At 45.2% G+C, this 60,948-nt stretch overlaps 2 protein-coding genes across 8 annotated transcripts in view; both read left to right on the top strand.

Annotated features, from left to right (window-relative positions):
- Positions 1-517: 517 nt before the first annotated feature.
- RGS8 (regulator of G protein signaling 8) lies at positions 518-34,670 on the top strand. Of its 6 annotated transcripts, none has more exons than XM_074961095.1 (7): positions 777-911; positions 7,881-7,982; positions 9,211-9,269; positions 13,574-13,675; positions 14,434-14,498; positions 25,944-26,110; positions 28,416-34,670. In XM_074961095.1, the coding sequence occupies exons 4-7, from the start codon at positions 13,584-13,586 to the stop codon at positions 28,596-28,598; spliced, it is 507 nt and encodes a 168-aa protein (XP_074817196.1). In that variant the 5' UTR covers positions 777-911; positions 7,881-7,982; positions 9,211-9,269; positions 13,574-13,583; the 3' UTR covers positions 28,599-34,670. The 6 variants fall into 6 exon arrangements, with proteins under 6 accessions (XP_074817192.1, XP_074817190.1, XP_074817196.1 ...); XM_074961094.1 differs by having other exon boundaries at positions 780-911; positions 7,884-7,982; XM_074961092.1 differs by lacking the exon at positions 7,881-7,982 and adding an exon at positions 11,198-11,404 and having other exon boundaries at positions 872-911.
- Positions 34,671-56,902: 22,232 nt separating this feature from the next.
- Positions 56,903-60,948, top strand: part of RGS16 (regulator of G protein signaling 16) — a 6,541-nt gene continuing 2,495 nt past the window's right edge. Inside the window, exons 1-3 of one of the 2 annotated variants that reach the window (XM_074961087.1) lie at positions 56,903-57,045; positions 58,440-58,541; positions 59,472-59,533. In XM_074961087.1, the coding sequence (XP_074817188.1) occupies positions 57,005-57,045; positions 58,440-58,541; positions 59,472-59,533 (205 nt within the window). In that variant the 5' untranslated portion in view covers positions 56,903-57,004. Of the gene's footprint in view, positions 57,046-57,638; positions 57,843-58,439; positions 58,542-59,471; positions 59,534-60,948 lie in introns of those variants that run through there. The other variant, XM_074961088.1, reaches the window with a different exon arrangement.

The raw sequence follows: 60,948 nt of genomic DNA, 5'->3' as shown, positions 1-60,948 counted from the left end.
GGCATCACACACAGCTGTTTGCTGTTGTCTGCTGCAGCAGCTGAAGAGGAGGAAATACATCTTGCTCCAGGGTGCTCCACTCAATCCCTTTGGTCCCATTATGGCATGACCCAGGCAAAAGGGACCATAGACAGCAGCTGAGAGCTATATGACCCTGGTTCAGCAGGTGTGCACAGCACACTATCCTGGTTGTCTCTGGGTGCCCATATCTTTGGTGGCTCTGGAGCCAGGGTAGCCCTAACCCATCCCCCATTCTTCAGCTGTGCACAGGCTTTCACGTTCTCCTGGAGATAAAGCAAACAGAATCTAGAAGTATGAGCACAACCACCCACTGTTTCCTATAACAACAGTCTCTATTTCTCACCTCTAGCATAGCCCTTTCCTTCCCAAGTTAATAAGCCAAAAACCAGGTAACTCCTAACCCTCCTTTCTTCCCATCCTCCAGTGACCGCCTGGGAATCATTCTCCCCTCCCCTTTCCCACCACCGTATGCAGAAACAAGTGAATTCTGGGGAGTGAGCCTTAGGCAGCAGCCAGTGCACTGGAATAATGAGAGCTAGACAGGCTGTGCCATCCTGCACAAGTCTCTGTGTGTCTCTATCCACTGTGTGTGTATGCATCTGCGAGAGCGTCCTCTCTCTCTCTCTCTTCTCCCCCTTCTCTCTCCTTCATAACCCCCTCCTCCTTCCACCAGCTCTTGTTCTTTTCATGAGATGCAGAGCTAGGAAGCTAGGAGAGTAGCACGGTGCTGCAGTTATTCTAGAGATAACTGTGGTCAGGCTGGCTACCCTTCACGCTCCCCGATGTACCAGGAGGCTGCAGACCCTGTCATTCAGAGCCTCGACGAGCCATGCCCATCAAGCACCTGCCAAAACTACATAGCCACCACCATGCTGACAGCTACAAGACAGGTAAGACCTAGGAGTTTGTTATTATGTAGGGAAGCTTCCGGGAAAGGCCTCTGTGTGAGAGGGCTACAGGCCTCTTGGTTCTCAGCTCAGATGTAATCTCCTTGGTGTTGACTTTTTCTTTATTCTAGCACCAATTCCTGTGATGAACAATGGGCCTGCAAAGGGGTGGGGGAGAGATCCGCATTGACTGTCACCACAATTAATGTCACCCTACCGCTTCTGTTGGTATGTTAATCTTTCTGGGGCCTCTTATGAATGGCCTAAAAAGTCTAGACACTGTTTCCAATTAGCAATTGCAGCAAGAGCTGTGTATTCCCTCCGATTCCCCCCATTTCATGCCTCCCCAAGCCTTGCCAGAGCCCATACTAGAAGCTGGGACTCCGGTTCTAGATATCTGTTTCAAGTGGATTAGCTGTGGTCTTTTTACACTTCTAGAATAACAATAATTTATCCTGGTAGCTATAGTTACAAGGTCTTCACTATATTTTTAGTTTCATTCATATTTTTTTTCTTTACAAGGATGGATCATATTTTCTTTTAAATACTCGGCTTCCAATTTATTCATGCCATTGTGACTAACACCAGTGATTAACACCACTGCTCAGTTAATTAAAAATAAAACTAATTTGAGTGAAAGGAGAGTGTCGGAGGTGACAGAACTATGCCAAGTGCTCGATGTAGTGTAAACGTACAGACGGTAGGAGAGTTGTGGGGGAGCAGGCGAGATCTAGTCCAAGAGGGTTGTTTCAACCCACCATACTGGCTGTTGGATAACTACTACTCTGTTGTAACAATTTCCATATTTTTGTTTTATGTTTGGTGCTTGGGGGTGAAATTTGGTAAATTAGAGTGGTCATGAAATAAGAGGGGCCAGTAGCACTGAAGTCTACACAAGCTTCTCAATATGGCTTCCCACCGATTCACCTCACTCCTGACCCATATTAATCTTGTTATTCTAGTGCCAGGCGCCCACACAGCTCTACTAATGCACCTCAGTTCTGACCAATGTGAATCCTGCTGTTCTGGTACTGAAACCCACACCCCTCCCTCACTGCACCATGCCACTGCTCTGCAGCATGCTTCTTTTTCCACCTCAAGGCCTCTCCTACACAGAAACTAATAATGCTGGATAACAGTCAGTGGGAATAGCCTGAACAGTTACTTTGAAAGCTTTCTACACAACGCTGTGGGTGCTTAATCATTAGGGCTGGAATAATGCATGTAAATCCTGCAAATCACAGCTCTGCCAGTGTACCTCAGTCCAGATCTGTGATACTCCTGCTATTCCACTCCAGCCTCCTGAGCAGAGAATTGAGCTAAATGGTGTATTTTTTTTTTTTTGGAGGAAAAAGATCTCCTGGAGAACAGGGTGAGCCCATCTAGCGCATTTCATTTATGTCCTATTCCAGGTTTGAACAGTGATCTCTGCAGATGACAGATGACACATTAAGATCCTGATCCAGCAAAGCACTTAAGTATGTGCTTAAACTGAATAATGGGAGTCGCCCATTGAAGTTAAGCATGTGCTTAAGTCCTTTGCTGGATTGAGAGCTGTGTCTGCTGTGCCAGCTTGCACCTCTGAAGAGTGGTCAACAGCCCTAACCACTCTACAGATGGGGCTTGTGTGTCCTGTGGGTGACGGGTCTGATAAGAGCATGCGGACATAGCTGCCATCCCTATTAAATGGATTTCTAATTGCACATCACTTGGGCCTGTAATGGGATGCAACTGCAACCTCCAGGTGTCAGCCTGAACTTGGGTATTTGGTGACCTTGCTAGTTTATACGGTGTTCAGTGTAATTATACCCTTCTCTTGGAAACTCTAGGTCAGTCAGGGTCTCCCTGAATTTTCTGGAAGTATCAAGTTAACTGCAGCATCCAGCAAACCCCACTGTCTGATGTGTATCTGATGTCACAGCACATGTAAAAGTGTGTAGCAGTTTTTGCTTCTGCTCCCTCATCTAGCAGGCTCTACCAAATATAATTTGTACTTATAACTTGTTATAACTTGTACATTTCCAGCAAGAGTCTGTCAGAGTTTCCACGATAAACCCCATTTTACAGGGGTTCATGCCAGCTGCAGTTTAGATACTGCCATATTGACATCAGCAGCATCAGTGAGGCTGAAAGCTTGGGAGGACTCCAAGATGACACTGAACAGACCTATGTCAGGATAAATATTTTCAGCATCTCTGCTCCACACATACCAGCATCATCTCCAAAATGCACACGCACGTGCACACACTCGTGTGTGTGGGTGTGTGTACGTACAGACATCACATTTAAGGGGAATCTCAGCAGCTCCGTTCCAATGCAAATGCTGTTACCACTCAGGGAGCCTTACTTGCTGCCTCGCTGTTGATTTTTCATTCTGCCTGCCTGGAGGAATCAGTGAGACTGAATCCTGAGCACACAGGCTGTGGTCAGAAGCCATCTAGCAGTTAGAGGGATTTGTTCTGCTACATCAATCACAGCATGATGCCAGAGACAGTCCAGGAGATGCTTTTGTCATTGACACAGGGGAAGAATTTAAATAGCTGGCACTCTCACACTGAACACAGAAAGACAAACCTATGGATCATATTTTATGTATCTCATATTTGTATTTTTTAATATGGTCTTTAATTTTCAAGGAACTCTGTAGCCCTGTGCTCTCCTACCTCCCTTCGCAGCACAGGATGAGCCCCGGTGCTTTCCTACCTACCTCTACCCAGTATGCGGTCCCAAAGTCTGTCCTGCCTTCCCCAGCCCAATATCTGCACTTCACACTCTCTCCTAGGTCTAAAGGGAGTAGAAGCATTTACAAAGCTTTAAACTAGAGCCTCAGATGTTTTCTGACCTGTTTGTATTGTTGTGAGCTGGGTTAAATCTCGTTGTTATGGATTGGGTGAAAGTGCTGCCTTTCATTCAGATTAAAAGTAAAGAAGTATTTGAAAAAACAGAAGTAGTACCCAGAATACAGGCACACAGAAAAACTTAAGGAGAAGCAGAACCACATGGCCCAAGGGGTTTTTAAATGCAGGGGCTAGGGCTTGGACTGGCGCAATGGTTTCTGTTGGTGTGTGTGAGAGCAGGAGCAAGGAGAGACAGAAGTGGCCAAAAAGCTAAGCAGACAGTAACAAAAGCACTGGTAATGTGGCCATATGAGAAAAGTAAGAGACAAGGCTTTTTTGGGGTGCAGAGTGCTGCTGGAAAAGGCAAGTTTGGAACAGCAAGCAAAGAAACTCTCCAGCTGTTTGATTCCTGCTGTGTTCAGGGAAACTGGACTTTATGTATAATCTTTGTAAATAAACAAAATTGCACCAAAGAAAATACCTGGTGCTATCATCAATTTCTCCTCCTAGTGAAAACAGGCTGCAGGGCCCCAAACTTTGGCTATGCACGCCAGTCAAAAATAGTACCAATATAGATCCCACCTGGTGGATTTCTCACAGGGCCCTTCTCACATATTATAAATCACCTTTTTATTTAGTGTTTTAATTCACTGTTCTGTCAACAGGAGGGTTAATTTCAGGCTGCAAGAGTGTGACCTTTGCTGCAATCCCAATCTGTTTCACCCCAACCCCAAAACAACATGGCACTGTCCAAAGAGAGATCTCTAGGAGGACTTCTCGTATTAGACATCGGACACTGAGAGTGATTCTAATGTTTAACACTAGAGATGTTCCTTAGGCTGTAATTCTGAACCGTGGCTGAGAAGAGCTCAGCACCACTCCAGAAGAGGGATTAAAGAGTGCACTAAACTATGTTTGCAGTCCCTTGATCCTGGGCCCACCCAGGTGCCAATTTGGTTTCTGGGTATGTTTGAACAGCCTAATGGGGGAGGTGGGGTGCCATAGGAGCCATTATGGTATCTCTGCACCACCCAAGGTCCCCACTACAGTGGGAGAATGCCCCTGTGGCCAATTCAGATGGTTTTAGGACGGTGATACAAAGCTGAAAATGGCAAGGCACTGAGTGAGAAGAGAGTGGCAAGGAGGTATAACAGTGAGGGAACGATGGGAATAGAGAAAAAAGGAAGAAGAAAAGGTTAGAGACAGAAGGAAAGAGAGATGAAGAAGGGAAAGCAAAATAAACAGGAGAGGCAGAGAAAAGGAAAAAAAGTCAAAGCAAACATATCCAAACAGTGGCCCAAATTCAGAGATGAGTCAAAATAAGAGTTTCTAAGAGAATCTAAACTGATGTAACTTATCACGTCTACTATTCAACTACTAAATTACACCAATTTGGACTTCCTCAGGGTTTGTCTGTTCCAGAGCTTTAGCTCCAGGTCAAAACTATTTGTTCCTTTTAACCTGCTCTCCATCCAAGCACAAAGCTCTCAGTCGTATATTACTCATGGCAGAAGTCAGAATAGGACCCACAAATGCAGCCTCATCTAGTTAGGCTGAATAGTGTGCAGCTAGCCCCAGTATGACAGCAGGGCAGTGCTGCGATACAACAATCAATGCAAGCTAGTCCTCCAGGGCAAGCCCTCAGGCTCTTCTGACCTCTTCCCACAGAGATCAAAGAGGCAACAAAGACTAATTAAAATTTAATCATGGGTGACTTCAGCTACCTGGATAGAAGTTGGTCAAATGTCACCGTGGAACAAGGTTTAGGGAAGCAATTTCTTGGCATCTTGAAAAAGTGCTTCTTGGAACAGCTAGTTGTAGAGCACACAATAGGAAAGGTTACTTGCCACTTATTCCTAAACAATGCAGGGGACATAGAAGTAACTATTCACTAGATAATAACGCCTACAGTCTAATTAAGTTTAACATCCTCAGAGGAGGGATTGTACAAAAATGTAGCATGGTGACACTATACTTTAGAAAGGGAGATTTCAATAACATAAGCAAGCTAACTGAAGACCTTAAAATCAGCAGTGAGGTGAGGAATTTAAAATCTTTAGAATCAACAGGGAGGCTAGTTAACCATACCATAACAGAGACAAACAAAGGCATATGGACCCTTAAGCAAACAATCCCCCCCCACACACAAAAAAACAACAACAACAAAAATCACATGCACATGCACACATACTTCCAAACTGGAAGGGGGAAAAAAGCATGTTTAAATGACTAGGTACAAGAGATTATTTGAGTCAAACAGGTATGGACCTGTAGCCCAAGTAAAGAAGTTCATTAACTCAGGAACACCCTCCCAAATGCCAGTGAATGCCATCCCTTCCCTGTCTATGATTGGATCAGATGATATCCTTTAGGACTTCTGTGATACCTCTGAGCAGAGTACTACTCTGTCCTTACTCAGTGGAAGGAGGAATATGTGAGAGGCACAAGTTACATATCAGGCCCTGAGAGAGGATGCTGCCACTGACTACAAGACCATGAAAGCTGCAATCCTGGGCCAGCTAGCGGTTTCAGAAACAAAGGCTGCTGTTCTCTAGGAAGCACGTTTCCTCACGACTGTGACCATTCACTTTCACTTGGCAGCTCAGTGGCTCAAGCCATAGTCTGGGACAACAGGAGACGCAATGGACATAGCTGTTTTCTAGAAGAGTTTTCTCATAGTGGGGCAAGCCAAAGGCATGCCGAGGGGATGACAACCAGTTGTATGTTCATATCATAAATTTGGGGGATGTTGTCAGCTTGCCATGGGCAAAACATTAGCGACATAAAGGAGGCAGGGAGACATTTGAGTTTACAGAAGGTGCAGAGGGACCTGAAGGAAAGAGCTTGATGGTAGAGATTAGATTGTTGAGCCAGTAAATGACCTTCTGTCCTGTCCAGTGATTCCTTGTGTCCATAGAGTCTCCCTGATAACCTCATCTCAATACCACACATTTATGTTTTGTGTATTTGCTATTAGGCCATGAGGAAATTGCTGTAAAAGATTTCTTAAAGAGATTTAAAATGCTGGATGGTATTCAAATTTAATATTTAAATGGCTGTTTTATTAAAAGCTTTTAAATAGAAGCCAGCATAGTACATCTGCTAAAACAAAAACACAAGGGCCATTGTAGAAGGAATTTGCTATAAACCCTTCTCCTACCTCACAGAGGCTTTCTAAAATATTACACTGCAACATATAATTCTCTTTATCTTCAATTTAATTACATTTGCCATGCCGCATCTATCAACCCAGTGCACATAGTTTGTTCCTGATTAACTCAATCCTGACCCAGGAAAGTAATGGAGAGAAGTATCAGTCTCCACGGTTATTCTGGGGCTGCCCAATAACCCACTTTGCCCCAAGAAATGGATGCATTAACAACCCTAACCTGGAGAATCAATAAGGCAAATTACAGGCTTGATTCTCTACTCTGTTACACTGTTGACGTCAATGGAGTTCACATGATGTAAAAACTGATGTAACAGAGGGAAGACTCACACCATAATCTCCAGATTCATTATATATCCAGGGCAGGTGGCTCAGAGATTTGGTTTGATTCAGATCAAAGCAAAGTCAAAAAGTCTGGATGCTGGAGCTGAACTTTCCAAAATGGGTCTTTTTGTTGATCTAGAAGTTGTGTTGAAGAGCCCTCAAGATCTGGCTTTTTTGTCATTGCAAAAATAACACATCTCATTGTATTGCAATAGCCCAGACAGAAGTAGGAAGAAGCACAGAATAGTGAAAATGACAAGCTAAACGTTCACTGAGCTCTCTGCAACGTTGTTTTGAATTTGTTTTGGATTTGGGCAAAGGCTCATGCTGATTGTTATTTAGTTTGAACAAATTCACCCACCTTATCAACACCATTTGCACACTATGAGCCTCAGCCTCTCACACTGGATGACAAAAGTCTTATGTCAGCCACCACATTGGTTCAGTTCCTGGCTCCTGGTGAAACTGAGGCCTGAGCAATCAGCATCATCACAGCCTGGAGTATTGTGTACTGAGCTGAGAATAGATAAATCACTTCCCTGAGAACTCCAGGTTATAAAGGAATAATTCCAAGATGAAAAGCTAGTATTGCTCTTATATTTGCTTAAATAATTTTTGTATCCATCATAAATCTTTTCTCAGTAGATTCTGCCCATATAATCACATGTGGTCTCAGGATATGCTTCAAGCTGGGGCTACAAAGAACACAAAAGCCAGAAGTCTTTACTAAAGAAAGAGGGGAAGGTGAGGCTTTCGACAGAATACCAGTTCCAGACAATGACGGGAAAGAGTAGTAAAACAGTGGTAATTGTATGTTTGTGTGGCCAAGGGAGACATTTTGCATCTTTTCTGAGAATATTGGTTAGGATCTGTATTAAAGGGTTGGCATGTGGTATAGAAGGAAGTGGGATAAGAACAGGTCATCACAGCCTCACAGAAGTTAGAGAGGCAAAAAGACCTGTTAAGTCACCTAACGTAGGATTTTAAAAAGTGACTTAGGAGGACACGCGCCACTGACTTTCAAGTCACTTAGTTGCTTTTGAAAATGTCTCTCCTTGTCTATCCCCTCTGCCAGTTCAGGCCTGAGGGCACAAGGATGGAAGAGTTCATCGGTCTGTATATGAAGAGAGAGGGGAATTTGGATCTGTAACGGGAAGAGACGAGAGAAAACAGAAAGTGAGACACTGGTGGCTCTGTGTGGGAGGGCAGGGAATTTGGGTTGTTAGTAAAAGTCAGGTGAGAAGTGGTATGAGAGAATGTGAGATAACAGCACGTCTTCATGGGATGGAAAGGAAATTCACATCTGTAACCTGCCAGGGGGGGATTTTTTACTGGCTCTGCATTTATCACATTACATCCAATAAGGAGCCTTCCTTGCCTTTTAATAGATTTGATTTGGTTTTGATGACAACAGGACTCTTTAATTATACTCTCCAGTACCTTTTCTGTCAGCAGCTGTCTGTGGAAAGAGCTCTGTGACCTATGATCTGAAAGCAATAACGTGTCCCAACCTCAGAGGAGGGTTTTTTTACGACAATGCAGGTTGATGCTTTATTCCAATTTAATCAGGGTAACAACAACAGAGAATGTTTGCAGGGGAATCCCATCTAAATTCTCCCTGTGAACCTCTCTCATATACAGAATATGCCAAGCGGTGGATTATTTTAATGTAATAGAAGCTAAGGGATTTGTGATCAGGTTAATGAGGAGGAGGAGGATGAAGGATGCAACAAAGTGTTCTGATCAGGTGGGCTATTCTGAAATCCCACCAATGAGATGTGTGAGCCGGCTCTGCAGTATTAGTGTAGCCAAGCCTCAGTCTGCTGGGTTAGGCTGCTTTAGTGTTTACTGGATGTGACACAGATAGGAGAGCTGCTTTCAGCTGTGCTGCTGCTCGGAGAAAGTGGGGAGGGGGAGGTGTGTCTGAGTGTGACTTTCTGCCTCTTAAGAGACTGCTCTATTCTCTCCGTAGAGCCTCTCCGATCACACAATTGGCAAAGATCCACAGGTCGTGAGGACAGGTCAAAGGCAGTGAGTATCTTTTCTCTGTCTGTTGTCTGTCTGGAATGCCTTATCCATGTTCAATTCATCTGGTTTTCTACATATATTGATGGATGTTCTTAATCTCTTGCAGTCTCTTTGGAAATCTCTGCTCTTCCTTTTTAAACCTCAGCATTATTAGTTTTCTCCCCTGGGATGGCTTCATTTTTCTTGTCCTGGGGTGACTCTACAATGTCATCTTGCTGAAGTTGGGTGCCACGATCAAAACAAACTCCCCCTCCTCTGCCCCCAAATAGCATCCTCAAAACATGCACTGGAAGATGCTGGCAATTCCTCTCTGCACTGGAGTTCTATTATAGGGTGGGAAAAGAGATGGGGTGTGTGGTGGGAGTGTGGGAGAAAGATCCATGGATGGATTCCTACTGGGACCAGTTTCACAGAGTCACATATTGGATTTATTAAGGTGTAAACAATTGGCTGTACCTGCAGCAGAGAGAATTACTGGTAGGTTTAAAAGACTGGGGAAGAGAGAGATCACCAGAGCCTCAGGTTTGCCCTCATTAGCTATCTTGGGTCATTCCAGCAATGAAGAGAGAAATACGTTGGTCAGAGAGAAGTTCCCCAGTGGTCAGCTGTGGCATCAGCAGGAAAGGTGGCTGTGGTAGAGGGAAGGGAACATTGTGGATGATGGCGAGGGACAGTGAGGATGGGGTGGAACTGTCATAAATCAGGAGCCCAGAAGAGTGCAGAGCATTTTTGTGGTAGAACTCAAGTGCATGAACGTGTGGGGTTGTGTGGGAGAGGAGCACCAGCAGCTGCCCAGCTCTGCCCTCAATGACCAATGCCAGCATGGCAATGGGGAAGAAAAATCCTGGCTACTGGAATCGAGGCGTTCACGTGCTTTGGTTTCACATCCAAGTGAGGTTGTGTTAATAAGGAAATTCAAAGGGGCTTAGGGAATTATAGGGATTGGTTTCAGCTACAACACAATGGAAGGCAGACGGTCAGAGTGGGGATTAAGGAAATGCACTCACTGGCATGTAATGCAATCCCTGCTCCATTAGTTTAGTGGGGAAGAGGCTTTGTGCATTTTTAACGTAATCAGGTCTTAAAATGGATGCTGCATTTGGCAGCAGTAGCCTTGGGAATTCTTCAGGCCCAAAGAAGGTGGGCACCCCACTCCTCCCCAGACAATCTCCTTTCTCTTCTGCTCCTTTGTCTTCTGCTTGGGTGCCTTCTTTGGGTAAGAAGATAGGGAGGTTATCAGGTGTTTCTCCTCTCTCATGGTCACTAGGAAGCAATTATACTGTGTGCACCAGGGAGACAGCATTTATCCATTATGTGTCCCATCAGCTTCCTTCCTGGTGGAACCTGGCCTTCCTCCCTGGAATGAGATTCAGTGACAAGGCAGAGGAACAAGCTGGCCCTGTGCCAAAGGTTGTCCATTTCCTCTGCTCTTTTCTCCTTCTCCTCAGCCATTCACAGACTGCACAGGCTCCAAGAGTCCAAATGATTAGATGCATCAGGAATTAGCTTTTATATTGTGTGTGAATGTTTGAGCCTGTGGTGGTTAAAGGATCAGCCCCTACAGTAGGGTGAAGTCCTTGTGTTGTTTTATTTATAGGTTAGTTGCAGTGCCAGCTTTTCCAGGATGCCTGGTCAGTAACATCAACCATGACCTAGAGGGATGACAGGGGCAAGAAGTAGTTTGGTCTTAGCCAGTTCAGTCCTGAGCTGAGCCCATTGAGCAAAGACTGCCAATTGTGTTGAATGAAACGTACTGTTATGTCAACTCCTGCCATTCAGTGGTGAGCTGACACCACCAAACTCATTTCACTTAGACCTGAAGCTGGACTAGAACCTTGGTTCTGGGGATTAAAGGAGAGGATTAAATTTCCTGCTATGACCAACCTTCAACTCTGAATGGTTTTCACTGAAAATCCAACATTCCCTTCTAGGAGTCAAGAGAATTAAATGGGTTGAGAACAGCTGTCCCTCCTTTTACAGAGGATTCTTTGATTTTAAGGGACAGGACATGAAACAGTAAATCCCTCCTCCCCGCAGTCTTATCTCCTGCAAACAGCACTGGCCGCCCTACAAGCCGGCCAATTAAAGGGTGAACTGTAACTGGATGCCTGCATGGATGCCTTACTGATTCCATGGAGGTAACTGAAAAGAAATGATCCATTCTTCACCCCTTCCCACCCTGTAACCCTCTCCCTTGTCTGATAAGCCTTTAAGCTCATTCCAATGTACCTCTTCCCCTCCTGACCTTCCCTTGCTTCTCCATTTCCCATGGATTCCATTTCCTTCTTCCCCTTCCGCGTCCTTCCTTGGAAGTCAAAACCTTAGGCTCAATATTCCATCAAAAATGAGATCCTCCTTGTGCAGCAGCATCTCTGTCTTTCCCGTACTGTTATTCCCTGCTGCAGTCCCTTGATCTCAGACATCAGAGAAATTTAACCAGCATTGCGGTAATGCGTGTCGCACCTCTGCTGAGCAATTCATGAGCCTTTCACAGAGTCTGCTGGAACAGGCATTGCAGGAAGGATGAAGGTTGGGGGTGACTGGTGGAAAAAGCATTAAAAAGCTCATAGATTAGACGCAACAAGACGGTCTGAATGAAATAGCATTGGAGTCCTCAACATAGTTGAGAGATGGCATTTTACAGGGAATGTTTCTGCATCAACGTTTAGAGTCCTTGTGGAATTTTGTCCTGAGATCTTTGGTCACATGTCCATGTTTTGACGTCGTCCAACAATGCCTGTAACTAAGGATCTCAATATTTTGCAATAGTTAATGCTACAAGCTGTCCATATTGTGCCAGAGAGACAATCATTGCATTCAATTAATATTTAATTTGCTCTAAAATTATATTAAAACATGCATAATAGGAACTATCTGAGAGTGATAAAGAAGGAAAAAAAGTGGGCACGATGCAAACAGGCTCAGGGACTAGCACCAATGTGTTTGGAAAAAATATTATATATGGAATGGAAGAATGTTATGCTTCCCTCTGCAGTCATGGAAAGGTTTATCAATCTGTTTTGCAGAAGACTTAAAAGAAGAGGGTCTTTCAAGGTCAGGGTTGGGTCCAGAATCGGAAGAGCATGGGCTGAATTATTGAATTCCCCAATTCTCATCCGCAGGAGAAGGTGCTCTCATTTAGTGTTGGGAGAATCCATTAGCCGAGATGCTTTTCGGATTGGAGAGAGGAGTAATGGATTATGCATTTCTTGCTCTTTCAAACCATGTTGTAAAACTATTAACCAATATTTATTTGTTTGAGAGGGGACAGTGCCAAAAATAGTACTGTTCCTGTACAGTGGCAATTGCTCTCACCTTCCTGTTTGATGCCTCTCCACCCAAGTTTTCCCAGTGAGATTGTTATGTAATAATTGGGTGTTGTGCACGTGTCTCCCACCCCACTGGAGGGGTGGAAATGGTTACGAGGTGGGAAGGGGTGAAATCTGTGGAACATGTTTTAGAGAGCAAATGATAGAGTAAATCCTTGCACAGATAAATCTATAGTGGATGAAATTTATCTCTAGTCCACTAGTCCTTGTCACTCTGAATTTACAGATCCCATCCAGAATCCTGCCAGGCCTTTATGATTCTGTATTAGAGGGTCATTTGCAGCGCCCACCTGCTCCCTCTAATCCTTTATGCCCCCCTAACTGCAAGTGCTCATGGTATTTGTACCATCCTTGCACTGGTGAAAAGTGGCGACTGATTTCTGGCACAGCTGCCTATTTCCCCCTTCTATCAACCAGAGAAGAGTGCCACAAGAAACCATTCCAAGCCTGTGGCCTTTCACACTGATTCACCATTCTGACCTACTGACTTGTGAGCTACAAAGCAAGGGCTTTAATTACTGGAGACTCTGTTCTGATATTTTAGTCCAGGGGTTGCCAAACTGGGGGATGGGACCCGTCAGGGGGTTACAGGGTTATTACATGGGGAGGGGTTGTGAGCTGTCAGCTTCCACCCCAGACCCCTCTTTGCCTCCAGCATTTATAATGGTGTTAAATATATTTAAAAGTGTTTTTAATTTATAAGGGGAGTTGCACTCAGAGGCTTGCTATGTGAAAGGGGTCACCAGTACAAAAGTTTGAGAACCACTGTTTTAGTCCTATCTGCCCAAACAAAAAACCATCCTAGATATCTCTCAGCCTTCATTGAAGATGTTTGGCTAAACCCTCAGAACCCTTGCTTGGGGGCCTCATTAGATAAAAAGTCACTGAGATCTTGCATTGTACAACTCTGGCTTGTCTTGTAATTGTCACCTTCCCTGGTTCTCCCCTGCCTGCACCCCTATCCCGTACTGATTACAGGAACAGAGGGATGAGAACTCGCCTGGGCTGCCTGTCTCACAAATCAGACTCATGTAATGATTTCACAGCCATTCTTCCAGATAAGCCCAACCGGGCTTTGAAGTGAGTATAGATGCACCATTCTCCTTCCCTTTCTATTTGTATTTCCTTCCTTTCATTGTACTTTGTAAGCTTTGAACCCCAATCCCTGCAACTGGAATTGGTTTTAGCACTGAACATTCCTGAAAAAATAATTAATTTAATCTTTTGAGAGCAAGCAATGAAAAATCCCCAAATCTTTGGAGATCTGCTTTTCCCAAAAGGAAGACAGAAACCCACAGAATTTGAAACAGCACCAGCTCTGTTAGAAAATACTTGCATCATGGATAAATTGGGGCAAATTTTCAGATAGAACATGCATACCACCCCCCTGATACAAATGGGAGTTGTGTGCATTTATCTGAGGACAGAATGTGGCCCATTGTTATTACAAGTCTAAATATGAGCAGTCACCTCTGCATAACAGGTGATCAGCATCTTCAATCCATAGCCCTATTATGCTCTACAACACTGGAAGCATTTAACTGATCTGCTAAGTTTCATTATTAAAGTCAAGAACAAACAGCTTTATTGAATGCATCCAGCTTGCGTTAAGGTTTAGCTAAAACAACTAGACCTCCACACCTCCAAAGAGTCTTGTATCAGCATGTACTAGGACATGTGTAAAACTTGGGATTAATTCCTCAGTGATTGCCTCTACTTTGGTTGATACAAAGTCCTGGTCTAAAACATCTGGTGTCTTGTCCAGCCCTTCCCAGGCAAGTTGCACCAGAAGGCTGTCTGTAATAGACTATTTGTGATTGTCATTTCCTTTCTTTTAGAAGATTATCAACAGAAGAAGCCACAAGATGGGCAGATTCGTTTGACAGTCTCTTGTCCCATAAATGTGAGTAGAAGCTACATTCTACCTCCATCCTCTTTCACAAATATTTACTGTAGTTCAAATGTGAAGAATCGTATTAGATGGCACAAGGACCCTCAGTGGATCCATAATTAAGGAATCAGGGCAATATCACAAGAACATGCTGGGAGGGAGTGTGTACTATAACACTAACATACACTGTGGCTGAAATTTTCAAACTCGCCTGGGGGATCTGGCTGCCCAATTCCCATTAATGTTAATGGGAAATCCAGTGGGCATTCAATTTCCCTATGTGACTTTGAACATTCCAGCATATAGCTTTGCTCATTACAAAAATGACATATTTTAGTTGTTACCTTTATACTATAGGTTAGTATAACCTATAGTTAAACATACAAGTGTGAATGTTCTACAAACACAAACCATACAGAACCATGTAATCATCACATTTCATACCACTAAACAGATCAATCATTCCAATTCTGTTTATAAAAATATTATTCTGCTCCACCAACGCATCCTGCTGGGAAGCTATGGAATTCTGATATCATGGAACGGAACCTGGGACTGCATCCTTTCACAGTCCTTTCTACACCTTTAACAAACAACATATTAAAATTAGCAGTGTATATCCAATAGCATGTTTCCATTACAGATTGAAACAAGGGGGCAAACTGAGATTGTGTGGGCAGTGTAAACTAAGAGGGGTGAGAGTGTGTGGTGAAGGCTTATATTTTCAGGAGGGAACGGGCTAGACTCCTTAAATGTTTAGACTGACCTTTTTTTTTCCCCCTGAACCCCATTGAAACCCCAGTGTTTTCGGTTAGGAATTAATTGATGACTGTAAACTGCTTTGAGATCCATGGATGAAAAGATGATGTATTATTTCACCAACAATAATTCACTGAGCATATCATTTTTGCAGCTAGGGGAAAATATTCAACTTTTTAAAACCTCTTTTTTGGTCAAAACCCAATATATCATGGAAAACTTTTGTCAATATCCAATTTTTTTTTTGCCCAGCTCTAATTTTGTCATAGTCCTATGTTACCCCTGAGCATAAGTTAGGACATTAAGAAAGGTTTCAGAGTAAGAGCCGTGTTAGTCTGTATTCGCAAAAAGAAAAGGAGTACTTGTGGCACCTTAGAGACTAACCAATTTATTTGAGCATGAGCTTTTGTGAGCTACAGCTCACTTCATCGGATGCATACTGTGGAAACTGCAGAAGACATTATATACACAGAGACCATGAAACAATACCTCCTCCCACCCCACTCTCCTGCTGGTAATAGCTTATCTAAAGTGATCATCGAGTTGGGCCATTTCCAGCACAAATCCAGGTTTTCTCACCCTCCGCCCCCCCCCCAAACTTACTCTCCTGCTGGTAATAGCCCATCCAAAGTGACCACTCTCTTCACAATAAGAAAGGGAGTAATTGTGGCACCTTAGAGACTAACCAATTTATTTGAGCATGAGCTTTCGTGAGCTACAGCTCACTTCATCGGATAGCTCACGAAAGCTCATGCTCAAATAAATTGGTTAGTCTCTAAGGTGCCACAAGTACTCCTTTTCTTTTTGCGAATACAGACTAACATGGCTGTTACTCTGAAACCTCTCTTCACAATGTGTATGATAATCAAGGTGGGCCATTTCCAGCACAAATACAGGTTCTCTCACCCCCTCACCCCCCTCCAAAAACCACACACACAAACTCACTCTCCTGCTGGTAATAGCTCATCCAAAGTGACCACTCTCCTACAATGTGCATGATAATCAAGGTGGGCCATTTCCAGCACAAATCCAGGTTTTCTCACTCCCCCCCCCCCACACACAAACTCACTCTCCTGCTGGCAATAGCTCATCCAAACTGACCACTCTCCCCACAATGTGCATGACAATCAAGGTGGGCCATTTCCAGCATAAATCCAAGTTTAACCAGAACGTCTGTGGGGGGGGGGGGGTTGAGAAAACCTGTATTTGTGCTGGAAATGGCCCACCTTGATTTTCATGCACGTTGTAAGGAGAATGGTCACTTTGGATAGGCTATTACCAGCAGGAGAGTGAGTTTGTGTGTGTGGTTTTTGGAGGAGGGTGAGAGAACCTGGATTTGTGCTGGAAATGGCCCACCTTGATTATCATACACATTGTGAAGAGAGTGGTCACTTTGGATGGGCTATTACCAGCAGGAGAGTGAGTTTGTGGGGGGGGGGGGCGCGGAGGGTGAGAAAACCTGGATTTGTGCTGGAAATGGCCCAACTTGATGATCACTTTAGATAAGCTATTACCAGCAGGAGAGTGGGGTGGGAGGAGGTATTGTTTCATGGTCTCTGTGTATATAATGTCTTCTGCAGTTTCCACAATATGCATCCGATGAAGTGAGCTGTAGCTCACGAAAGCTCATGCTCAAATAAATTGGTTAGTCTCTAAGGTGCCACAAGTACTCCTTTTCTTTTTTTGACATTAAGAAAGGTAAGGCATGTAGTATACAAGAGTATGCTTCTGTTACAAAAGCTAAGTAGATAAGGTTATATGTGATGAAATTATAGAAATAGTTTCCCTTTTAGCTGGTTGATGTGACTCCAGCCTTAGCACATCATACAGTGGCCACCATAAAAATGTCAGCATTTATTAGCAGCTACCGCACAGGGCTTGCTGAGACACCAGCTTTCTCCCATATCTAGAATAGGAAGTCATTGTGGTAACTATATGGTGTGTGATGACAAAAGCAGAGTTTCTAATAATGGCCCTGTAGAGTTACCCAGTGAACAGTGAAATATCAGTAATTTAATAACCCCCCTTACCACGGAATACTCTACATTCTGTTTTGTACCAGAAGCCTCTGGAATTGCAAATGTGAGGGTCAAAAACTGCTGTGAGTTAAACTGATACAAATTTGAAGTAACTCCATTGACGTCAACTGCGTTACTCTAGAGTTACACCAATGTAAACGAGAGCAGTGCTTGGCCCACAGACCTTTGAGTGAAAGGGATTATCTTGTGGTAGTCATAGTAGGTATTTTCATTTTCATAACTACATTACATTAAAAGGCAATGGAACTGCCTAAGATTCATTGTGGAAGCAGAACAAAGCTTCAGTTATCTGCATTCCCCCCCCTCCATTAAGTAGCACACATGAACAAACATTGTCTTAAGGTCAGAGAGATAAAGAAGTCTTGTGTCTACTCTAGCATTTCTGTGTGACTGTCCCTAGTGAACATTCTCAGCTAAGCGCCTACAGCTAGTGGCAAAAAAGGAGAGAACTATATCAGTCAAATTTCCTTATGACTGCCCGTGTGAACAGTGTTTGCTAGCGTAATATCAGCTCATGCTCTGGGGCATAAGATGATCACCAGCTGGGCTCAGAAATAAATTTTCTCTTTGCTTTATAGTGTTATGCAGGTATCACATTTTCTCTGAAGCATCTGGCATAGATCATTGCTTCACTAGATAGACCACTGGTCTGTTCTGGAATGGAAACTCCTGTGTAAATTTCAGAGGGGTTAAGAATTAGTTATGGTTTGCTAATTCACTTGGAATAATGTTGTTGACTCACAATTTTCACCTGCCACAGTCAAAGTTAAACCTGGAATGAGGTTTTGGGCCTCTTCAGACCAAACAATTCCTTGATGTAATGGTGTGTTACGGCATAGACAGTGCTGAGGAATTGAATGACAGAGGGGAGCCAACTCAAAGCTGTCCCTCCAGGGATATACTGGAAGGAAGCAGAGAGGTATTTCTCAGATCAAAGGGAGGAATTAAATGTTACTAAAATGATACAATCTTGAGACCCTCATAACAATTCAATGGGTATTGCCAAGGTAAGGAGGTCGACACTGTACCTAGAGAGTCAGTATTCTTTTTTGGAACTTCTGAACCTCTTGTTGCCACATACAATGAGACTACAAAGAGGCTGCAGGTGGAGACATTCCAAAAAGGCCTCTAACAGAGCATCATGCAGTCTCTATGTGTAATATCAGCTCATTTACCTTTGTAAAATAGCAACTGAAGTATGAGAGGCTGCTGCTTGAATTGCTTTAGTGAACTTTATAGTAACATTTAATCTCGACATAATACTTTCAGGAGAGGGTCTCTTGAGTGGAGTCTAGGACCTTAGTTAAAAGGTGTTATGTTTTCAATAAAATCTGGTTCCAGAATGATACCAGAACTTAAGGAGATCCATTGCTCTTGCTCTCTCCTACCCCTCCCCAACAATCTCTACTCAGAACCCCTCTCTTTGGGGGCTCTCTGATCGCAATCTTGACCAGGGATTATGTTATTTTCTTAAATAATATGCAGCGTTCTCATTCTGGACGTGATTCATCTCTGCACCAGCGTGGAGGCTAGCAGAGGGACTGAGGGGAAGCTGGCTTGTGCTTTTCCTATCCTGGGGTTGCTGCCATGCAGCCCTCCAGTGCAGGTTAGGGCAGCCCTAAAGGGGTACTCTTACCTTCTGTCCTGGCCGCCATGGCCCCTATGGGACTTGCAGCATCTTAGGAAAAGCCATGGCATTGAAACACTGAGCCATACCCCCACCTGCTCTGTAGTCCTGCACCGGGGGCTCTTGTGGGGTCATGGGGCTGTAGAACCAGTGGGGTCACCTCTGTGCTTGCTGGGGAGTTCAACTGCACCAGGGGTATTCCTGGCAGGGAAGAGAGCTTCTGGCTGCTCGGAAGCCCTTTTAGGCCAGCTATGCTGTTACAAAGGGGTCATAGGTCACCAGTGAATTAGTTCCATGTCTCTAGGGTCTCCCAGGATGGGCAGTGCCCTACTGGATAAAGGAAATGGAATGATTCCAACTGTCTAGTCTGCAGATCATATAAAAAGACCTCAGCATTGACACTGGGACGTGATCAGGAACAAGGGAGGCAGCACAACTCATGTGCTTCTAATCACACACAGCTCTGCAGCAGGCATCTGTCTTTAGCATTAGTCTGGGGATAAAGCATGCGACTCCACCTCCATCATTCTAATGCTGTTTTAAAGGAACTGCTGCCAACTGGTTAAGAATGGCTGAAGTCTTAATTCTGTTGATACTTTCAGGTAAACAACTTAATGCGGCGTATCTACCTGCTGGAGATGCAGAGCAGTTCAGACGCACAGGATTAGCCAGCCAGCTCCCCTTCTGCAGCAAGTGCTTTCTCTTCCCATCACAGAAAAACCTCAAAACATAATACACAAATATTCCCTTGGCTTGGGGCTGCACTGGCCCAGGAAACAACCTTCTCCCAGGCAGTCTCTACCTCCTCAAGCCAGGAGCAACTGCTCCTATGGCTCCGCCCTGGAGCACCTGAGTTGCTATTAACTCCTTGTTTGCCAGGGACAGGACAGAGAGCTCTGCATAGTGCACAATAATGTCAAATTTTCATTTTCTAAAAGCAAGTAGTGAGGGGAAAACCTCAGGGAAGTGCGGTAGCATAGGAAGGGGATTCTGTAGTCAATGCGACGTGCTTTTAGTACATTTACCAGGAAGTGACTTTAATGTGCTGTTTTTGGACATTTTTTCCCAGTTCATGCCATTAAGGTTAATGATGACTCCCATGAGACGGGAGCTTGGTCTGGCCTGGAGAGTGTGTGTTCAGCAAGTGACAGAAGAGTAGCCTCTCTCTGTATCTCATGCCCAGGAGACACGGTCTGGCCAGCCAGATGGAGATTCCTTTTGACAGTATGCCAGCGGAGATGCAAGCAATGGCGCATCTTGTTCTGCGTCTCTCACGGGGCTGGACACGTGGCTTGTCATTTGTCCAATATCCACCAGGACAAACTGTCCTTAAACCCTCAATCTGTCTTCAACAAAGAGACATGGAAAAACCTTCATGTATGTTTCCTTTTTAGTTTTGTGACAGTTATTTTTCTCTCCTCCGTACTGTGTGATCTCTGTGCTCTTCTGACATATTATCCTTTTTCTGCCTTTTCTTGATCATTCTTTGCCCTTCTTCCCACAGATTCCCATCTCCTTCTGGCTCTTTTTGAGCTAGGACAGCACTGTATCTGCTTTGTGCTACCGACATGAGTCTAAAATTCATCAAAGCAATTCCTAGGATAAGAAATGTTCCTGTACCCTCCTCACCTCATTCAGTGTCAACAGGGCAGTATTTAGACCCCTAAGTGTCTAAATTCCTTTTGAAAAATGAAACATAGGCATTGCAGTGCTAAGTGCAGAAACACCTAAATATCTTTAAAAATCTCAGCCTATGCCTTTGTTTCCTAGGTTAAGTGCCAATCACATCTATGGCATGAAATTCAAACATTACATAAATAATCATTAATCTTCGCGTTCCAGCATTGGCTAGACTCCTGGGGATTAGACTGTCTGCCTGAATGATTTAAGCCTTTAGTCTTGGATCTTCTCAAGATGTTGAGGCCTTCCTTAGTTGCCACTCATCATTCACTAGCCTGCAGAGCTCCTTCCTTTCAACCCTTATTGCTCTAGTCAATCTACTCTCCATGTTCTAAGGGAACGAACACAACGTTGGTTGTGAGGAACTCTTTGAGTTCTAACTACAGCTCTGTTACTGACCTTGGGAAAATTCATGAACGTGCCTGCTTTACTGCCCCCATCCACACAAGGACAGGAATAATACTTATCTAGTTCACAGATGAACTGTGGGGATGCGTTAATATTTGTACAGCACTGCAAATCAGTGACATAAGTGCCAAATATGATAATTACTTAAAGCATACAGGGCTAGATTATACTTTTAGGCACATCCCTGTGTTGGGAGCACAGGGGGAGCCTTAGCACCCCAGGAGGATCTCGGAAAAAGATAATTGTCTGGGAAATAAGTATACTTAGCACAATCCCTCCCCAAGATCCGCGGTGCACCTTACTGCTCTAGGGATCAGCATGAAGGTGGAGCAGGTACACAGGGACATAAACTGAAGTCCTTAGTGAGGCTGAGGCTAAACTCCCACCGAAGTCAATGGGAATCATGGCCGAATGAGAAGTGAGTAAAACCCAAGTAATGACTTTGGGACCTGGCTTGTGTTCACGGGGTAAGAGTGAAAGGAGAATGGACTAGCCTTTCGTTGCTCTGCTCCTGGGTCATTCTTAGGATTTATGGGGCCCTACACAGTATTATTAAACTGGTGCCCCTATGCTGGCACAACTGGTGCCCCTACGCCAGCGCATTTGGCTCTGAATATTGGTGCCCCTATACTGCCCCTATGTCAGTGCAACTGGTGCCCCAATGCTGGTGCATTTGGCTCTATGAATCCGGCCCCTGCCTTCTGCCTAGTAAGGAGGCTGCAGCACATGCTGGGTGTGGGGGAATCGACCCGCTCTTACCTGCTGTCCTGGTCATAGGTGCGGACTCTGTGTGTGGGTGCTCCGGGGCTGGAGCACCCACAGAGAAAATGTAGTGGGTGCAGAGCACCCACCAGCACCAAGCTCCCCTCCTTCCCCCTGCCATGCCTCTTGCGTGCCAGCGGCCCCCTGCTTACCAACTCCTCCCCCTCCCTCCCAGTGCTTCCTGAGTGCTGCGAACAGCTGATTTATGGCGTTCAAGCTCCGGGAGGGATGGGGGGGAGTGGGGACAGGGCACACTCAGGGGACAAGACGGGCTGGGGGTGGGGCCTGGAGCAGAAAGGTGGTGTCAAGTACCCCCTGGCAAGATGAGAAGTCGGTACCTATGGTCACAGTGGTGCTCCAAATTTCCGGGTGCCCTACGCAGCCGCATATGCTGGTTATGCCTAAGGACAGCCCTGCTTTGCTCTCACAGACTTGCAAATTCCTTCCAGATCTGGTCCTCTTATGGGCTTTGATGCTCTCCCCCATTAGAGGAATTCTTTGCATGATCCTAGCTGACTGATCTAAAAAGAAGGGCTTTCTCCACATACAGAGAGCTCATGCATGGAGGAGACAGAAGCCTGTGGGAAGTCAGGAGGGGGATCAGCTCTTATGAGTGAGTGCAAGTTAGCAGTGGGACTTCATACAGCAAGGGGGCCCCTTGGTTTGAAGTCTCTCCTGCATAAGGCCATGAGAGACAGAGAGGATGGCAACAAAGAGAGAAGAAGGAATAGACAGAAGAGAGAGGGAGTGCGGGGAGGAGAGCAGAAGGAAAGACGGGGAGAGAGGGTGAAGAGAAGGAAAGTGAAGAGGGTGGGAGAAAATAACAGGGGACAGAATGAAGAAAGGGGGTTAGCAAGAGACCTGCAGGAGAGGGAGGGCGAGGAAGTTTATGGAGAGGAGAGAAAATGGGGGGAGAGGAAATAGAAGGGAAGGAGACAGAGTACAAACAGGAAGAGAAAAATGTCCACTACTCATGTCCAACCCCTTTCTATATTTATTTAGAAATGAAACGCCACTGACTAAAGTCATAGCAGGAGCAAGGGGAGAGAACTGTGCAGAGACCCTCTGGTTCCAGCTGCTGCTCCAGGTAGCTCTCTGGAGCAGGGTTGAAGCAAAGGTCTTTCACACTGCATCAATCATGAGAAAGCCTTTCCTTTTACCAGACATTATGCTCTGTTCATCACGTCCCCTGGCAAGGCTTCTGTTTTTGGAGAGTGACCCCTGTGTCAATGCTAAGGATGTCAAAAAGCAGAGAGAGAATCAAGACCAGAAAAGAGAGGCAGGGTGTCTAGAAGCATATTGCAAAGCTCTTTATCGTCGTTGTAAAAAGCTTCAGCAAGGTATCCACTAACCAACTATGGAATGTTTAAGGGCAAACATTACAGGAACCAGCTACATACGAAGAGCCTTATGGCACCAGGATCTGCTGTTTTTTTCCTTTCAAACTTCTGTTCCCTCCAAACTCTCTGCTATCCCATACTGCCGAATAGATTCCCTAATCTGTTCCTGAGTTTTACCTTCCCACTGAGACCCTACCTCGCCAGGAAAGACACTGGGTACTAGATTTTGAAGAGGGCACACATTGTGTGCCACCTTCTTGCCTCCAGCATTTTGGGGTCAGCCGGGGAGTGGAGCAGGCATTGGTGTAAGCTAGAGCAGCCTCAGCAGCATCTCTATCTCAAGATGCCTACAACATCATGTTATGAAGCCATCGAGCAGCTCACAACAGCCTGAGTGCAGTGCGTTCCTGATACACCTCCTGCCCCGGCCATATCTCTGGCATGTCCCTGCACAGTTGGCTTGGAGAGGGGCTAATGTCTCCCTCAGGCACCTGGAGCTGTAAAGTCCATTGTATCCAAATCACAACATTCAGTTTCAGCAGCACTGCTGTGCGCACAACAAAAGCCCTCGTTTTGCAGGTGGCACAGCACCTTGCTGAGACCACATTTCCCCCTCTCTTTGGGCAGTAAGAAGACTAAAAAACGATACTCCAAAGAGTTGATGTGAAACTGCTGTAGCTGAGCATCTCATCCCTGTGTCCCCTTTCTGTCCATAATCTCACATTAGCTATTTAAAAGCAAGCAGGAAGAGGCACTTTCACCCCAGCTCTCATAAAACCATTCTCAGTTGCTTGTGGGGAACGAATGCGAGGTTACTGGAAGGCGTAAGGCACTTAGATGAGACATTCAAGAGGGGAGAGGGAGCTGATGGAACCATTCTGTGTCCCAGTGGCGGCTATGGTTGTCAGCTGGCTGGTTTTTAACCAGCCTGGACAGTTTTTGTACTGCCTTGCCAGTGAAAAGATTTAATGTGTGGGGTTTTTTTTCCCCACTTGGGACCAACCTTCCCTGAAAGCTGTGCACATGCGTGTCCACACAGTGATTTTGTAACTACGATGCATGCCACGTGGCTGGGAGAGCGGCTGCCATCTGGGTGTTTGCCAGGTCCTCAAGCTGCTGAAACCGCAGTGGCTCCTCCCAGCACTGGGGACTAGGAAGGGGGACAGAACATAAGAACGGCCATATTGGGTCAGACCATTGGTCCATCTAGCCCAATATCCTGTCTTCTGCCTGTGCCAAATGCAAGTTGTCACAAAAACACCTGAGACCCGAGTCTCGCCAGGAGTGGAGTGGTTGAGGCAGGGGCTTCTGGTAGGGGACAGCAGGAGGGCTCCCTTAAGGGCTGATGTGGGGGTGGGGTTCTGCATCTCAGAGATAGCAACCCCAGTGTCTCCTGGATTATGGCTAGGGGAGGGGAGGCCGGGGGCAGGGTTTCTCTTTTTCCCCTGCCATGGGGGGGTGGAGGGGGGAGCTGGAGGCAGCAGACTGTCACTTTTCATCTCTGCCCATTGGAAGTGGGGAGGAAAGGCAGGGGATGGATCTTTCTGGGAAAGAAAAAAAAGAGTCAGAAAGGAAGCTCCCGTCTGGTACTGGTGCAGGAAGGATTAGAACCCCATCATACCCCCAGCCAAGCACCAGCCCCTCCTGCTGCTCCCACTTTAGATTATTGTGCCTGAGAAGTTCTTATTTCATCAGCCCAGGAAGAGGCAGGAGGAAGGGGAGCTCTAGGGGAGCTTAGCTCCCAAATTCAGGGCAGGGAGAGTAGGAGGGACCTTCCGTCAGTTTCCCCAAGACCACTTCTTTCCCCTCACTGACTGCATTCCCTGTCCCATCCCACAAATGTTTTTAGACACAAACTTGGAATGGGGTAATGTTGGTCAAGAAGGATTCCTGTCATAAACTCTTATATGGCCCTACCTTACAGGAAAGATCTGAAAGGGCAAAATTCAGCTCTGCCATAAATGGGTGGAGTGCTCATTGATTTCAATTCTGCTTGTTCCAGACCTGAATTGGTTAGATCCCACTTGCAGAGAAAATAAATACAGTGGCTGTGTCTATATGTGCCCCTTTATATAAATATACCTAGGCACAGAAATCAGAACGCTCCAATTTCCTAGCCAAATCTTCATAATCATAACTTGTAACCTGAGCTAGCCAGAAACGTTATCTAAGTCTCACAATTGCTAAACACTAAAAGAGATAAGAGCACTTTGACCACCTAGCTAGAGAGAGGTGGTAACCCCTCAGTGTTCCTTCCTTTTTCTTTTTATTGTAGTTGTTATGGTTAGAAATTCTAAGATACTTCCTATGTACAAATAAGAGTTAAAAACGTGTCAAGGTAATAAATCAAAGTAATGAAAAGCCCAGATGTAAAAGGAGACAAGTTCACAAATGATATATTTTATAAACTTTTTACCGAGTGACAACTGTATTTTACAAAGTGAGGCATTAACAATTGTATGGCAAGCAGAATGTATAACTTGAGCCTAGGAATTTCAAAGTACCCTATAGGAGTTAGGCTCTCAAATCCCACTGAAATCCCTTTGAAATTCTGCCTACATTCCTAGCAAAATACTGATTAAAAAACAGCACAGGAGGGGGTTCCTTTAACCACATGGGAGCCTCATGTAACTGTGTAACCTGTGGAGGACAGTAATTGAGCTTGCTGTAGAAAAACTACGTGATCAACAGTTAAGTCTCTTTGTGCCGATGGCAGAGATTTTGAAACAAATAGAGATTGTATTTGTTGGGAATAGTGAACAGTGGGATATACAGTAAAGAGGTCTTACCTGGTCTGAAGGTGCTTCCCTTTTTCCATAAATCCAATGTTTCCCCCTTGTAGATGGGGTGGCTGCATTCCGCGCCTTCCTGAAGACAGAGTTCAGCGAGGAGAATCTGGAGTTCTGGCTGGCCTGTGAGGAGTTCAAAAAGACCCGGTCGACAACCAAACTGGCATCCAAAGCCCACAGGATCTTTGAAGAATTCATTGATGTGCAAGCTCCTCGAGAGGTTGGTAGGCATACACACTCTGGTGGGATTAATCTGAGAGACAGGTATTGCAGGGAAACTCACTTGGCAAGGGGAAGGAAAGGAGGGTTGGGTACATCATGTTTGCTACATCTCTCTCCACTACCAGTGACTCATATCCCCAATGCTGGGATTTTGTACTCTTCAGGGGACCACTGCAGAGGTAATGAGCTGATCAATGATTTCACTGGCTACTGTTGGCCAGTGTGTCTGGATATTTGAGTTACTGCAGCCTGCATCCCAAAGTGTCCAGTGGGGAACCTCTGCAAATCAACAGACAGAGACATCACTCCTTCATTCTTTCACAAGTATCAAAATTATTGCCTTATAGGTCCCCAAAACTGCCTTCAACAACACTCCCAGCAACTGCTCTAACCTTTTGAATCTCCAAGAGTTAGGGCATATGTGGCAATCTAGGCCCTACACCCCTCTGAATCTGTATTATTCAGCATTGTTATAATTGCTGAAAGTTACAAGCAATAGTACACTGTGCTGAATAGAAAGTGTAGCCACAATTTAGAGTTTGGACTTGTGAATTCTCCTTTAACATAGTCACAGTTTATGATGTTATATCCTGCATTGTGATGTCACATTGCTTATTCAGAGAGGGCCTGCTTACAGATTCCTCTAGTGAATGTGTACCCAATTTCCAAGAGGGCTTCCAGCGGGGAAAACCTCAGACTTTACCCACAACTTGTGACTTGCTAATATTCGTAATCTGGGGCCTCTGATGGGGCACATGCCCATCCCCCTGGTGGAAAGGCTAACGAGCATTCCTGCAATCAGGCACTGTCAATTAGGTGCACCGGCAGAACATGCTACGCCTGTAGAAGTGGGGCTTAAAAGGGTGATCCTGGCCAAGGGGGGAGTTTTTCCAGGAACAAGGAAGCTTCTAGGGCATGCTAGTGAGCTCCAGCAACAATGGAAATTGAGCCTTAGGCAGCTGCTAACATTTTCCTTCAAGCCCCACCCCATTTGAGGCAGATAAACACTACAATCTTGGTATAAGCAAAAGGCTGTGAACTGTGATAGGTCCTGGGAAGTGCACCCAGGGGCTAGAGTCAAGGAGACTATAAATTGGGTGCTGAAAAGACCCTGGGAGCGAGCTGAGCTTCTGCTGGGAACAGTAAGATTGCCCAGGAGTAGGGGCTCCTGGCGGGGACCCAGGGGCAAGAGACTCAAAGGTACTTTGGCTCAAGCCCAAGCTGAGGTTTGGCTGACTACAGGGCCAAATTGAATTCCCACAGAAGTCAATGGCAGTCTTTCTGATTACGTCAACTGGAGTGGGAGGTGATCCAGCATCCTGTGGCACTGAATGCATTCCAGCTGGGATTAGACACTTGGGTTTAGGTTAGATTAGGAGGTGTCGATCCCTATGATATCTAAAGGGTTTGGTCTTTCCTAAAATCAGATCGCACAGTCATGACCTTTGGTGTATCAAAATTTTAAATGACCCACCAGCATAATGCACAGCCAACTAATGCTGTAACCATCTGAGGGGAGGCACAGATAAAGGTTTCCTTTCTTGACTGCATTATATTTGTGCACCACGGAAGCCTCCCTATTCAAAAGATTAATAACTGCAAACTCTCTCACACAGGAATTGCTTTGCAGCCATCTTTCTCATGACAACCACCGTTAAGCCTGGTTGTTTGTCAGGGCAAAAATCTGGGAAAATTCATTGATTTGTCACAGCAAAAATGCTATAACTATGCATTTGGGGGGGTTAAAATGGAAAAGTCGAGGCACAATATATTTTTAGTAAGTAGTTCTCATGGGAAATTTTGAGAAAATTCAAACAGTTTATTGTAAAACAAAAATAACTTAAAGCTATTTAATAAGATTTTAGTAATAGTTTAAAATTGCTAACAATTCATTATTCTACACACTAAATGTATAGAGAGCCAAATTTGTAAAAATTCATAGGCGTCTTGATGAGTGATGGGATAGCTGGGGTGACAAAGACTCTGAGTCAACATTTTCAGACTTGCAGTAGGTGCCTAAAGTTAAGCACCTAAATTCACACCTAGGCACCTACATAAAAATGGTCTGGTTTTCAGAGGTGCTAAGCACACACAGCTAATATTGAAATTAATATGGATTGAAGTGCTTAACTTAAGCCACCTAAGTTAGAAAATTTGTGCAGTGACTTATTATGAATCCTTCCCTCTCCCACCCCAAAAGGTTATGTTGTTGTGTTATTAGTCATGGCTGTGACAAACATACACTCTTAACTATATAAAGCAGAGTTACTCTATATAATTCTTCTTGTTGTCTCTTTCCCTAGGTGAACATAGACTTCCAGACACGAGAGGTGACAAGAAATAATGTGCAGGAGCCCTCACTATCTTGCTTTGACCAGGCCCAGGGGAAAGTGCGCAGCCTCATGGAGAAAGACTCTTACCCCAGGTTCCTGAGATCCAAAATTTACACAGACCTGCTGACCCAAACCCAGAGGAGGCTCAGCTAGAGCAGGGATGGGACCCTCAGAAACCATAAGCTTCCCATGGCAGCCAAAACCATTTCCAAATGTGAAACTTCATTGGTGTTTAAAAAAAGCGGTGGTAAAGGAGGAAGGGGAGAGAGAAAGGGGGAGCCCATTTCAGAGTGTGACCCAAACGCAGTACTAGGACTCTTTGTAGAGTCTGTGTGTGTGTTTGGTTAGTGGTAGCACCTAGCAGATTCTGGCCTATTCAGGATCATAAACATGTCCTCTGGGGTGCACTGGGTCATCTATCAAGAAGGCAGGTTTCCCAAAACTTACTACACTGGTTAGTTCGTAAATAATGCCAATATGAACTTCCATCCTTCCAGACTTCTTCCCCACGCTCACCTATCTCACATATTTGGAGGGGACACTAAGGGCAGTCATGAAACTAGTGTAACTGAGCACAATCCAAAGCAGTGCTGTCGATCATGTGAGGGCGTGGGCAGCTGGAACTCCAAGCTAGAGACCATGGGGTTCCAAAAGCTACAGGCCTTGAGCTGTCTCCCCGGGTAGAACTGATCAACTGAGTCAGCTCTTTCTTCCATTTTTGTTGCTCACACTGTGATGTCAGCCATGACCTTGCTGCACTCCCTCCCTATCTGATGATGCCACCCAACCCTAAAGTCCTTCTCTTTAGGAGAGGGAAGCTGACTGTTATTTTCACATGCATTGTCAAGGAGCCAAAGTTTCCTCCCCAGGAGGCCAAACCAAAAGCCCTTACTAGAAATGGTTCTAGTACAAATTATAATTATTATTTGATTGATTTGTTTTGTGGGAGCAGATAGGAGCCCCAGGCATGTTGCAGGGCCCCATTGTGCTAGGCTCTGTACCAAAACCATAACAAAAAGATACTTCTTGCCCCAGAAGAGCTTTGTAGTGTTGGGAGGCAACATGTGATGCTCCATCATGCTAATTCCTAACAAGGAAGGGGAACGCAGGAGCTGCCTGTTATGTGAGAACACACATTTCATGCATTGCATGATCGGGCATGACTGGGAGAGGTAAAAGTAAAGGGATTTGTGTGCAACGTAGCACACCACACACAGAACTTAAAAACAGCCTCTGTCCTGACCTCATGCAGCATCTGATAACATTGATACTGAAGTTATTTGTATTTATTGTCCATAGACTGCTTTTATTTATTGATTGCTAACTGTGTGTTCAGTGCTGTACAGACAAATATGGAGACGTGGTCCCTACTGTGAAAACAGACAAGACAGTGGAAACATGTCATGCACTGGATGAGTCCAGTTTTGAAGCAGTATATAAGACACTTATTTGCTGTTGTATTTTCCATATTTTTGTTGCATAGCTTAAGGAAAGATTATGCACAGACATCCACTGTGTCACACAACCAAGTTATGCATAAATAAATTTACAATAGGCTCCAATTTCTATGTTTAGGGTAGTTTGTGGGTTTGCTATCCAAAAAAGTTTGGATTAAAAATTTGATTCAAAATTGAGTAAACAGGATGGCCTGGAGTCTAAAGCTACACACAGCAAAGTAGGAAAAAGCTGCATGGGTCTGAAAAGGTATTGCACATCCATGCATTAGGTAGGACACAGCTTTCAAGCTCTGTTTTGAGGGATGCTGTGCCAGGGGAGCTGCTGGATGTATAGCCTCTGTTCTGTAGTCATTATGAGGTTTCTCTCATTAGGATGAACGGTTTTGTTAGTGCATCGCTGTTTTTATTCAATAAATGTCTTCCCAGTCCTATCTCTATAATGTGAGCACTGGATGGAATTGACACTCGGGCTGAATGGGAAGGGGAGAGGAGAGAGAGAGCTGATGCATGGTTAGGTGCAGAGTGGCTTAGCTTTACTGAACAGGAGTTCACTCATATGCCATTGCCGTTGACCAGTAACCAAAGTTTTGCATGGTGGTGACACTTGGGCTTCAGGTGACTGGGTATTTGTGGTTCAGGAATCACAATGAGGGTGGGGAGCATGGTTGTCTCATTTCAGAGTCATGTGCAGCAGGTCAGCGTTCTTAGGCACCAGAGGCTATATGCTGTATAGGGAAAATGTGTTTTCTAAGGAAAGATTACCTTACAGCATCTGACAGCACTGTTATTCTAAAACTGATTCTCTACTTTTCATTTTGCAGACCACTTTGTAAGAGAGAGACCCTCTTCTGGGTCAATTTTCATTCTATTAGAGGGACTATCAGAAAGGGCATTGAGCCCTATGATCTGAGAACCATTGTTTACTGATGTCCTTCACAACTGGATTGTAAAATAAGTGGCAGGGACTGGAACACAGGTTTGCAAGGTGTGTGGAACTGAGCCTGTGTAACGCTGACAGATCTCGGTTGTCAGCGGGCGGGATCGAAGCTGGGGCCTCTGGAGCTTAGTGCATGAGCCTCTACCGCATGAGCTAAAAGCTGTTAGCTAAGCCTATAGAGCAGGCTCATTCTCTCTCTCTCTCTCTCTCTCTAGTGGTCTCACTAGGTGCCACTAGATGGGACACAACACCACACCCAGGAGGTGTGTGGGTTACATCTGCACCCAAAGGCAGGCCCTATAGTACAGCCCCTCTATCTATTTTCTTTAAAAGTACCACTAGAACAGTGGTTCTTAACCTGGGGTGCACGCGCCCCCTGGAGGTGCGAGATGCCCTTTCTGGGGGTGAGAGACATGCCAGATTTTTTTAGAAGGTAAATCATCGAAAACACAAGTTAGTCACAGGCACGTAAGTACAACTATATTTTATCAAACCTATGTATTTATTAACATTATACATTAACGATTGCGGTAATATACAAATAAAAATATATCTAGGTTTAAAGAACTGACCTACTTCAATGAATTTTGATAAGGGGTGCGAGAACGTATTTTGAGAACCAAAGGGGTGCAGGCTGCAGTAAAGGTTAAGAACCACTGCTCTAGAATCTATCATGAATTCCCTTAGTCTATACATTTTGTCAACCTAGCAAACAAGATTGCAGAGGTAACTATCTCAGGAACCTTGTGCAAGGCACTAGAAGGAATCAAAGACTGATGAAATTATTCTTTGATTATTCCTGGGCTATATTTTTGTCCTACTAAACAGAATTAAACCACATATACATCCCCATTGTGCTGCAGATGTAAGATAAAAGTGCAAGGGGGAGGGTGGGGGAGATCACTGAGAGACGCTGGGGAAAAAATTTACTCACATCACTCCACAGGGTTCATGGAACATTCTGAATGTGTTTTCTGTGCAATTGGAGGCAGATACCAAGAGAAAGCTACTGAGGAATTGAGGTGAAATCTTCTCCCTGTGACACAAACTGTGACACCCTCATTTAGGGCTATGCTGTCTTTAGATGTGGGGCGCTCCTGTTGAGTTAAGTTGAAGTCAATGGGAACTGGATGCACAGAATTTGCTCCTTAATTCAGAAGTGTCTAGGTGACTCCTTGCATGAACGTGAACTGGTGCATGAAACCAATGACTCTACAGCTTTTGAACTGGTGAGCACACTCTTCAGTGTGATAGGATAGGCACACCTATATGGTGCCTTTCAGGTACTGGTTGAAAGGTCTTAGCTGTCTTTTATGACACTATGGTCTGGGACAGACACCACAAGTGACAACACTGAAAGTGCTGAGATTGTGAAGGCAGGGGAGGGCTATGTATATTTTATCTTTTATATTAATCCACATATTGTGGCTGTGAATGCAAAGGGTGCATATATACACAACTCTGTCCTTTTTTCCAAGTGAAGAATCATTGAAACAGAATGTAGGACTGGAAGGAACCTTAATAAATCTAGTCCAGTCCCCTGCACTGAAGCAGGATTAAGTATCATCTAGACCAGAATGTAAGTGAAAGTGCTAGTGGGGGATGCGTAGTCAGTGCTTTTTAAAGAGAAGAAAGTTGGTCATTTTTACTTCTTGTTTATAAGGCACCCAAAAAGGCTCCATCCACAGCACATTAAAGACTCTGGGGATACTTCAACAGATGGTATCCTCAGTACCTGCTAGTACTTCCCAGCCCTTTGGGAGGCCAACCTATTCAGCAGAGAGCTCAGCCTACTATAGAAGCATTGTGAGAAAATATTGCACAGGTCGAGTCAGCCAGTTGGCATAAAAAAAGCAGTGAAGTGAGAGTTTCTGCATGACTGGGAATGAAGGGCAAGTATAGCTGGACAGCTGAGGGCTGGATGGAAAGTATATGGGATGGGGAGGAGAAGGAAGGTTTCTCCCGCCAACTAGAGGGGGTGAGACAGTTGACTGTCCATTTAAAAAGACCTCCCCAGGCTGAGTGATTTTACCTGATGTAAGCTGTATGCTCCCACTCCTTTGCTTCTATTGCTTCATCAAGACAAGATGATTGGGGTGAAGCTATGGAAAATTTGACACTATTGCAGGTTTTGGAACAGACTGGGCAGCTGGCCAGATCAGTGCCCATCCCCATGCTAAAATATCTGCAGGACTTCCTGATGTATGCTCAGTGTGGTTCTCACCAACATTGCTGTCTTGAGCTCCACTACTATTCATGGCAGTAAGGCCAGATAGAAAACAACCTAATGATTTAAAGCCTTTTTTTTTTTTAAACAAAAGAAATTAGCATAATTTGCTGTCTTTTATGCCAAATGTCAGCCTGAATTGAATGAAAATAGGAAAGTTATGTAATCGCCTCCTTTAAAATCAGGAGCTCGTGAAGAAAATAGTGATTTAGCATCAGCCATTGCAAACACTATGCTAGTCTAGAAGGATAAATCCTCAAAGATAAATACCCTGCCTTTGCTTCAACTCTTATTTTATGTTAAAGGGGCATCAAAAACTTATCACACTTCCCTCTGAAAATTCTGGACCCAGTATTGTTATAACGAAGGGTGCTATAATCGAAAGGGGTGGGAGAAAAAATTGTTTCTTTCTACCTTTGCATTTGACAACACTTTGCATATTTCCCCTGAACAGCTTGTCAATTTGTGAAGATCTCTGACAAGAGGGAAGAGCAAATACTTTAAAAATAGGAAAATGCAATTTTAAAGTTACCAAATTTCAGAGGGACACAGAGGCCGGGGTGGAAATTGAGACTGCTTTTAACCTTTTCCCCCGATTAACCAGATTTGAAGTTGTCTATGTCCCTTTAAATGTAAACATTAGTGCACTGACGAGTCCATGCCTTCCACACTGGGAAGTATGAAGGGCCAGGTCTTGATCATCTTGGGGTATGTCTACACTACAGCCTAGTCTATGGCACTGCAGCTGTGCACGGTAGGAAGCATCTACACTATGGCGCTACATCACCAGAATGGGTTTTTCCATCAGTGTAGTTAATCCACCTCTCTGAGAGGCAGGAAGCTAGGCTGATGGAAGAATCCTTCCTTTGACTGCATCTGTACAGGGGTAGGTCACCCTAATTATGGGTGCAAAAATTTTCACAGGCCCTGAGCAATGTGGCTAGATCGACCTAAGTTTTACGCATAGACTAGGCCTGAGTATTGAAGGAATGTGTGTGAGTGAGTGCATGTATGAGCGAATGTGTATGTGCTTTATATATAAATTTAATGTTTCCCAGTAGAGGATCTTTACTGTGATTTAGACTGTAAACGTTAGACTAGGATAACACATAAGTGATATAAAATGAGCTGTTAGCGTTCCTTTGCGGCGTATGTAAGATTGGCGAGTAATGGGAAATGTAAAGTTCTGCTGTGCTTCCAATGACCCGTAACAGCACATATATCAAACTGAACTGAATGTTCATTGATATAGAAACAAAACTGAAATGTTTACAGCATACAGAGCAATATCAAAGCATACCTCATGCCAGTCCCCGAGTGCCTCTCACCTGTCGGTGCATATCTGTCTCCTCTCCCTGTATGCCTCTCACTTGTCCCTATAAACCTACCCTCACATTCCCCATACCTGTCCCTATGTACTTATTGCTTCTCATTTATCTCTGCACACACGTTCAATATCCTCACAAAGCTGTCCCTGCATACCTCTTGTCCATGGATACCTTTCCCCTCTTCTCACCAACCTCTCAGCCATCACTGCATACCTGTTATTTCATGGTTCTCATTTATCCTCAGATACCCGTCCCTACAGACTTGTCTTCTGTTGTCACATACCTATTCATGATGCCTCTCATTTTCCCCAGATACCTGTCTGCTGTCTTTTCATATCTTTCCAGCATACCTCTGACTGTCACTACACACTCTGCTGTGTGGCTGTCACCTGTCCCTACACACCAATTGCCTGTCATCTCTTACCTGTCAGTTTCACACATCCTGGCTACATTCCATTCACCTCTTGTGCTGGAGCTGCTGTAGTCATCTTATGTCTTAGTACAGCACTTGCTCTGACACACAAGTCAAAGATCATGGAACTGAAACCAAGGTATGTTTGCTGCTACGTCAGAAATGATTTCCCCCTCACACACACTTGTTAGGCATTCTGAAGCTTTTGGCTTGTTCCTAATTTTGTGTCCCCTTTTCTCCATCTTTAAAGCTTCACATGCCACGTTTGCTGGCAGGGTGAGACAAAGTGAGGGGGGGCTGGTGCTGTCGTTACTCCGGTTCTACTATTAGATTAGGAGTCAATAGCTGTTTTGTTGGGATTACTGCTGTGCTTCCTTTTAGCTTCCCAATTTCCACAAGGTTGTGTTCATATACAGATGTGTCTCTTATATTTGCTTAGTCATGGTGGGTTATTTTTGCTCTGCACCGCCCCTTGGCTTTATTAAAAAGCTGTACCTCTAATTCAAGGCTGTGTAATAAACTCAGTTGACGCTCCAGGGCATGTATGTGGAAGGGTAAGGGGGCAGGGGAGGAAGGGAACTGTGAGGCGGAGTCTCTAATCACTAAAAAATGAACCATTTGTGCAGAAAGGCACGTAAGGAGAGACTGTGTCTGAGGCTCTTGGGAGAATCCACAACCCAAGGGTGTTGTGGAGGTCTTGGCTCTGGTGTTAGGCTCTTGCTTCCGGTCACTGCTTCACACTTTCAGTCCTTTTCTGTCGGGTTTGAAGCCCAGCTGACCAGTTAACCGACCCAGATGGGCTGTGGTCCAATTCCCAGCTTATTTTCCTCTCTGGTATTCACAGTACAGTTTGCTAAGCTAGGGTGGTGGAGCTGCTATTGACTCAATGGTCTGCTCTTGTATCTGTATGTATCCCAGTAGTCTTCACCCTTTCACGCTGCTGGGCCCACAGGCTGAATCTAAACCACTGCAGATCAGGATCAGCTCTGCTTTCACATACTGTAGAGCAGTGGTTCTCAAACTAGGGCAGCCACTTGTTCAGGGAAAGCCCCTGGCGGGCCGGGCTGGTTTGTTTACCTGCCGTGTCTGCAGGTTCGGCCGATCGCGGCTCCCACTGGCCGTGGTTTGCCGCTCCAGGCCAATGGGGGCTGCAGAAAGCGCAGCCAGCACATCCCTCGGCTCGGGCAGCTTCCCGCAGCCCCCATTGGCCTGGAGCGGCCAGTGGGAGCCGAGATCGGCCGAACCTGCGGACTCTGCAGATAAACAAACCGGCCAGGCCTGCAGGGGCTTTCCCTGAAAAAGCGGCAGCCCTAGTTTGAGAACCACTGCTGTAGAGTGCAGAGCCAACAACACTGCAGTATGAGGAGTATCTCTGTATATTGCTCTGCTCATGTCTACATCTGCCAGTTAAAAAAGGATGGGGGAGGGGAGAAGGACGTATGATTTTATATTTACTTGTGCAACAGAATGGGTCTCAGTGGGATTTCCAGCAATGAGAGCAGGCAATGAGTAATCCATGGGATGGAACTGGCTTCTTTAAGAACTGTGAGCCAAATGTCTCATCTCCCTTATATTGTCTCTCTTCCTTTCTTTACAATCAGAACAGGGACCTGGGTTTCCATTTTTCCTTGTGTCAAAGCCACCAATACCACCTTGAATCTGCATCCTTCATTAAAAGGATCAGAAATAAGGATGCCAGTGAAAACACTGAATGGGGACAGGGAACTTTCAGTACCAGCTGGTATTACTAGGCTGGGTAATTTGGTACCAGGCCTGAGCAGAATGCAAGTTAAGGTGTCCTCCTAACCACACATGCTTCCAGGAACTTTGTGTGGTTCAGAAGGATTCATGAGAGCCTTAGCTTAGGGAGGAGTGAATTGCAAATTGAATCACAGGACAGCTTGGCTTGGAGCCCAGCTTCTTTAAGATGCTGTCTATTCTATGGTTCTCATGCCATGACCATCACCATGGTATCTGCACACCAGAGTTGTTGTTAGCAGAGCTTCAACTGTGGTTTGGAGAGGACCTAGAAGCTGATCTCTGTAGATCTTCCTATTTGCCATGGAAGTTTAAGATGAAGGCAGTGGTTAGGGTTTCCATCTGGAGTTCCCTCTACATTAGCTGCTCTTGTTTGAAAGAGTCACTTAGATCCAATTCATATGAAATATTTGGCTGATGTCTTTGTCATTATCACTGATTTATGTCATTACAATGTAAAATGGAATACTGTCATTCACCTTTACTGTAGCAAATACTGTGAGGATGTAATAAACACAAACTGAAAACTGTTTCCTCTGTGCCTGGGGGTTTCCTTCTTACTTTACTCACATTCAGGAGGAGAAAAGATCTTTCACTGCTTTATCTATCTGCTCAGAATCTCCCTCCCCCCCTGCCAGCTATTCTCATCCTGTGAATTGATTTGACTGGCCCAGAGATTTTCAGTGATCCCATGGTAGCAGTTGGTCTTCTGTACAGTCCTGCCTTGTGATGCAGCAACCTAGGTCTAGTTGTGTTGGAAGAAAAGTGGTGGAGGAGAGGGACAAGGATGCTGGCAGCAGAGGGAATGTAAGGAAAGCAAAGGATGGTCCCTCAGGTTCCCCTGAGGAACTGCTGTCCATGTTCAGAGCTGAAGAGGGAGACAGCACACCTAAATCTACTATTGTCATCAGCTTCAGAGAGTCTGCCTAGTGTCTAAGGCAAAAAAATATTGTGGGGGCATGACCTCTCTTTTATAAGAATAATGAAAAGGATTCCCAAAATGTCAGCTATTGCTTGTGTCTGCAAATGGATTAGTCAAGGTGTAGACTAAAAAGATGCATACTCTGCTTTAGCCTAGCTCCTGCAGAGCAGACATACTGCTTATGGAGGAAACGTCAGCCAAGACATTAAGCTTTGCGGAGCACAACTGCAACTGGGACCAGCAGTGGGTCTCCCTTCCCCTACCTGTTGTACACATTACAGGTGCAGAGGAAGCCACTTCTGCCAGATGAATCTAGCAGAGCAAGGGAAGTTACTCTAATAGAATAATGCAGTCGGTGCAATGTGTCAGCAGAAGACTGAAGGAAAGCAGCAGTGCAGAGGAGACCGAATGCTTCAAGGGGGAGGGGGGAAATCACACACAAAGCGATGACAGATTTCCTCCCTTTGCCTTTTGAGAAGAAACTTAGTTCCGACAAATGGAACAACTGGCTATTTAATTGGGTATAAGTAATAGCCAACATGGATGTGTCCAGAACAAATCATGCCAAACCAACTGCATTTCCTTCTCTGATGGGATTTCTGGCCTAGTGGATGGGGGGAAGCTGTAGACATGATGTATCTTGACACAGGCACCGACTTTCTAATGTGCTGGGAGGGGGGGCCTCGACCACCACTTTCTAATGTGCCCCAGGCCCTGCCCCCACTCCACCCCTTCCTCCATGGCCCCGCCTCTGCCCACCCCCACTCCATGCCCACCCCGCCTCTGCCTGCCCCATTCCACCCCCTCCCCTCACCATGCCGTGCCCTCACTCCTCCCCTCCCTCCCCAAGCCTTCTGCATGCTGCGAAATAGCTGATCATGGCAGGTGGGAGGCTTGGGGAGGGAGGGAGGAGAAATCGCTGATTAGCAGGGCCTGCCAGCAGGCAGCAAACACTGGGGGATAGGGGAGGAGTTGATAGGGGGCTGCCGGTGGGTGCTCAGCACCCACCATTTTTTCCACAATGGATGCTCCAGCCCCAGAGCACCCATGGAGTTGGCACCTGTGTATCTTGATTGAGTAAATATTTTGACGCAGTCCTACATAACTAGGGAAATGTGGTCTAGATTAAATTACTAGAAGGCTGGGGCAAAACTGGTTGAAAGACTACACTCAGAAAGTAGTTATCAAGGGTTTGCTACAACAGGAGAGTGGCTGTGGGATATCTGCTTGCTGAGCCAGATGTAAAGTTTTCTTTACAGGTGTTCTCCTGCAGGACATGTTATGTAAGCAGCCTGTTTTTCAGAGAGCAGTCAGAAGCAGTGATGTGTTCAGAGAGCAAACTACCTTTACTGGCCCATTAATTCAGCTAGGTATGGAATGAAATGGCTGTGTTGGAGGCAGCATGTCTGGGTCATCAGTGTTTCACGTGACCATGCTTCTCCATATGCAGAAGGATCTTATGCATCTCCCCTATGCTACTGGTACTAGTACAATGATAATGTACTATTTGTTTTTGATCACTTTCTTTTGTGTTTTGTAAATGCCTAACACATTGAGAATGCTAATTGTTCCCTGCCCTGGAGAGCTTATATGATAAAAAATGGGTAGGCAAGCACACAAAGGGATGGGGTGCAATATGGGAGTGGTCAAGGTGGGAATTAGCCAGGGTAATATAATGTTTGAATAGCACAGTGAATTCTTTTGTTTCTCTCCAAGCACCACCAGCTAGTCATAACCAGCCAGCTTCTTGTGTGTGTCTCAGTACATGCAGGAGTCCTCCACTTGAATGGGTAGAGGATAGTGGCCTTACAGACCAACTCAGGGAAGGTGTTTTATGCATGCAGGTGGCACAGAAGAAATTAGAGAGGCTGGTGGGAGCAGTAGGCAAATGGGCAAACAAGGCAATTGTCATTAGCAGAGCTAGATGGATAATACAGAGGGGCAGAGTTGCAAAGAGCAGACATGATATAGGATGGGGGTGTCAATGGAGGGATTCAAAGAAGGGACTGATATTGTGGGGGTGGGGGGAGACAGCATTTTGGGTGAACTGGAGGTGGGCAACTTGGGTGTCAAAGAGGCAGAGGTAATAACAATCCAGACAGGAGATTACAAGGGCCTGAATGAGAGAGTTAACTGTACGGGTGGAGTGGAACAGATGGAACCTGGAAATATTTTGGAAGCAGCAGCAGCATTAGGGTTGAATGTTGCGGCCAGAGAGACAGAGGAGTTAAGGATGACCCCTGGACTATGGGCCTGAGTGATGGGGTGGATGGTGGTGACAACAAATGGAGGATGGGGAGACTGTTTCGGAGGGAATATAAGGAATTTGGTTTTGTCATGTTAAACGTGAGGTGAGAAGGCATAAGAGAGCTAGGCTGAGATGCAGGATTGGATGGGTAGAAGCAAATGAGTGGTGGACAGGTACACTTGCAAATTATTAGCATCAAGATAGTAAGAGAGCCATGGCATGATCCAGAGAAAGGGTATAACCAGAGGAGAGAAGGGGGCCAAGGAAAGAACCATCTGGGGCCATTAGGGACAGTGGGAGGGAGAAGGAAAAGTACCTGCCAGGCCCTGAGACACTAAATAGCCTCTGATTTGACATCCAGTCTTCAGCTCCCAGTGGATACCCTTTGCCTAGATTCCCTTTGGTTTTGCTGATACCCAGTCTAGTGCTTCCCAGTGTTGTTCTCCTCCTGGTCGCTCGCAATCCCATCCAATCTGACTTTGTTCACAGAGCCCTTCACCTTCCCCAGGGGACAGTCTTCCTTATTATTCAGCTCCCACAGGGTGTTATTTTTTTAATAAGGCTGAACTGTTTGGATCTGGAATCATTACAAGGAAACTGCTCTATCCACTGTTCATTCCCATTCTCACATTCCTTTCCTAATTCCCTGCCCTCCTCCCCTCTTAGTTTTTTCCCTGGTTTCCTGACTCATCTCTCTAGATCTGTCTCTGAACTGAATTCCTCCCTCCAAAGTGTGTGCATTCAAGTGCAGAATTTGACCTTTAATATTGCTGTCTCTTTTCTGAGATAAGATATTTAGCCATAGTCTTCACTGTGTGCTGTAGAGTGATTTTCAAGAGCAGTTGCCTGGAATGAAGTGGGAAGATTTAAAAACCTGCCATCAGCTCTCTCTATGCAGATATACGCTCAGATACTCTATAAAGAGAGGGCAAGCAGGGCAGATAACAGCAGTCCTTTGAAAAGCTCATTTGTAATTCTAAATTTTTATTTAAATAATCTCCTTCTGCACTGCTACAAATTTCCAGAGCAACCGTTTCCATTTCTGGTTCATGCAACTACAGCGTGCTCTTTTGTTTTGAATCAATTAAATGACCCATAAGGTGGCCAGTCTCCAGGCTAGGCAGAGGGACCTACACAGTGGCTGTCACATAACAAGAGCAGTCCATTCACGTGTGCAGGAGCAGAGCTCAAAACTGTATTAAAAACATACCTAAATTTCAGGATTCAAAGGCTTCCAGAGGCAATCAGAGCTTGGGAAAGGATGAGTGGAGGTCAGACTAATACAATGTGAGTCCTGCAGAATGGGACTAAGCGGATCTATTCAATTAGTGATGGGCTGGTTACTTGCTTTGGCTTGTCCTTTTCTAGTGAAAAATAAAATGCTCTAAATTAAAGCAGGAGGTGAAAAAAAAAAAGTCACATCTGAGCCCCTGTGAACATTTTGCCCCTCTGAGCACTCTGTTGGGACTTGGCTCCTGTTTGCACCTGCTGCCTCTAAGAACTGTGCCAGGACTGAATGCCTCTTGCTCTGGGCACTATGCCAGAAATCCGCTCTTAACAGCTCCAGCTGGCCCCCAACACTGCCTCCAGGACTCAGATCTTGAGATCTCCTAGGAGATACTGCTTGCTCTGTGCAGCCACGATGCAGTTCCTGCAAGCTGCTGCTACCGTAGAGCATTGTGCCACAGGGACATGCTCCAGCCACCCATGTGCCCTGTGGTTTCTGCTATTGGGCAGCAGTGTGCCAACAGAGAGCAGTAGCTCCAGGATCACTGCTGCCCAATGGCTTCCTGGGCGTGTTAAAATGATGTGCCAGCGACTGCCCCATGAAATGGAGTTGGGGAGCAGAATGATAGGAACAACCTACAAAAACATGAGTGGTTTTGTCCTTTAAGACACAGCATCCTGTTGCTGCACCTTACAGGGTCACGGCATCCTACAAGGTCCCAGTGACAGAAACAATGCCCTGGCTGTGCCCACTTAGAAGCAGCACTTGTTAGTCTCCATAGCAATGGAAAGTCAGTGAACACATGGCCAATGAGAGAGAGACTGCCAAACACTCCATGGCTGAAAGGCAGAACGTCTGGGTGAAGATAGACATGGCAGAAAACATCAGAGGCGTCCAGGCTACCTGCTCAGATTCAGGTGCACCACGGGCAGGAAAATGTAGACATGCGAGAATCTAACTGCCTGCGGTAGCGGCCTGTTCCTCCCTTACCACCTCCTCCCTCTCTCGCCTTCACGTCCTCCCTCACGATACTCCTGTGCCCGGGATCCCACTGCCGCTCTAGGCGCCAAACATCCTCACTCGCTGCTCTTTCAAATCCCTCCTCAAACCCTCTGCTTTCACCAGGCTTTCCAAGGCTGGCTCCCTTTCCTGAGCGAACTATACCTACCATTTACCTTACCTCAATCTGCATTTAAAAGTGACCAAAAATTGTAAGTCGTTTATATTATAACACACATGAAAATGATTTCTTTCAACTCTCTTCCTTCCCTTCTGCCATCCACTGTCTGTTATCTTTGATTTCAGTGTTTCTCCGATTTTATACTGACAGCTCTTTGGGACAGAGCCATGCCTGTTTTAATCTCTGTAAAGCGCCATACAAAGACAGGACATTACATTCATGCTTATTATTGATAATCAATGGAAATCAGCAGAGCTCATGGCTTCAGAAGTGAGTGTTCGGCTTCCCCGTGAATGAATCTGCCTGTTCATTGCAGAGTGAGAACTGTTATAAACGGCAGTGGGTGCATCTAAGGGGTTTCCCCTCACCGTTCACAATACATTTAAGCTCCTTGTCCTCATTGTCACACACAACTTGGCTCTTACCTGCCTTTCCATTCTCATCTATTTCCACTTCCCCCTCAGCTCCTGCATTCCACCCACACTGCATGATCAGCCATCCCGTCACGGGGCGCAGACTCACAGGCGGCGACTCCTGCTGGTCATCTCGGGGAATTAGTTTTCCAGCCTCTGGAGCGCCCTCTTCAGGCCAGCGTCTCACCTTGCTGCTTGCTCTCATGTCCCTCCCAGGACCCCAGTGCCCCTTTCATTGGGTGCTGCTCCCTGGCAGTACCCCACAGTTCTGGATCTCCCCCTCCCAGGGGAGCCCTCCACCCACTATCCCTACCTTGCCTCAGTCATAGGCTCCTGCCAGTCACCAGCTAGCCCCCACGCCCTGGGGCAGACTGCAGTATGAGCCACTCATCACAGGCAAGGTTGGGTTTGGACCTGCTGCCTCTGTCTAACTTTGGGCTGTCCCCTGCAACCCCAGTACCTGTTGGGCCTAATGTTACACTGTAGCCTGGGGCTTTTCTGGCTGTAGCTCCCCAGCCCTGCGCCAATCTAGGTACTCTGCTTAGGTCCCTCCCTCTCAGAACTAGAGGGAAAGTACTCTTCTGCTCCTGGCTTCCCTGGCTTTTATAAGGCCCACCGGGTCTGTTTGGGGCATGGCCCCCGGCTGCAGCTGCTCTGCCAATCAGCCCAACTCTTCCCCTGCCCCAGCCCTCTCCCAGGGCTATCTTAAACACTTCTGGGCCCGAGTGGGTGTCCACCCCGCTACAACTCCCTTTTGCATCCTTCTCCCACTCTCATCCCGGAGCTTTCTTCCATGCAGTCCCCTATGTCTGGGGCCCATTCCCTGTCCCACTTCACCATGACTCAACCCCTTCCTTTAAGTCCTCCTGAAAAGACACTTCTGCAAAAAGTCCTAGGGGGGGGAATTTCCACAAGCACCTGAGGGATTTAGGAGCATATGTCCTACTGAAAGTCAATGGGACTTGTGCTCCTACATCACTTAGGTAGTTTTGAAAATCAACTCCATAAACCCTAGTCTTCCCCACAATGCAGCATCACAGACATGAAAGATCTTTCAAAAAAAGATTCTAAACAAAAAATCATGACACTAATAAACTCTACCATATGCTTCCCCACTTGATCACTCTACTGATTTTTTTTAAATCACGCACACACATACATCCTGTCGCCAGTTACTCATCATATATACATTGTGTGTTTAGTTCAGCATTTTAGTTCTAGCACATAGGGCCAGATCCTTAGCTAGTGTGAAGTCAATGGAACTATGCTGATCTACATAAACTGAGGATGTGGTTCTTAAACTACAGAAGATACTTATTTAACCTGTATCTGAATAATCCAAACTTCTTCCGGCTCAATTGTGAAGAATCAAAGGTGCATGCTCATAAAATTTTCCATACCTCCCACTTCCAGATGGTCAGGAAATATCATAAGAACAACGCCTCTCTGTAGTTCTGTTTTCAGCCACAGCTCAAAAACAGAGAAAGTGTGGAAATGAAACATTAAAAGAGTTCAGGATTCAACATCCTCTTTGGGATACACAGTGTGGAGTTATTCCAGTGCCTGCAGCTGAGTGATGAGTTTTACACTAACAAAGTCAAGGCAGAGTTACAAGAAAGGAATTTATCCGGAGAAATTACAATGCAGAATAAACTTTGTGTTCCAAATCCACTATTGATAACGTGTGCATTTAAGAATAGAGCTGTGACAGACCTGCTAGCTAAATTAAACAATAAACCTGTCCCTAAATTAGATTTAAATTGGCAAAAAAAGTGTGTGTACATATATATAATACAACTAAAAGATTGTCACATAATGCTAAACAAATGGCTTTGTATCATAAATTGCTGCACCTAAAATATCTCACACTGCACAGGGTTGCATGCTTTAAGCAAAGTTTCTGCTTATTGTCAGATATAAGGTACAAGTAAGTAGAGCCCTGCATGGATACAAAATCTGTATCTGCATCCGATCTGTGACCCGTAAACATGGTCCATGGATATAAAGCAGATATCTGCAGATTTACAGGCTCTATAAGTAAGGAAGCATTAGAGATGCCTTTTATTAGCTAAATTTTGGCCAGTGGGTTGCTAATCATATATCTACTGTAATACAGGTTAAGTGTTTGCGTTGTCTAGACACTTTGATAGAATACCCAGATTCCATATTTTGATGCTCAGATTGGCACTTATGGTAGATGTGTTAAATAAAAATTTATATTGCCAAGTGCTGATTTAAAAGCCCGAACTTGGGATTTCTACCTTCTATTCATGCCCACATTTCAAAACTCAGCCCTCTTTCTTTTGCACATCCAAGACTTTGCACTTGATAGACAGAAACACAGATCCTACAGCAGTTAGAAGACAAATAATTCTGAGTTGGAAAATGAAACTAACAACACTAAGATGAACATGGGTCAGACAGCTTGTAGAAACTGTTTTGGTGGAAAAGGTGTTCTACAAAAATCTGGGTCCAGTTCATTGTTTCCTAATCTACTGGGGAATACATTGATTAATCCAACCCACAGCTACTGCTGAGAGATTGCAATTTCCATTATCTACATGCCAGGCAATCATCTTGTACAAAAAAGGCAGTATAGAGAAAGTAGCAAGGAAAGAGATGTGTCTCACAAGGGGATATCAGCAGAGGGGCAGACATGGAGTATGGCTCTCATAGATATGACTGGATAGGATTCCTCTATAATAGCTTTTACTCCTAGGGGAATTCTGTGCCAAAAATTAAAAATTCTAAGCACAATATTTTAGAATTCTGCAAAATTCTGTATATTATTTGTCAAAATAATGCAATATAATCCAGCTAGTTTCAATTATTTTGGTAATTTATTTAAATTACAATACAATGGATGGAGAATGGGAGTGGGGAGCACTGGAGGAAATCACCGAACCCCCTCTGTCTAATAGTAATGTAGCTAGTTTTGACATAAGAACATAAGAATGGCCCTACTAGGTCAGGTCCATCTAGCCCAGTATCCTGTCTTCCAACAGTGGCCAGTGCCAGGTGCCCCAGAGGGAATGAACAGAACAGGTAATCATCAAGTGATCCATCCCCATAGCTCATTCCCAGCTTCTGACAAACAGAGGCTAGGGACACCGTTCCTGCTCATTCTGACTAATAGCCATTGATGGACCTATCCTCCATGAATTTATCTAGTTCTTTTTTCAACCTTGTTATGGTCTTGGCCTTCACAACATCCTTCCACAGATTGACTGTGCATTGTGTGAAGAAATACTTCCTTTTATTTGTTTTAAACTTGCTGCCTATTAATTTCATTTGGAGACCCCTAGTTCTTGTATTATGAGAAGTAGTAAACAACACTTCCTTATCTACTTTCTCTACACCAGTCATGATTTTATAGACCTCAATCATATCTCCCCTTAGCTGTCTCTTTTCCAAGCTGAAAAGTCCCAGTCTTATTAATCTCTCCTCATACGGAAGCCATTAGATACCCCTAATCATTTTTGTTGCCCTTTTCTGAACATTTTCCAATTCCAATATATCTTTTTTGAGATACATCAGTATTCAAGATGTGGGCGTACCATGGATTTATATAAAGGCAACATGATATCTTCTGTCCTTTTATTTCTCCCTTTCTTAATTATTCCCAGCATTCTGTTTGCTTTTTGGACTGCCGCTGCACATTGAGTGGATGTTTTCAGAGAATTATCCACAATGACTCCAAGATCTCTTTCTTGAGTGGTAACAGCTAATTTAGACCCCACCATTTTATATATATAGTTGGGATTATGCTTTCCAATGTGCAGTACTTTGCATTTATCAACATTAAACTTCATCTGCCATTTTGTTGCCCAGTCACCCTTTACTTCTAGTTATTAATCAACAAATATATGCAGCCATATGCTCACTGTTACATCATAGGCAACTGAAGAGCTAGTGAGGGCTGGGGACTCAAACTCACAATTTACACTGGCTACTGAGCATCTCCAAAAAGGTCAGTATCAAACAGTTCATGGAGCACATTTTGATAGGAAATTTTTTCAGCCCAAAAATTTAGACCAGATCTAATCACTAAAGCATCATAAGCATTTATAAGGCCATACTGTCCTTTACAATAAGGCTCCTTTAAACCACTCTGACAATGTAAAGGAGCCTTACAATTTTTACACCTGTTTTATATGCTGGAGGAAATTCACTAAGAACAATGGGAACAATTCACTAAGCAGGAAGGCTGCTACATTCTCCTCTGCCTGAGGGAACAGAACCTGCCCCACGCCTACCTCTTCAGAAATACCCCAAAGCCCTGCCCCTCCACACTGAGCATGCTGCAACAGTGAGCAAGAGGGACAGGGTCTCGCTCTCTCTCTCTCTCTCTCTCTCTCTCTCTCTCATACACATGACTACCCAGGCCCCAGCCCCAGGAAGTGATTTATGTCTCTACCAGCTGCTTTGAGTGTCCAAACTGACCTGTCTGCACTGCCAGGGAGTGGGTGTATGACCGCTCTTGTGGCTTCCCTTTGCTTCCCGGTCAGAAGTCATTTTTCTGTGGGTAAGCAAAGAAATCTGCGAGGGCCATGAATTCTGTGTGATGCAGAATTCCCACAGGAGCAAGATTTGCAACTCCCACAAACTTTATCCAGGCACCAGGTTTAATGCCCACTTGGCATTAACTTCACAGAGGGGCAACTGTCTACAAATAGGCCAATATGGTGGAGAGTCAGGACCTCTCTCTGCAAACATGCCTTAACCTGCATTCACTGTGTAATATCAGCAAACATACCACAACCTGCAACATGTGTATTGAAATGCATGTGAGCCTTGAACACTAGAATGGAATCATACGTATCTCCTACTTGGCAGGGGTTTAGGATCAGGAAGAGGCTCCCTATCCCCTCTTTCCACATCAGCAAATCAGCATAGCAGAGGGCAGGAACTGGCCCTTTCTACCCTGTCCTAGGACTGATCAGTGCTCTTCAACTTAAGGGCAGATTTGCAAAGCTACATAGACCTTCCCCATTTGTGCCTTTGCAATTTCAGCTAGTTCACAGAGTCATCATCATAATGTTCCTATTATGCCTCTGGAGTTTAGGGCAATGATGAAGCTCCTCCATTCCTGTCTGTTTCTGGAAAAGTTCACAGAGTAGTGTTTCCATAATTTATGCAGACAATTAACCCTGATATTATTAGAACTCATGAATACTAATTCACGTACAGAAGGCTAGCTCCCCTGCAGGTATAAAGAGGGTAGCTCTGTTTACAGCATGCAACAGGCATGGATCTCAGTATGTTGGCAAAGCAGGGCCTTCTCAGGAAGATGCTGTCCTTGATGGAAGTAGGAGGATGGGGTGAGTTAAGGGCATAATGGGCAGTTCTGATTTGCCCCTGCCACAACCCTAAAATTTGTGTTCTGAGAAGGGTTGTGTTGGGGGGAGTTCCTAACGTTAAAGGGCAGACCCACAACTGAGTGGTGGAGTGGGACATAGTTGACAAGGCTGAATGAAATGGTAGCACACATCCACAAATCCAGTATGGTTTATACTTCCCTGTCAATTGTTTTTCTCCCATGAGCTTAATCTGTGTTTGTAGGTACAGACGGCAGAGGACCTGGGACAAAACTTGGGGAGACGCCACTCCCATTCCAGTCTTTGTGTATTAAACCCTTGGAAAGATGTGGGGGATGGATTATCTCTGTCATGCGGCTTTCCGTGACCCAGAGTGACAACTCTGAAGTCCAAAGTCTTTGTGGAAATTCCCATCTGGTACTACTCACCACTGACCCCTCACCTCATTCACTGTCCCCAACCCTTGCACCGGGGCAGGGCTGGCTGGCTGCACTCAATGACACAGTGTAGTTTTGGAAATTTCCTTGTCTCCTGTCTGAGAGATAATAACAGGTTTCAGAGTAGCAGCCATGTTAGTCTGTATTCGCAAAAAGAAAAGGAGTACTTGTAGCACCTTAGAGACTAACAAATTTATTTGAGCATAAGCTTTCGTGAGCTACAGCTCACTTCATTGGATGCATTCAGTGGAAAATACAGTGGGGAGATTTATATACACAGAGAACATGAAACAATGGGTGTTACCATACACACTGTAACGAGAGTGATCACTTAAGGTGAGCTATTACCAGCGGGGGGGGGGGGGGGGCGGGGGATGGAAACCTTTTGTAGTGATAATCAAAGGTGGGCCAGTTCCAGCAGTTGACAAGAACATCTGAGGAACAGTGGGGGGTGGAAGGGGGGAATAAACATGGGGAAATAGTTTTACTTTATGTAATGACCCATCCACTCCCAGTCTCTATTCAAGCCTAAATTAATTGTATCCAGTTTGCAAATTGATTCCAATTCAGCTGAATTGGAATTAATTTGCAAACTGGATACAATTAATAGCTCACCTTAAGTGATCACTCTTGTTACAGTGTGTATGGTAATACCCATGCAGTGGGGAGTAGAGAAACACACCTCTCCTTCCCTCTCCCGTTACATAAGTACAATATTATATCGGTTTAGTGCAGTTGTATTGAAGTGGTTGTTTCTATAGCAGCCTCTGGGGCTCCTAGCACATTAATGACAGGTTTCAGAGTAGCAGCCATGTTAGTCTGTATTCGCAAAAAGAAAAAGAGCACATTAACTGTCATAATGGACCACTGAATGCAGCAGAAAAGCCATGTGTGACCTCACACCTTAGCTCTGTATAGCGGTGATAAATACTCAGCCTCCCGGGCTCAGGTGGTTTAGTTGGAACACTGAAACGTCTTAAGGACTTCTTAAAACATAAAGGAGAGTTTGCAGAGGGTATTAAATGAGCATGCAACAAACCTGTATATAGGAACACAGGCATGGTTATTCCCCTCCCCTGCCTTCTGCCCAGCCACTCCCCCACTCCCAATCACGCAATCTCACACACACCATACCTGGCTAAACTCACATAAGTTTACATCCTTTCAGTTTAAAATTGGGGAAAGCATTCTAAATATGATTGTCGGGCTCAATGGGTAGTGATCAATGGCTCAATGTCTAGTTGGCAGCTGGTATCAAGCGGAGTGCCCCAGAGGTCGGTCCTGGGGCCAGTTTTGTTCAACATCTTTATTAATGATCTGTATGATGGGATGAATTGCACCCTCAGCAAGTTTGCAGATGACACTAAGCTGGGGGGAGAGGTAGATATGCTGGAGGATAGGGATAGGGTCCACACTGACCTAGACAAATTGGAGGATTGGGCCAAAAGAAATCTGATGAGGTTCAACAAGGACAAGTGCAGAGTCCTGCACTTAGGAAGGAAGAATCCCATGCACCGCTACAGGCTGGGGACCGACTGGCTAAGCAGCAGTTCTGCAGAAAAGGACCTGGGGAGTTCAGTGGATGAGAAGCTGGATATGAGTTAGCAGTGTGCCCTTGTTGCCGAGAAGGCCAACGGCCTATTGAGCTGTATTAGTAGGAGCATTGCCAGCAGATTGAGGGAATTGATTATTCCCCTCTATTCAGGACTGGTGAGTCCATACCTGGAGTATTGTGTCCAGTTTTGGTCCCCCCACTCCAGAAGGGATGCGGACAAATTGGAGAGAGTCCAGCGGAGGGCAACGAAAATGACTAGGGGGCTGGGGCACATGACTTACAAGGAGAGGCTGAGGGAACTGGGGTTATTTAGTCTACAGAAGAGAAGAGTGAGGGGGGATTTGATAGCAGCCTTCAATTACCTGAAGGGGGGCTCCAAAGAGGATGGAGCTAGGCTGTTCTCAGTGGTGGCAGATGACAGAACAAGAAGCAATGGTCTCAAGTTGCAGTGCGGGAGGTCTAGGTTGGATATTAGGAAATGCTATTTCACTAGGAGAGTGGTGAAGCACTGGAATGGGTTACCTAGGAAGGTGGTGGAATCTCCATCCTTAGAGGTTTTTAAGGCCTGGCTTGACAAAGCCCTGGCTGGGATGATATAGTTGGCGTTGGTCCTGCTTTGAACAGGGGATTGGACTAGATGACCTCCTGAGGTCTCTTCCAACCATAATCTTCTATGATTCTATGATATGAGCTCCTCAAGGGTCTCTGCAGTTATGCAGGGCAGTGTCTACAGTTAATACGCAAAGCCACTGAGATACACAGAGAGGCACAATCCACGCAAACACAGAAAAACCTTAAGCAACAGACAATCAGGTTCTTTTCATAACACACAGGTATATAAGGATCCACCCACATGCATATGGACACACCTGCTCTCTCTCTCTCACACACACACATGTACTGATCCACTAAAATACAGTAACTGATACTCTTACAAAAGCAACACACAAACCTAGTCTCCTCAGATTCTATATGCACACACACATACAGCTGAAGCTGGAAACATACTGTACAAGTATCCACAAACATCTGTGTACATAAAACTGGTGAGTTTGATTCAACAGTATTTGCAAGCCCTTCTTATTTGCTATCTGTGAACACTAAATTGAGCGAGATTTTATTCAGCAAATGTTCATGTATTCACACTGGAAAATATAAAAGTTATAGGCATCCAATCGGGGAGATGAAAAATGCTACGGGCCTCATTTTTAGGAAGGCTTAGCACTTAAAATTCTGTTGAACCCAAAGGGAGCTATGTGTGTTCACAAGTTATGAAAATCAGGCCCTATGTAACTTCAGTGACCAATCACTCAGCTTAGAGAATGAGCAAGGAACAGTCACAGGATACTTGTAACTAACAGTCTGAAATGTGTTTGCCCAATCTGCTTCTCAAACAATTGTGAATAGTGAACAAACTTCTAAAAATCAGTCTGTCTATGGACAATTCATATGTAGAAAAATTGACTTTGTGAACATTTTCACCATCTCTTTACACAACCATGTGATCCCCACTTTCCCAAAACACATTCACATTTAGACATCAGAATGCAACCACTAATATACTCAGGGATACCCCAAGATGTACATACAGGGATACTCAGGGATACCCCAAGATGTACATACAGAGAGTTAGACTAGATCAGCGGTTCTCAAACTGTTGGTCGGTACCCCAAAGTGGGTCACGCCCCTGTTTTAATGGGGTCACCAGGGCTGGCTTAGACTTGCTGGGGCCTGAAGCCGAAGCCCGAGCCCCACTGCCTGGGGCCAAAGACCAAGCCCCACCACCTGGGGTTGAAGCCAAAGCCTGAGGGCTTCAGCCGTGGGTGGTGGGACTCAGGTTACAGGCTCCCTGCCTGGGGCTGAAGCCCTTGGGCTTTGGCTTCGGCCCCCCAGCTCAGGATGGTGGGGCTTGGGCTTTGTACTCCCCTCCTGGGGTCGTGTAGTAATTTTTGATGTCAGAAGGGGGTTATGGTGCAATGAAGTGTGAGAACCCCTGGACTAGATGACCCTGGCAGTCCTTTCTAACCCTATGGTTCTATGATTCAGCGAGACACAGATTCCCTCCTACAATTGCACATGCACACATGTGCATACAAACGAATGTATCCATCATGCATGCACAGACATAGCTACTAGCATGAACATATGCATGCGCACACACACACGGAGAACTCATCACAGCAGAGCAAGCATTAACATACTCTAAGAAGCAGCCCGTGCCCCAGGCACACGTGCAGACACATAACCAGTACTCCCAGGAGAGTCTGAGAAAGCTCATGTGCCTTGAAGCAGCACTGTGGCTGCAGCAGCAGTTCCTCCTAGAAGAAGCAAGCTGGTGGATGTTTTCTCATTGTGTGTCTGAGCAGAAGAATGGAGAGGAAATGAAGAGGAACATGCAGATTACTGAGGAGAACAAACATTACAGGCTGAGGGCAGGTAGTCTTTTTTAAGCTTGTCTTTCTTCTTCTTGTTGTTTGATCAGTATGGTACGCAATAAAAAGGGAATATGAAGAAGCATGCAGCCAGATCCCCACAATTTCCAACACATATCCAGGCAAATGTAGTGTTGCATCCATCACATATTCACTCCTCCATTTCCTTTGTACTCCTTGAAACCCAAGGAGAAACCCATATACAAGGGGAAACACATAAGAAACCACAGCTCAAATCCCAGTTTTAAAGCACAGGAAATACATTAACATACACCCGCCCCCAGCACTGAACATATATCTCTACAACTAAAGTACAAACAAACAAAAATCCTTAAACTAGTTTATTAAAGAGAGCCATGGAGGAGAGAGGTTGGTCTTCTCATTGAAGCACTGGACTGGGGCTCAGAAGAGTTGCACTCAGTTCTTGGCTCTGTTGCAACTTTTCTGTGTGACCCTGGGCAAATCTCTTCACCTTGGATTTCCAAAGGTGCCTGAAGTACTTAGATGCCCAATTCCCATTACATTTCAACTCCCTTAGGCCAGGGTGACCAGATATACCGATATTAGGGGCTTTGTCTTATATATGCAACTATTTCCACCCCCACCCGCCCCAAAAAGTGTCCTGATTTTTCACACTTGCTATCTGGTCACCCCACAGGCACCTACTTTCCAAAGTGCCGGGGGATGCTCAACCGCCGGCTCTGTCCCAGGACCTGCCCCCACTCGACCCCTTCCCCCAAGGCCCCACCCCACCTCTTCCTGCCCCTGCTCCACCTCCACCCTGCCTCTTCCCACCCACTTCTACCCCCTCTCCTGAGCATGCCCTGTCCTTGCTCCTCCCCCCTCCCCCCAAAGCCTCCTGTGCGCCGCAAAACAGCTGATCGCAGCAGGTGGGAGGGGCGGGGGGAGGGAGGCGCTGATCCACGGGGACCGCTGGCGGGCGGGAGGCACTGTGGGGGAGGGAGGGAACTGATGGGGGGCTGCCGATGGGTGCTGAGCACTCCCTATTTTTTCCCCATGGGTTCTCCAGCTGCAGAGCACCCAGGCACCTATGGGTCACCCTACCTTAGGCTCTTTCGAAAATTCCAGCATTAAACTCTCTGTGGCTCAGTTCCCCGTCTGTAACATGAGAGTAGCACTACTTCCCTATCTCATCAAGACGCTGCGAGGATAAATTCACTGGTGTTTGTGAGGCACTCGGATACTACAGAGATGGCCATATAAGTACCTAGAAAGCGTTAACCCTATCAAGTTTGCTACACATCTATCCCATTTCAGAATATCTCCAGTGCTTTTAGGAATTAAGGGAGGAGAAAGATCTGAACTTTCCTGTGTGCTCCTATGCTCCAGGGACCCTTTAGTGCCAGCTGACAGAAGGCACAAGGGATGGCATGTGAGGTCTCTACTGAGAGCCAGAAGCCCACTGGTTGTCATAATCATTGTGAAATGTATGCACAGGTAATATTTAAGGAGTTATGAATCAATACTGAAAATTAGGTTCTTAAGCTTAAGCCAGGTCACCATGACTTACCTCAGAGATGTTCTTTGCAGGCAGGAGATAACTGATACCTATCTCCCTGCCTGGCCATTTGTGTATTGTATGCCCAGTTGCATACTGAGCCAGGTATGAATTGAGAGACTGCAAAATTTAGAGAAGAAATCTACAGGAAGAAACAGACAGCAGAGGACATCCCATTTATGAATGAAGACAAAGGATTGGTCTGGTATATCATAGAATGCGAAAGGAGACACACTGATTCCTTCACCAAGGAGGGAAACTGATAGCGTGCTTGTCCCACAAAAGGAGGGTCATTTCCAGCCTGGTTGTAAAGTGCTGCAAGAATTTGGGGTGAGTATTACCCTACAAGACATAAGGGTTTCTTGTTGATTAAGTTCTAGGTTCTAGAATGTGTGTTATGATTTTATTTTATATGTAAGCATTTGCGCCCGATACTTCTACTTGCTTCTACTTGAATCTCTGTGCGTTGTTAAATAAACATATGCTTGATTTCACCATAAACATGCCTGAGTGCTGTGTATTAAGCCAAAGTGGAGTTCTAAGGAGTGACTACTAAGCTAGGGTGTTCTTTCTTTGGAAGTAGGGGCTCTGAACAGTGAGAATGTCCAGTGGACCAGGGGCTGGACACTCCAGGGAGACGCTCAGAGGGCTTGAGGGGTGGAGTGTGCCTATCGCTAACCTGCAGAGTGACAGCAGGGCCTGCGAGGCCAAGAGGGGGCACTGCTTGTGTAGCCCCTGGCCGGTGGAGTTAGGGAGCTCACCCAGAGCAGGCACAAAGTTACCTCATGTTAAGGGCAGGTGGTAGCAAGGTCCTCATAGCCCTGGGTATTCCCAGGAAACATCACGGCCACCGCCCTACCCTGGAATAGGCTGAATGCAATGTTTAGTAAGTGACCGATCTTTACCAGATTCCTGTGCCCCTGTGGAATGGAGTCTAAGACAGTACAGGGTCTATGACAAATATCAAGGGCAAGAGTCACCGGATAGTTTCAGCTGTTCCAGTGATCCAAAGCAGCTATAAATCCAGTATAATAGACCAGTTAAGCAACCCATTGCTACCAATGAATCTGGCCCCTTATTATTTCATTGTATTTATTGTTTCCTGTATACTACTTCAGTTCTATGATTCCATTGCTGGATGGACAGACATAGCTAGGAAGATGAAAACGTGCTTCACGGGTGCTGCTGAAGCAGCTTAAATGAGACGTTGTCCTGAGTTTACTGCAGCAGACAGATTGAAATCTCCATCACACTGCATTGCCGCCACCACAGATGGTGCAGCTTAGGCAGTCTAACGTGAGCGGCTGTCGTGGCAGATGCAGCCCATGGACAGACGCAGAGGAGAGTAGTTAGAGTTTGTGAAAAATGTCCAACCTGGTGGATGGGCTCACAGTGGCCATGGGGCTGGTTGAGAGGCAGGAAGGAAGGAGCAGATGGTTTTAGAATCATGGCTCACAGATTTGTATTTGAAAGATGAGGAACATAAGAGCCGTGATATTATGAACCCTGATGCCCAGAGAATGCAACGAAAACAGGGAACCACAAAGAGTTAATGTCCAAAAGCCATCACGGTGACTGTAGTAATAGAGGGAGCAGGTGTTACTCAGAGAGAGAACTGCATTTCCACAGCAGAGAGCTTTAGACTCTGCTTGTCTGTCTGTCATGTTTATCCACCACAAGGGTTTTACACCTTCCTCTAGCATCTGATACTAGTCACTGCTTGAAACAGAATGTTGGTATGGCAGTTGCATCCTATCCATCCATCTATCCTCTGCTATATCCCTGTTTCCCATTTATCTCTGTCTGCAGGTCTCTCTTGCTTCCCTTTCTCTCTCCGGCACTGCAGCACAATATGACAGAAGCTGTTTTATTACGCATTTGGCTGTTTCAGTGGAGCCCTTGGCGTGGCCTTAGAGGGAGTGACGTTCTGCTTGTTATAACATTGTAGGAATGTGGAGGCAATATCAGGCTTCAGTACAGTCCCCTACCATGATAAATATTCAGAAAATTAACCTTCTTTCTCTACCTCTTTGCCCCATTCTCTTCAGCTCTTCTGCCTTTATCTCCGGCTCCATTCTCTCTTTCCTCTGTTTTATTATCTCTGTTCTTCTGTTCTCTCCTATTCAGGTTCTTACATTGTGCCTATTACCATGGTATCTTTTCTCCTTCTCTCCCTTCACCACATGCAGAGCAGAATGAAACAGAGTCTGCAACTATGATCCAGTGTACACTACACATTGAACCATATCAGGGGATCTGGTTATGATAACTAAGGTTGTCCTTCCGCATGGTTTCAAAATATAGGTGACGCCAAACCCTGTTTTAACTAGTGTCTCTGAGTTGTGCCACAGCTTGGACGTATAGCGTGATTTGGAGGCCTGGTTAAAACACCATTTTGCCCTATTGACTATTTAAGGCAGACACTAGGCCAGTTTCGCCTGCATGCTCCGGCTGCTTTGCACTGATCTGGAGATTGTAAACCATTTAAACTGGGTTTATAGTTACTTATGCCAGAATGGTGCAAAATTGCCGGAATGTACCAGTGAATCTGGCCCATTGTTTAAACCCCAGTGAGGACAAGTACATTGTACCTGGTGTTTTCCCAACATGCTCATATCTGTAGTGCAGACAGGACTAAGCGGTCTCCAGCCAGTGGTACTTAGCTGATAACTGCTTTTCATATACTATATATTAAACAGATTATTTTATTTTAAGAAGAAGAAAAGCTTCCCCTTCTTCAGACACCTGTAACAGCATATCCTCCTTATTTCATGGCAGACAGTCTAGGGGCAGTCTAGGGGCAGTAATGGCTTCTGATGTTTACATAGCAGATATAGTTTATAGGTAGAAATTAATCTGTTTTTCCTGTTATCTGGGAACAGGTTAGGACTGTGATGTTCAAGGACAGCTCTGATCCTCCCCCACTTCCTTCTCTTAACACACACAAAAGAAACCCACTTAAACCATTACCATCTTTTCTTACTACTGTCGGAGCTTTTGGTTGGCTAGAGGCTGGAGCTGTGTGTGGTTAACCCCTCCCACTTCCCATGTGATATAAAGCACAGCTCCCAGGCCCCGCTTCCAGGCTACAGCACAGGACTACCGCAGCTGCTTGCTGCTTTCCATTCCAGTGACAAGGACGAAACCTGTTGTCAGCTACCTACCCTCCTGCCTGCCCAGTTCTCAGCATGTGCCGGGGTTTAGCTGCACTTTCCACCTGCTTGGAAAGGTAAGAGGTTTTGAAATATGGGGACTCTGGGAAATAAAGGACTTGTCGATACAGAAATATTAAATACAGTACCAGACCTTATGGCCCCTTTTGCATGGGCAATGATGCTGTGTTTGTAAAACTGGGACACAAACTGTGTTTAAATCCTAGCTAACAATAGTTTAAGCAATATAGTTTAGCAATATAGTACCAGGGAGGAGGGGAATGTAGGGGTAAGCAATATGAAGGGGTAGTGCTGCTTTTATATTTTTTTAATGCTTGAGGTTTGTCTTGCTATCCCCTTCAACTGCAGAACTTGCTTTGCCCTGACAGCAGCAAACATATTTAAAATAAACAATGATGTGGATGCAGAGTCTTGTGCTACCTGTTTGGCACTGAATGGATTATTTTTATAACCGTCCTCTGAGACAACTTGTTTAAGCAGCAGTATATGAATAACATTTGATCTGTACCCTTTCTTAGGGATGGTACTCCAGGGAGCAGGGGATTTAGCAGGTAGCTGTGTCTGTATTGTTGCAAAGATGCACTGGCAGGGAGGTGTCTCAATACTGTCACAGAGATGCTGTGGTACGGAGCTGTCTCTGTGCTGGCATAGAGACGCCACTGCAGGCAGCTGCACCAGTACTGCAGCAGAGACCATGTGGCACAGACAGTTCAGTCGTGTTGCAGAGACACTGTGGCATGGGGCTGTCTGCACAGTGTGGCAGAGACAGCAGGACGGGGAGCTGTCTCAATACTGCTGTTGAGAAGAGAGCGGTTTCACTATTTTCCCTGAGACTCCAGAGCAGAAGGGAAAAGTACGGAGGACAAGAGGATCAGGAGATCAGAGCAGAGATTGACCAATGGACACCAGGGTGAAGAGGAAGCCAGAGGGATAACGAAAGGGCCATACAGGGCAGGCAGCTGCCTCTATGCTATACACTAACCAGGCAAACACCTCCACACATGCTCTATATGTGCATACAGGAGAAGTGTATAGAAGAAACCATCTCCCAAGGAGCTACTGAGAGCTTTCTAGTGGGTTCTGGTGGCAAGGGGTGGGACTGGAGAAGAAAGGTTTTAATTCATAAGTAGGAACACAATAACTAATACTAAAGAGAACAGTGGGCTAAGCCAATTACAGGAATAAGGGGTTGAAACTTCACTAGAGTCAGTGGAGCTGTGCCTGCTTCTAGCCGTGTTTAATTTGGTCCTGTGTATCCATGCGGGATTCAGACAGAGTGCCAGCTAATTGCATCCTGTGGCATTATATCCTTACAGAAAAATGGTAAAAAGCCTGGTCCTGACAACAGGCCTTCCCTTACTTTGATGAGAATGCACCTCCGCCCCCTAGTGGCCATTCCTTGCCTCTTAGTATCTATTCCATACCCATCTGCTCCTCTTCTGTCTTTCAGAGCCAAACAACTCAAGACTCGTTTAGGGATCCTGCTTCATAAACCGGAGTTGGGACATGAGGCTGAGAGCTTCAGCACATCTGAGCAGGGCACCAAACTGAGGTAAGCCAAGCCTGCCTTCTCCCCCAACTCAGCACAGGCCCCCTGCTGCTGTACATGGGTGGACATAGGAAAGAGAACACAGCAGTAGAGCACTGTATCATGAGTAGGGTGACCGGACAGCAAATGTGAAAAATCGGGATGGGGGGGTGGGGGTAATAGGAGCCTATATAAGAAAAAGACCCAAAAATCAGGACTGTCCCTATAAAATCAGGACATCTGGTCACCCTATGAGAGAGTTATACTGGTCCCCAAAGACTGCACTGGGATTGGATCATGTTCGTCCCCCTCTCCATATGAGGAAGAAAGCTCAATACATCAGGAGAACTCACAGCTCTCCTCCCATTAAGCCCCAACCCGAAATTTTCAGACGGGAATGATTATTACCCAGCTTTATCAGTCATAAAACCAGACTGGACAAGAGGAGCCCTAGCACGTGGCATCTGGAACAGTGTGGTGTTCCAGCTTCAGGCTAGACACCAGAGTGGACTTAACTGATTACTGGAGTCCGCCAACCAGCTGCTGGACTCTGTCTGGGGAATGTAGTCAACCTTAGAACCAGGACCCTCACTATTTGAAGGCAAACTCTTTGCCAGAGCTTGTACCAGCTGGAATTGGCTCTTTTGAATATCTACATAGAAAAACAACTGGCCATAGCTACACTGTGGAGCTAAGATCTAGCGAGTCATCTGGGAGAGTAAGAGAGGGAGAAAGAAAGAGAGAAAGAAAGGAGGAGAAGACCCCAGAGGTAATGAGATTGCTGGGTCTCTTACTTTAGTTTTCTATGGAGTGATGCAATCCTTTCCTCTTCCCCTAAACGCAGTTGCCTCTGTCACAGAGCTTTTCTATCCCTGAGACTTTGGCCAGATTGAATACTTGTTAGTTTGTTTCCATAAAACAAGGTTAATACTTCACTTTACTTTTCCTCTCCAGAAACTCCTCAGAGGAAGCACTAGAATGGAAGAAGTCCTTTGATCACTTGCTGAAGAGTAAAAGTGAGTATGAGTCTCTTGTATGACAGCATGAGGGGGAAGTACACAAGACTGAGTGGGAGGGGAGACTAAGAACTAACCATGTGCGTAAGCTCAGCGTAATAGGTAATGTTTGCCCATTCTCAGACTAGAATAAAAGAAAGGTCAGTCTTTAAGAACTGCTTCCTTCTCCCTCCTGAGAGTATTGCTTTGATGAAAAGAGGACAGTGGAGCAGATAACTGTCTGAACAAGCTGGGCAAAAACCAAACAATTGCTGCATGGCCAAGTAGGGTTGCCATTTTTCAGGCTTGGTCCTCTTTCTGGCAGAGACATTGTGTCACAATGCAATGCCATGTTGTTGGGGCATAAACGTTACCATGTTGATGTTGTGTCAGTGGCATGTATCACTTTGTCAAAACCTGGACTGTAAATTGTCCTGCAGGCTAAGGTTATTACCCATCCCAGTTTCAATGCACATTCAGTAGAGACCCGTGAAAATTGATATTGTTCAACAACTTTGGGGTTGAGAGGCAATGCTACCGCTTGTACCATTCAGAATTTTTGTAGAGAGGGAGAATTCAACAGCTTTCCTCCAGAACGGTAGGAAACGCCCAGAGGTACTGATTCGGAGTGGTTTTAGTATATCCATCCTGCCATCCAGACTGTCTGTACTTGCAATCCGCTGTGCTATGCACTAGTGGCCCAGTAAGAAAATCTCTCTCTCACACAAACACACACACGTAATTCTTTTCAGGGATACACTTTGGAATCAGGTGAGGGTTATTTCCTTCCTACATGGCCGCAGTGCCCAGGAGTTAGACTGTTAAATAAGTGACATTAGAAATAACAAATCTTAAAACTAAAGTGGACTGAAAATGTTACTGACATGATAGAAATGACTCCACAGAGGAGAGGCCCTTCTCTACTGATAGGTTGAAACAAAGAGCACAACCCAAACTTTGTCACCTGTTTTGGTTAACAAGTACATTCAGAGGTGTGACTTCATAAACTCTCTTGAACATGAAGCATGTGTGCTTCTGCACTGCTTGTGACTTGTTCCCTGTACAACTGAGCCAAGAAGGAGAGAGTCACCACTCAGATCTGTTCAGATACTCGTGGAGGGCATATAAATACCTAGATAGATCTCTGTAGATCTATCTATCTGTTCCAAAGCCACAGGGATTACACTCTGGAGAACCATGACAGAAGGTCAGACATGCAGAATGTGCTGGAGACACTGGGTGTGCCCCGTTCCATTCTTGTTTGTGGGAAGGTGGTTTATTGGAACCCAGAGGCCAACAAACAATCTGGGAAGGGTGGAATCTGTCCAGGGTGAAGTAGAATCTTATTATATCATGGTCTGAACTCCCAAAGAGAGACTTTTCAATAATGCTACATTACTCAATAAGCAAAATGTATTTTAAAACCTGGCAGCATT

The sequence above is a fragment of the Natator depressus genome, chromosome 8, assembly GCF_965152275.1.
Source record: "Natator depressus isolate rNatDep1 chromosome 8, rNatDep2.hap1, whole genome shotgun sequence".
Taxonomy (NCBI): Eukaryota; Metazoa; Chordata; order Testudines; family Cheloniidae; genus Natator; species Natator depressus.
This window is presented reverse-complemented; position numbering and strand designations above follow the sequence as displayed.

What these genes read in the sequence shown, in the direction of transcription:
- RGS8 (XM_074961089.1), top strand. Translation starts at nt 804, where the DNA reads ATGTACCAGGAGGCTGCAGACCCTGTCATTCAGAGCCTCGACGAGCCA. An exon ending in AAGCCCAACCGGGCTTTGAA is followed by an intron (nt 13,676 to 14,433) that starts GTGAGTATAGAT and finishes CCTTTCTTTTAG; the next exon opens with AAGATTATCAACAGAAGAAG. An exon ending in CAGTCTCTTGTCCCATAAAT is followed by an intron (nt 14,499 to 25,943) that starts GTGAGTAGAAGC and finishes TCCCCCTTGTAG; the next exon opens with ATGGGGTGGCTGCATTCCGC.